The 72,089-nt window shown below is 46.0% G+C and overlaps 1 protein-coding gene, 1 long non-coding RNA gene and 1 pseudogene across 2 annotated transcripts; all 3 read right to left on the bottom strand.

Annotated features, from left to right (window-relative positions):
* Window positions 1-30,579: 30,579 nt before the first annotated feature.
* On the bottom strand, window positions 30,580-33,440 carry LOC136529245 (uncharacterized). The gene is made up of 4 exons (XR_010777240.1): window positions 32,989-33,440; window positions 32,687-32,914; window positions 31,772-31,831; window positions 30,580-30,948 (listed from the first exon to the last, which is right to left on the bottom strand). It is a non-coding gene; the product is annotated as an uncharacterized lncRNA (long non-coding RNA).
* A 761-nt stretch (window positions 33,441-34,201) lies between these two features.
* LOC136525930 (desmethyl-deoxy-podophyllotoxin synthase-like) lies at window positions 34,202-40,779 on the bottom strand (annotated as a pseudogene).
* Window positions 40,780-63,675: 22,896 nt separating this feature from the next.
* Window positions 63,676-64,059, bottom strand: LOC136525929 (uncharacterized). Its single transcript, XM_066518753.1, has one exon. It carries the CDS (start codon window positions 64,057-64,059, stop codon window positions 63,676-63,678), a length of 384 nt encoding a protein of 127 aa, XP_066374850.1.
* Window positions 64,060-72,089: the final 8,030 nt, after the last annotated feature.

Below are 72,089 nucleotides of genomic sequence, written 5' to 3'. Positions count from 1 at the left end.
CCATAATTAACTAGATCTGTTGTTTTGCCACCAGATCCGCTGTTTTGCCATTGAAGGGCATTATAAAGAAGCTGCTTGGTCCTTGTCCTTGTTCTCGTGGAGGTTTGCGGCGTAATGGTGGCTGCTCCATCTCCATCCATGCTTAAACGTCGACGGGAAGCAAGCCATCCATGTGGTGACTACTCCTTACTATGCCATGTGCTCCATCTATGTCACTCCCTCTTGATGCTCCATCGCCAAGTCGAGCTCTAACAACCAGCAAGCAACAATACCACCAGAAAGTCCACAAGTGTTGAATAGATGTTAGAAAGTCTTGTACTGCTACAAGTTTTAAGTTTTTGTGAAATGCAGAGTGTCTGTACTTTTGGTTGTGATTTTAGATACTATTTCAACGGTTTTTCTATCTAACGAATGGTTGTTTGAGATTAATATATGTGTGTGCAATCGACTCTATTATGGTCTGATTGTTTTGCAACAAAATTTTGGTGGTGAGATTCTATTGCAATGAAATCATTCATGAGGCAATATGATCCATGGCAAACAAACTACCTTGTGTGGCAATATATGATTTTTGGCAATGAATAACATTGCGTGGCAATATATGATCTTTGGCAACGAATAACATTGTGTGGCAAATGGTATTATTGCCACACTATGACCGTCGTGGCAACAACGCTTTTGGCAACAAAATCATGGCGTGGCAATATAGACTATTGCAACGACGTTGTTCATGGCAAATGTCTCTATTGCAACACTATCAACCGTTGCATGTACCACCTCTTGCTATGAAGACGGGCGTGGCAAGTGCTTATATTGTCACGATCGTGAACATTGAGATAACGTCCTATTGCCATGCTCGGCAAAGGACAGCTATGGTTGCAAGAAACCCCAACAATTACAACGACAAACTAGCAACGGTTGCAATACCTTTATGCAACGTGACTTTTTGCAACCATTGGCGATGAACGCGATTTGGTTGCAACTTCTACCTTTTGCAACCAAATTGGGCCTATTGCAATGTTTTTTCGTCATTGCACAAGGGTTAGAAGTTAGTAGTGAGTAACATCTCCACAGTATCCACACGTACGAGGATGGAACATCATGCTCTGATATGCTAGCACCATGCACGTGGCTAGGATTTTATGGGAGGGCGAGAAGAGGTGGGGCTAGGGCTTTAAGATGGTCGAACTACGTGTAAATCCTAGAAGTACCTCATATATTAACTCCGCTAATTAATGGAATTCCACCCTAAAGGCTCATTATGGCCCTCGTGGGTTAGCTATTGTGAAAGTTGGTATACTAAGTTAGCCAATTTGTTTGAAGCAATAGCCAATTTCTTACTATTGAGAGTTGTTCTGGCATGTGAGGTAGGACTAAATGTTGCAGCATCCTCATCTGAAAATTAAACTGTCTTTGCTGGTTGTATCCTCATCTGAAAATTGAATGCCTTTTCACTTCATAGTTGCTATATATGGAGAAAAATTGAATGCTTCCTTTGTAGTACAGTGGTCTATGATGGTATATTCATATGGATGAGGTGCCACAAGTACTTTTTTGTTGGTATTGTCCTTCTGCCTTTGTGATGATTTGTTTGTTATGGTTATGTCCCTTTGCCACTGCTCCTATAGATTGTTGTCTAAAGTTGTGTGGCTGGAAGATTTAGCTCATGGTTCTTTTCACTTGAATTAGATGCTTCTTTTGCCATCCTCTACCAAATAAAGCCTGGCTTGATCTACCTTATGTGGCCTTTGATGCACCTTGTCAACTTCCGAAGGGTCAAAACAGTTGTAGAACCATTCTTCAGGTAACGTAAAGATCTCCTCCTCTAGTAAACAAGCTTCTGTGTACTCCTCTTGATGACAGTTAGAGTCATGCAATCTCCATTGTCCTCATGTGAAAATTGATACAAGTAGTTTCCTCAATTTCTGTGTCAAAGATTCTTGATTGTTTTGTTACCTCATGGTGTTACCTCACGTTTGTGATAGACTGTATAGCTATTTCATTAACTTCTAATATGTTGGTATTGTTCTTCTGCCAGTGTTGGTATATTCATATTTGTCAGAAGTTGTGCAACTAGAAGATTTAACTCTTGTGACAATTAAATGCTAGGTTCTTTAATAAGTAACGGAGTTTTTCATTCCTCTCTTTGTTGTTTTTTTATGAGGACCAGTCTTTGCTAGTTGTATCTTCATATGAAAATTGAATGCTTCTTTGCCTGAGTTGTATCCTAACTTGAGAGTTGCTATATATGAAGATGGATAGATAATTACTTCATTGCCTGAGTTGTTACTATGTTAAACACTTGGGTTTTATTTGTTACTGCCACCAGTGAGTCCTACATAAAGTTGATGTTCTAAGGTTGTTTTTTCATGTATCTGAGGCCACTAGTTACTTTGTTCTTTTATGTCTTGCATCAGATTTCCTAAGTGTGTTAGTTAGCTATGTTTGTGCTTGCATTGTTCTAGTGTTGGATGTCAACTTAGCTTATGTCTTGAATATGGAAAGTTAGGAATGATATATGTTTTTGACCACATATTTTTCTAATGAAGGTAGCTGTTGAGAGTGAGGACGAGGATCCGAGGAATTTGAAGACTACAGTTCTAATGATACCGAAGAGGAGGATTTCGACGAAGAGGATGACAATGGCTTGCGCGACATCTGCTGGAAGCTCATGCCGGTGAGGAACGACATGAATGACCTCTTCAAGCAAAATTGCAAGGACATGAAGCACCGGGCATGTACGAGGTTCGACAAGCTATACAACTAGGTCACTAAGGATTTGGAGGCGGAGAAGAAATTCTGCAAAGACAAGGAGGGATCTCGCAAGAAATGAAGCGACAATGGTTGTGTGTTGGTTCCTTTTGCTTGTACAAATGGATCGGAAGTAGTAGCTGCATGATCTTGAAGCGGTGTGTCTCAAACTTGGTAGTGTGAAAGTAGTGGCTAGAACTTGAAACTTGTAGATGGCAGCTATACCATGCCTTTTTATGTGGAACTTGTAGATGGTAGCTTTCATGCCATCTATTAACTACTTAACTGATTATTTATTTATGTATATGTCTCTAGAAAGGTGTATGTTTCTATCTATGTGTATGTCTAGAATGTTGTATGATGTCTGAAAAGAATGAATCTAATAGGGGCCATGTCAGAATTCAACAATAGAGTCGGCTCCGCCTCTGTAAAACTTATTTGTAGAGGTGGCTATGGATCCCAGTCGCTTCTCTGGGAAGACATTTGTAGACATAAGTGTTATTCCTAGCCGCCTCTACAAATAACAATATTAGAGGTGGCTGGGCCCTGCCGAATCGGCGATTTATAGAGGTGAAAGAGCAAATGAAGCTGGGACAGCCACCTCTATAGAGGCATCCTAACCGCCTCTTAAGATTTGTAGTATTCCTGTGCTAATATTTTTTAGCACACCAATATTTTGGTATTTAGACATATCTCCTTGCTCTGAATTTTTATTTTGATGATCTTATACTCTATGGAAACCTTATGAAATATTTGCAAGATTCCGCAAAACATATCTACAATTTGAACTATCGGACAAACAAAAAAGGGTGCCGAATAACCCATGTTCACAAAATTTAGGCTTTTTATTGATTGTCTGGTTGTCATATTATTCCACCACTGGACAGTTCGGACTATAGTACTCTAAGATGATCCTATTTGTCTGGTACTAACTCGTATGTATAGTTGAGGACGAGCGCTAGCTCGGTTGGATGGCTTTCACAGTGTGCGAGCAGCCGGGTGCGGTTCGATCCTGGGATCTCCGCGTTTCCTCACCAAGGTTTTTCCCTATAATAAATTGCAGCTGTCTCACACAGATATACCATCATTGTCATACCTTTTAGCCTTAGATATATATTGTAGATCTAGCTTACGCACTAGGGGTATGCGTGCATACGTGTGGCTATAATAAATTGCAGGTGTCTCGCACAGATATACCACCACTGTCATACCTTTCAGCCATGTACTTCTAGCCATAGATATAAATTGTAGATTTAGCTTACGCACTAGGGGAGTGCGTGTGTTAGGGTGCGTGCATACATGTGGTGTGAGTTGGTGCGTGAGTTCAGATACTACAGCTTGTAATCGGAAGTTGAGGCAATAAAAAAACTCGTATGTATAGTTCATTCAAAATCTAACAGTGGTGCCATTTGTTTCTTTTTTTGTTGTTGTTGTTTTCTTTCTTTCCTTTGGTTGCTTTTTTTTCAGATTTTACATCACTTGCTCCCTTAAATTCGTAGGAACAAAATAAGCAATCATGTGAATCACATATAAGCACACATATTAGTTCAGCTGAACATGTTGTCACCTTAATTATCAAAACCACAAAGTACATGGCATATTTAACATGTTTGCTACGGAATTGTTAGGGCATAACTAAATTTGATGTGAGTGCACTTGTAGCTCATTTGACGTGCATAAAATTTTTGGTAAGCCTTGGCTGCAACCTGAACCACCTCTTCATGGTATAATCCATGTGCTAGAGACTAAGCTACAACAATTGGAGTATTTGATCCGTTCTCTATTGTTTCGCCTTGGTAGAAATTAAAAAATGTCCCTATATTCGTTTGTTCCTTTTCGGAGGATTATCATAAGAGACATAATTACATGTTCTTTTCTTGGAGGATTACTGTAAGAGACGACATATCTATAGTTCCTATCTGATTACCGTTGTATTTTACTTGGCTTATTTTATTTCTTACCATACCACAATCCATCTATAACGTTTCCTTTTGTGTGATCAGTATAGGACTTTATAGCGATCTATGGCCGGTGAAAACTCTAGTTTGGTTTTGGTGAATTGATGAAACCCTAAGTGCTAACCTAGTTTATCAAAGTGATTATGAGATAGGTAGCACTACTCCAAGTGATTAAGCATATGAAGATCATGACATGATGATGGTGATGACAAGGTGATGATTAAATGCTTGGACTTGGAAAAAAAGAGAAAGAAAAACCAAAAGCTCAAGGCAAAGGTGAAATTGATAGGAGCTTTTTGGTTTAGTGATCGAGACACTTAGAGAGTGTGATCACATTTAGGATTGATAGCCGTACTATTAAGAGGAGTGAAACTCGTATCGAAATACGGTTATCAAAGTGCCACTAGATGCTCTAACTCATTGCATATGTATTTATGATCTAGTGAAAAGCTGACACCCTTAAAATGCTTGTGAAAATATGCTAACACACATGCACAAAGGTGACACACATTGTATTTAGCACTTGGAAGCAAGGGTTCGAAACTTCACCGGCGGAATGTCCGACCATAGAGTGCGGACAGTCTGACGGTGCCACCGGCGCCCTATATAGAAAAGACAGGGTTTCACAGAGTGCACCGGACGCTGGTCACGCAGTGATCGGACGCTGGGGTCCTACGTCCGGTCAGTGGCGCAGTGAAGGCTGCCCTCGGTCTCTCGACCGGACGCAGGCGACCGGACTCTGGATGAACACTGTTTAGCGTCCGACCGTGCTGATGTGGCGGCGCACAGAGGAGACGGCGAGTGACTAGACGCGTCCGATCGTGAGTGGAACCTTACTGGAAGTGACCGAACGCTGGGGTCCTACGTCTGGTCGAGATCAAACTAACACGTCCGATCACAAGTGGAACCTTATTGGAAACGATCGGACGCTGGAGTCCTGCGTTCGATCACTTTAAGCAGTGCGTCCAGTCATGACTTAAATGTACTGATGACCGTTGAGATCGGGCTATCAGCGTTTGAAGCAGGGACCACGTGGAGTGCATCGCGCGACCGGACACTGGGGTCCTACGTCTGGTCGATATGACCGGCGTGTCCGATCGCCCCGACTTTTCAGAGAACAGAGAGACAACGACTCTATTCGTGGGGGCTCTCTATTTAAGCCCCATGACCGGCTCAAGCTCACTCTCTTGGCCATTTGCATTGACATAGCAACCTTGTGAGCTTAGCCAAAGCCCTCCCACTCATCTCCATTATTGATTCATCATCTTTGTAAGATTGGAAGAGAATCCAAGTGCATTGCTTGAGTGATTACATCTAGAGGCACTTGGTGTTCGTGTTTCGCTGCTGGATTTGCTTGTTGCTCTTGGTGGTTGCCACCACCTAGATGGCTTGGTGCAGTGGAGGAGGATTGGTACGAGTTAGTGATTGTTCATGACCATCTCTCCGGTGATTGTGAGGGGACTTGTACCTTCCCCGGCGGAGCGCCGAAAGGTAACCCTAGTGGATTGCTCGTGTCATTGAGTTACCTCACTTGTGGGTAGATTCTTGCGGTGTCTAATTGTGTGGACGAGGTTCGTGCAACACCTCTTAGCCGTCGAACCACCAAATGTTGGTTGACACAACGGGGACGTAGCGTGTTGGCAAGCACATGATCCTCTAGAGAAAATTGGTTGTCTCTTGCCCTTTGGTATTCTCTCGGTGATTAACTTAGTATTCATCTTGTGATTGGTTCACTCCTCTACGCGGCGGTATAATCACCTTACCTACTCATTTACATACCCGCTAACTAGTTGTAGTAAGCTCTTTAGTGTAGCTAGATTTGAGAGCTTGCTTTGTAGCTTAAGTTCATCTAGTGGAGCTCTCTAGTGTAACAAGTGTGAGAGCTCTTAGTGAGTAGTGACTTAGTAAATTGTGTGTCTAGTGATCATAGTAACTAGAATTATTGGATAGGTGGCTTGCAACCCTTGTAGAGTTAGAGCAAGTTTGCTTTTCGCTATTTGTCATACTAATCAAATTGCTCTAGTTAGTTTATAGATTTTTAAATAGGCTGTTCACCATCCCTCTAGCTATATTAGGACCTCTCAGCCGGCCGGTATAAATGTATGCCAATTGCCCCTACGTGTGGCTGATAGTGGTGTCAGTATAAAGTTATATCAACCAACCACTTATACCGATCACTGTTGGATGCTATTGCGTAGATATACACACTAATAGTTTGAGGCCTATTATAAACTAGGAATGCCAATTGATCGTCTATTAGCAATTTTTACCGACTGATTGTCCATCAGTATTTTGGTACTTCAATAGACTCATGTCTGACTCTACTTTTGGTTGTGCTACAGTGTCATCATGGTCACACCAGGAGAAAAATTCACCATATGGATAGGAACACTTTGTACCATATGCATGCGTTTTTTTAGAATGCAAAACTCAATATCCCTCGATACAATTGCAAAACTTTCTTACAACATGTGTTCGAGGGTAAAAAACAAACACAAACAACAGAGGGAGTATATTGCAAGCGGAAGCTCCCACAAAACAGCATCTCCCTGTGATCCCTCAAGAATCACTGAACTCCTGTATATGCCGGGCACCAGAACTTTTCCAAAATGTATATATACTAATAGGCCAGTTATCTGCTATGGCTTCGGCTTCCGCCGGCATGCATTGTACTCAAATTTTAATTCTCCTTACTATAAAAGGATGAGGGTCTCCTGTCAAAAAATATATGTCAACTTTGTATAAGGTTCAGTTCAACATGAAAATTATTGTAATAATTGGCTAAAAATGCTCAATGGAGTTCGTAATCCATCTCAAGCCTTGTTTGGATGTAGTCGGATTCGTATCAATTCACATGTGTTGAGGTAAATTGGAGTGAAACTTGAACTAAATTACACTCAATCATCTTCGGTACATGTGGATTGAAGTGAATCCGACAACATCCAAATAAGACCTCAAGGAGCAATAAAGTAAACCATAGAGCTGGTGCAAGCTAGAACCTAGGACTGCATTTCAAGTGGCACAACTACAGATGGACAAGTGTAAAAACATCCCTATTTGGGCGAACGTGCACACCAAATTCTAAGTAACACAAATTAAACTAACCAATTTCTCAGTCACACACCGACACGAAATTTCTCTGCCATGCAAATAGACTGTTATGGCCTTATGGAGACAAGATCACATATATAATTATTGATTAGAACAATTTTCATGTTATGCCTTGGAACAGCGCTAGGCGCCAATGATTTTTCTTCCTATTTTTACCTCCTAACTACAAAAATAGGTTAATTTGATACCGCTACCAATACTATTCAATTCAGGCCCACGCTGTAACACCCTAAAACTTGCCTCTTTTGAAAATAGGTCTAAAATATTTTATTTATGAATTTTGAGCTCATGACAATGTAGGAAATAATTTATTTTTGTTAAATTAAAATTCATCATAAGGTAGCAACATGTTTGCGCATACATGCCCTTGCATTTGGTTTATTTGGTTGAGTGGTTCTGATTGAAAATTTAAAATGGTTGAAATTGCTTTTGCAAATGAAATTAAAAATGGCTTTGAAATAAAAGAAAAAAAATTGAAAATAAAAGGATTTAAAAGTTGTATAATTTATTTTTAGAAAACTTACTAAAATGGCTCATTTTTTACGTGAGTTGAAAAGTGTATTTTAAACTCTAATTGAATTTGATTTTGTTTACATTTGAATTTGGCTTTGAAAACAAAATAGGAAAAAGATTTGGAAAAGCAATTACTTCCTCTCCCACTCCCCCTCTCTGGTTTTGGCCCACCTCCTCTCAGCGGCCGCTCAGCCTCACCCACCACCATGGCCCAATGTCACCCCGCAGGCCCAGCGTTCTCCCCTTTCCTCCCCGCTCGGGCCGAAGCCCAGGTCGGCATGCCTCTCTGTTTCTTCGCGCCCGTGGCCATTTCCGTGCTCACGGCCCAGCAGCTTCGCCCCACCCTAGGTCTACGCCATGCGCTCTCTTTTCCTTCCGCTGATAGCTGGGGGTCTTCTCCTTCCTCCGCGCCGTGTCCGCCTCGTGTACGACCCCGCTGCCGCCATCGTGTCCGGCTCTATTACGCCGCGCGTGCCGTGCCGCCCACGCCTCCGTGCCCCTTAAATACCGCCCTACGTCTGCTCCGCCTCCCCATCTAAGCCGAGCGCAAGGCACAGCCGTTTTAGAGACCCCAGCGCCACCGCGCACCCTAAGCCGCCACCGCCGAGAGTTGCCTTGCCGCGCCGCTGCTCCACCGCCACCTCGACTGCTCTGTCGAGCTTCGCCACGCCCGTGCTAACCCGCTGAGCCCGGTACTTCACCATATTTCGCTTCGGTTCGCTTGCACCGCGTTGCCGTAGTCTCGCCGGAGGTCATCACCCGCCCCGCCACGTAGCCCACCGCCACAGCATCGCCTTAGACCTCTAGACCCCCCGTGGTGAGTTCTCCGTCTTCCCCTCTCTCCCCTCGTGGTCTTACCGTGTCCATAGGTGGCCGTAATCGCCGAAACCGTGGACGCCGACGAGCTCTTCGCCACCGCCCATGGCTGGCCGCCACACCGGGCACTATAGCCACCGGCCGGCTCTCTCCTCCCCCCGTGATCTAATAAGCGCCATTCAATTATGATCCGACGGACCAGATCTTAAGATACCCCTTCGTCCGGTATTTTTATAAAAAGGCCCTTACAATTAATTAGATCTTAACCCGCGGTCCAAAACGCAATCACAGATTACGTTTTCTTCTTTGGAAAGCGTAGTTTTTTCAGATTAGATTCAAAATACGTTTTCATATATTTACAGTTTTGCCACTAATCTTGTTTTAGCTATAAAATCTCCATTTTAACTCTGTTTTGATCCATTCAAATTGCGTTAGGTTCGTATTTACGTTGTCTACATGTTTATACCACTTTTTACATATGTTTTCAACTTTTAAAATTTGTGGTTAGATTTAATCTACTATTTCATTAAAGGAAATTTTGTTTAATTCATATCTTCTACGTTTTAGCTCTGAATTGACCTGTTCAAGTTGTGTTAGCTTCATAGCGACGAGATCTACGTATTAGTAACAATGTTTATCATATTACTATTTCTGAAATTTTATGGTTTAAATCATATCTTGATTAATAATTATGCAACTGGATTTTATAAATAAAATATGATTTGTTTACTTTAGTTTTATAATCCAAATCTAAAATTGACTTAATTCAATCTATATTATTTATAAAATATCTTATATATATATATATATATATGAATTCATATGGTTAAAATAAATAAAGCCTATAGTTTTCTTTTCCACGTATCAAGTAGATCTATCGGTAGATGTATCTTTTACACCGTAGCTCCGATTAGCGTGCTTTTCATGTCTGTGTGTTCGTAGCGATGCGTAGAATCGTGTTTCAAACTCTTTTACTTATTTTTCTATGATTGGTGTACTGTTCTGATTTAGATCTACTGTTTGCTTCGTATATGATTGCTTGTATGTTTGTGTGGTGCTTTATGATCATGTCCAGTCGGTGAGCTTTACGTGTTGAATCAAGAAGCAGATCTTTGAAGATTTGGATTGGAAGAAGGATATAATTTTAAGGCAAGTATAGCATGGGATCATCCTTGTTGTCCTATTCATCTTTAATCATTTAATTCATACTGCATGTGTCTACCTTGACTGCCACTAAGGATTTCTTAGTGCTTTGTTACCTTGTGCCTTGACACCTATGGGGTATTGCATTGGGTAGTATGATGCTAGTGCTCAACTAAAGCCATGATCTTGTAAATTGACTAATGGATTATGCAATAAACATTAAAAGATACTTTTGAGCAATATGAAAATAGGGGGCTGGAGTGTTTAGCTACTTTCTAAATGCTCTAGATTCCTCTCCCTAAGGACTTATCTATAAGTGATCATCCGGGACTTACAGTACAGCTGTAACACCCCAGGTGTTTGCCACCAGTTAAGCAATGGGTTTGAGCTAAAACATGGTATATTAAGTGATGATGAAGAGGTCAAGGTCGAACCTATAGAAACGAGCCACAACCTAAACTTGGAGATTGCACCTTTGCTCGCCTATAGACCCCTTTTCAAGATATATGCTTGGGTGGTGTTATTGGAATATCTTCATATGTCTCACATCAATAACCATCTATATTGATCCATGGAAAAGTTTCGTGAAGTTTGGAATCAAAAAGTCACATGAAATAATAAGTTATATCCTTATTGGAATGACTTTGCTAAGTGCTTGAATTGCACTATTAAGTGAATGAGAACATGAGATGTCAACCAAACCTTGCAACCTTGCCAAAATGACTTTAGATGAACTCTACAACAAAAGTCATGAAAGGTTCATGTTGGGCAAATGCCAAGAAAATGCTCCAATGGATCAAAAAGGATAATTTAAGCTTCATCGTGATCCTACTTTGGTCAAAGTAGAACAACAGGTTCTATACCAGTTTTGAGGTTGGACCTTAAATGAAAGTTGTAGTCCATATCATGTAGAACAAACTTTGTTTTTGGACCAAGAGCTAGATCAACTTGGAAATAAGTCAAACAGAGGCTCGAAGTTGGAACCTGCTGCTGATTTCAGTACTTAGAAATATTCTAAGTCTGAAATTCATCGACATCGGCATTGACGTCTCGCGTTCTCCAAATTTCGTTAAGTAACTTGACTTGACCCCAAAATAAAAGTTGGAGCTTACACGATGGGGAAGAACATACAAGAAGATGGCACCAGTTGCATTTCATTTCGACCATCAATTTTGGATGTTTGATTGTCGCTGTCAAATCACTGACACTATCAAGTTTAGTACTAATTATCTACTAATCCAACAGCCTAATGGCCGAGCACCCTTAATCAAGTTTGTAGAGCATCAGAAGATGAAGAATTTTGCTTCAAGGCCCATAGCCCAGTTCGGAGCAGAGCTGGCCCAAAAACGGACTCCAAGGCGGGCACAGTGACGCTCACCACGTGTTCGACGAAAGGGCGCCGTGGCAGCCATGCAGCAGAGCGCGCGTTTCATTGCCGCCGCGCGTCCGACCTCCGTGCCACGCGTCGCCTCGCGCCCTGCTGCTCCAAGACCGAGCGCCCGGGTGTCTCCATGCCTCCCTCCCTCGCTCTCGTCCTCCCTGGCGCTCTTCCTTCGCGTGCACGCACACCAGAGCTCGCCCACCATGGCCGCCGCCGTCGAGCTCCCGTGCCACCACTGCTCCCTCGCCTACAGCCCTCCTGTGCCTGCACCGCGCGTCGCTACGCATCCGTCGCATCACGACGCCCCTCCTGCGCCCCTTTTTCGATCACCGCGGCCGCCGGAGCGCCGTCGCCGCCAGTTCCGGCGAGCTCGAGCCACTGGCTTCTGTGGCCAGCCGTCCTTGGGCCACCGCAAGCCGAGCTGTGGGCTCCTAGTTGTGCGTACGCTCTCGCTGGTGCTCCACGCCGCTGCCAGCCACCGCCCGCCAACGCCGGTCAGCTCCTCCGCCGTCGCCACCGGAACTGCGCCCCTGCATGCCGCACACGCGCGTGGCCAGGCCACCGTGGGCCACCTTGGGCCGAGCCGAGGCCTCCGGCGGGTGCGTAAGGACCCCCTAGTGCTCCCCCGCCCCTCAGCCGCCGACGACGTGCCTTCTCCGGCCGGATTCCGCGAGCTCCGACGGCCTCCCCTGCTCAAATCCCGTCAGGGACCTCCTGCTAGAATTCGACGAAGTTCAGGGTCCTAACTGCGAAGTCAGTGACTCATGTGAATAGTACCGTAAGGACTGGTTTGTAATTATTTTGCAAGAACTTTAGAAATTCATAGTAAATCGTAGAAAATTCGTAAAATAGTAAATGAGGACTTTTTGGAATCCTTGTGAAATTGTCTATGCAGTGGATCTATAATATGGCATGTTTTAGTTTAAATACTTTGCGGTAAAAATAGAATTGTGTAGTAAGGTTGTAATGCTAGTTGAATTTGTTATTTTTCATAACTGTAGATCTAGGGCTCCAAATGAAGTGAAATTTTTGTGGCATGCTACTCATATGATAGTTGATGTGTGGTAAAAATTTCATGAGTATTGGATGAAGTATGAGTGAGTTATTGGTTTATCTTGCTCTCACATGATTTCTCGCTTTAGCAACTTGTCTTTTTCATAGAGGTTGCTATACATATTCAAATGGAGTGAAATTTGTACAGTATACTATTGAGAGGATAGGTGAGCCACTGTAATTTTTGTAGAATTTATTGTATACTTTTGGTATATGTTCATTAAGTCACCTTGTTATCTAAAATAAATTAAGAAATGCATTAAAAGAATTTATTTGGTCATGGACACTAGGTTTTCTGGTGTTCTTTAGTCATGTGTGACATGTTGGTAAAGTTGGTTTTGCCTAATTATGTGTTTGCAACATAAGTTAATATTTATTTTCTTGCAAATGTGGTTTCCGGACAGATCTGGGAACCTAGCAAAGTTCTTTATGATAATGTGCTTTGTTGTGAAACTTGTTTATACAAAAGTTGTAGATAATTCATGTATCTAGCTGCTGTTAAAATTTGGTGGTATTTGGCTTTGTGGTTTAAGAGTTATATCTGTTTAAAGTTGGGTTTCAGAAATGGCTGTTTTCTGTCAATTGTAGACCAGTTTCTGTAAATGGATATATTTGACTTAGTTAACTTGAGAATCATGCTAAGATGATTAAAGATGAATTGTAGAAAATTTCATAAGCTTTCCAGAATGTCTTCTTGCAAGTCATTTGGATTTGTGTAACTCCAGTTATAGCTAAATCTTATAGCTGCTGTTTGCATGTCCAGAAATTGACAGATTCCAATTATAGTTGTTTGCTTGTATATTGCTAAGTGTGGCTTTGTTGATGATCAAGTTATGATACTTGTGACCTTATTAAACTTGTGTCATGCTTGATGTGCTTGCTCTCTATAGTTAGACTTACAGTACAGCTGTAACACCCCAGGTGTTTGCCACCAGTTAAGCAATGGGTTTGAGCTAAAACATGGTATATTAAGTGATGATGAAGAGGTCAAGGTCGAACCTATAGAAACGAGCCACAACCTAAACTTGGAGATTGCACCTTTGCTCGCCTATAGACCCCTTTTCAAGATATATGCTTGGGTGGTGTTATTGGAATATCTTCATATGTCTCACATCAATAACCATCTATATTGATCCATGGAAAAGTTTCGTGAAGTTTGGAATCAAAAAGTCACATGAAATAATAAGTTATATCCTTATTGGAATGACTTTGCTAAGTGCTTGAATTGCACTATTAAGTGAATGAGAACATGAGATGTCAACCAAACCTTGCAACCTTGCCAAAATGACTTTAGATGAACTCTACAACAAAAGTCATGAAAGGTTCATGTTGGGCAAATGCCAAGAAAATGCTCCAATGGATCAAAAAGGATAATTTAAGCTTCATCGTGATCCTACTTTGGTCAAAGTAGAACAACAGGTTCTATACCAGTTTTGAGGTTGGACCTTAAATGAAAGTTGTAGTCCATATCATGTAGAACAAACTTTGTTTTTGGACCAAGAGCTAGATCAACTTGGAAATAAGTCAAACAGAGGCTCGAAGTTGGAACCTGCTGCTGATTTCAGTACTTAGAAATATTCTAAGTCTGAAATTCATCGACATCGGCATTGACGTCTCGCGTTCTCCAAATTTCGTTAAGTAACTTGACTTGACCCCAAAATAAAAGTTGGAGCTTACACGATGGGGAAGAACATACAAGAAGATGGCACCAGTTGCATTTCATTTCGACCATCAATTTTGGATGTTTGATTGTCGCTGTCAAATCACTGACACTATCAAGTTTAGTACTAATTATCTACTAATCCAACAGCCTAATGGCCGAGCACCCTTAATCAAGTTTGTAGAGCATCAGAAGATGAAGAATTTTGCTTCAAGGCCCATAGCCCAGTTCGGAGCAGAGCTGGCCCAAAAACGGACTCCAAGGCGGGCACAGTGACGCTCACCACGTGTTCGACGAAAGGGCGCCGTGGCAGCCATGCAGCAGAGCGCGCGTTTCATTGCCGCCGCGCGTCCGACCTCCGTGCCACGCGTCGCCTCGCGCCCTGCTGCTCCAAGACCGAGCGCCCGGGTGTCTCCATGCCTCCCTCCCTCGCTCTCGTCCTCCCTGGCGCTCTTCCTTCGCGCTGCACGCACACCAGAGCTCGCCCACCATGGCCGCCGCCGTCGAGCTCCCGTGCCACCACTGCTCCCTCGCCTACAGCCCTCCTGTGCCTGCACCGCGCGTCGCTACGCATCCGTCGCATCACGACGCCCCTCCTGCGCCCCTTTTTTCGATCACCGCGGCCGCCGGAGCGCCGTCGCCGCCAGTTCCGGCGAGCTCGAGCCACTGGCTTCTGTGGCCAGCCGTCCTTGGGCCACCGCAAGCCGAGCTGTGGGCTCCTAGTTGTGCGTACGCTCTCGCTGGTGCTCCACGCCGCTGCCAGCCACCGCCCGCCAACGCCGGTCAGCTCCTCCGCCGTCGCCACCGGAAGCTGCGCCCCTGCATGCCGCACACGCGCGTGGCCAGGCCACCGTGGGCCACCTCGGGCCGAGCCGAGGCCTCCGGCGGGTGCGTAAGGACCCCCTAGTGCTCCCCCGCCCCTCAGCCGCCGACGACAGTGCCTTCTCCTGGCCGGATTCCGCGAAGCTCCGACGACCTCCCCTGCTTCAAATCCCGTCAGGGACCTCCTACTAGAATTCGACGAAGTTCAGGGTCCTAACCTGCGAAGTCAGTGACTCATGTGAATAGTACCGTAAGGACTGGTTTGTAATTATTTTGCAAGAACTTTGGAAATTCATAGTAAATCGTAGAAAATTCGTAAAATAGTAAATGAGGACTTTTTGGAATCCTTGTGAAATTGTCTATGCAGTGGATCTATAATATGGCATGTTTTAGTTTAAATACTTTGCGGTAAAAATAGAATTGTGTAGTAAGGTTGTAATGCTAGTTGAATTTGTTATTTTTCATAACTGTAGATCTAGGGCTCCAAATGAAGTGAAATTTTTGTGGCATGCTACTCATATGATAGTTGATGTGTGGTAAAAATTTCATGAGTATTGGATGAAGTATGAGTGAGTTATTGGTTTATCTTGCTCTCACATGAATTCTTGCTTTAGCAACTTGTCTTTTTCATAGAGGTTGCTATACATATTCAAATGGAGTGAAATTTGTACAGTAGACTATTGAGAGGATATGTGAGCCACTGTAATTTTTGTAGAATTTATTGTATACTTTTGGTATATGTTCATTAAGTCACCTTGTTATCTAAAATAAATTAAGAAATGCATTAAAAGAATTTATTTGGTCATGGACACTAGGTTTTCTGGTGTTCTTTAGTCATGTGTGACATGTTGGTAAAGTTGGTTTTGCCTAATTATGTATTTGCAACATAAGTTAATAATTATTTTCTTGCCGATGTGGTTTATGGACAGATCTGGGAACTTAGCAAAGTTCTTTATGATAATGTGCTTTGTTGTGAAACTTGTTTATACAAAAGTTGTAGATAATTCATGTATCTAGCTTCTATTAAAATTTGGTGTCATTTGGCCAAGTAGTTTAAGAGTTATAGCTGTTTAAAGTTGGGTTTCAGAAATGGCTGCTTTCTGTCAATTGTAGACCGATTTCTGTAAATGGGTATAATTGACTTAGTTAACTTGAGAATCATGCTGAGATGATTAAAGATGAAATGTAGATAATTTCCTAAGCTTTCCAGAATGTCTTGTTTCATATCATTTGGATTTATAAAACTCCAGATATGATTGATTTATGAAGCTGCTGTTTGCAAGTCCAGAAATTGGCATATTCCGGTTATAGTTGTTGCTTCACCTTGACTTGCTTTGCATGTTGCTAAGTGTGGTTCACGTCCTTGGTAATTAAGTTAAATACACCTGAGATCTTGTGAGACTTATGTGCCATGTATAATATTCTTTGTTATCTTAGCATGATAGATTGTGTGATGTTAAGTTAAGCATAGCTAATGGTGTCTAGTGTCTTAGTATAATCTTGTGTTGTCTTGAATGCTATTGTGATGCATCTCATGTGTTACCATTCATCACTATTCATACACATGCATATTGCATCTCATTAGGTACGCTAGATGAACCACGTGAAGGAACGTGATGTTGGAGCCAAACCCGAAGACAGTGTTTGATGGATCTGTCCCAAAGATGGAAGGACTAAGCGAGTGCTAGGATCTGAGATGTCACCAGGATGGTGCAAGCTAACTGAACTGACTTGTGTCGGATCCCAGGCAAGCCCCGGAGCATTATAAGTCTCCTACTTTATAAAAGCAATTCTTTCTATATATATGAGTTATATATTGTTGCATTAAGTTGTAGGAGTTGATTGAAACCGTTGATGCATTTATTACTATCCTTGCCTACCTTATTACCTTTTTACCCTGTTAGGTCAGGATCGAATAACTGCTTAGCCTTGCTTAGACCGGTAGCGATCGGTGATATCTGGTCACCTACATTATAGGTGGTTACTGGAAGGATTTAGCTATGGAAAGAATGATATCCTGGGATTAACCATGTGTGATGGATAATTGGAGACCGGACGGAAAAAGTTGGAGGCAACCAGACAGGGTTCTGGGGTGCTGTTAGTTTCCGTCTGTGTCGATTAAGGACCGACTGTTGTTGGGCCTCGAGTCATGTTGAACGCATGCCTTACATTTAGCTGGCCGGATAAAGTACCTTCCGACCGCGAAGCTGGGAGATTTTTCGGGCCGAGCAGATTGCCCGCAACGCACTGTGCCGGAGCAGGTGTGGTAGGACACGGGGGCGGGATGATAAGGCCAAAGTGCAGTCGGTCGGCCCCCGGGTACATGTGGTTCCTGGCAAACTCGAGATTCCTGGAAAGTTGACTCGGTGATCAATATCTCACTTTAGCGGGTGAGTGAGGTTTGTGTAAGGAATAAATCACCAGCTGGTTAGGAATCGATTCGAATCGCCATCGCTCCTGGATAGTGAGCACTTGACTCGAGTTACTTCATCGTAGTAATTATTATGGAACAATGATGGTTATCTGGATGGATATGGGATATGCTAAATCTAAATTGGTAACTGGATGTTATTGGTTAATCAAGTGATTGCTATAGTACAGGTGCTTACCTAGATGGATAGGTTATAATAAAGATGATGCAAAGTACTTAAAATGGTTTATTCATGATAACATATGCTTTTCGCAAACGAGTCAGCTAGCCCACTAAAGAAAGCCATTGCATGAATCCTTGGTGTCACTTTATTTCTGGTTTACGACGGGTAAGTCTGGCTGAGTACATTCGAGTACTCAGGGTTTATCCCACCTTGTTGCAGGTGATGTTCTCGACCTGTTGATGATGGTGGCTAACCACCGGTGGGCTCGGTGATTCTATATTACTTCTCATCTATATGCTTTTGTCGGATGATGTCACTATGCTAGCAATATATTTGGAACTTATATTAATGTAATCATTTGAAAGCTATGTTGTTTTCACTAAGCGATTTTGAAACCCAAACTTGTACTATTATTTGTTAACCCCTTTGTAATATTATTTCCGCTGCAACCCGATGTATGTGATGTGTATTTGCTTAATCACGCGATCTTGGTTGTGATGTTGATTTACCGAGGTCCTTCGTGACACTCGGCGGACTACCGGGTTTATATAAGTGAAAGTATGTGTGTGTCAACGTGTTAGCGGGGACAGCCGTACTTGATCTTGTATAAATTGGGCGGTTCTGTCACAGCTGGTATCAGAGCGAGATTAAGCATAATACTATCATGTACTTAGTTTTCAAAACGAAGTTTTGGTTTTAAAAAGCCTATTTTAACTAAAACTTTAGCTACAGGCAAATTTGTCAAAAATTATTTGCAAAACTATGCTAGCGACATCCTTCTTTATGCCCAGTTAAGGACTATTAGGTGGCTATCTAAGTACTAACTTTGGGGGATGTACTTTATTGAAATTTTTACTTTCGTCGTCCATACGGCGTGCTATTGTATGGATGCCGTTCACTTGAATGGTAATGTATGGATCAATTGCATCTACGCCCAGGTAAGTGTGAGTTGTGAGAGCATGACCGTTCAACTATCGGTCTAGGGGAGAGTTAGCTGTGGTTACTGGAATATTTACATGTTACACACATGTATATATGAAGGTACTTAATTGTGTGTATATCTACCGGGTAGCTATGGATACCGAAGTATATATATCTGGGGATGTATATATGGAAAGTATCGTAGTTTACTGCTTTCATTATGTGCTTATTTATCTCTTATGGGGATGGGCTGCAATGAATTTGCCTGCAGGTACGCTAACCACGAATGCGTAGATTGAATGTAGCTGACGACTAGCTATATATCGAGAGAGTACGTGTTATGCCACCGACATAGAACGTGATTGCCACCTTAGGCTGGCAATTTCGTGAGGACGAATAGGACGAGCATGCATCATGATTGTGCTTGTGCATAAATATGCTTCCCTTCCTTTGTTCTAAGTACTAAGTAACTTGTGATCGATGTATTGCACTATCTTCCTTGTGTGGAGTTAAACAAGAATGCCTTGTTCCATGTTGCTTGAATAGGATGTGCTTGAGAAAAGTGTGTGCTTAGCCTTGCTAGAAATAATTGTGGTTACATGCTTAACCTATAATGTCCTCTAGTTTAGCCAAGTGGTGGGTATGTATGCTTGTTATCTAATTAGTGCCATAGTTATCACCCTTTTGTCCTCGGTAAGCATACGAGTGTTGGAGAGCGCTATCTTAGAACCACGTCCAAGTTTTGGTAATCACTTGGTGGACACAAGACGTATATGGAAATTTGGCAAGAAGTCCCCTGCTCAGTTGTCTTTGGAAATTAAGCTATGCTCTCTTGCGTTGTGTTTTGATTTTCGGATCCCCTGCTTGTTGACTCCTAACCTTGTGACTACCTTTGTTTGCTATCCCTCCTTCGCATAGTGCTTGCTCCTATGCAACCCAATTTGTGCCAGGTGAGATTTCTTGTAGGTTATATGTTCAGTAATGGTGCCACAATTAGTGATCTACGGTGCCGCGACGAAACCGAGAGCCTCCTGTGGGCGCGCACACAAGGTTGTGCTACTCGGCACGCGCTGGTATCGAGGTTTCTAGTCATGATCCATTGCAGAACTGCACCGATATGTTATTCTCACTTGAGCTCTTCCTTGGTTATCTCTCCTTATCATGTCAAGAGATATATATGTCGAACTAGATGCAATAGGACTCCCTTGTGAAGTCATCCAACGGTTAACCCTTGAAGAGCAGGTCACTAACAGAAACATAAACAGACTGCAAGAGGTGGTAGACAAGTGACTCTACTTGACGATCCCTATAATGACGTCGGTCATCTAGTGAGCAACTTATGTCATTTTCATTGGATCAGAAAGGTGCACCACACTTAAGGTTGAACAAGTTATCAGTCGGATGATAAATGGACTAGGAGATTATGTGCTGTAATAGGTCACCTGGTATATATGAGATTCCTGTCCAAGTTCTCAATCTTTAGGTGCATAAGGATGACATAGACAAACCGACCTCCTTTGGTGTGACCCCTTTCTGCTGACTTCAATGGCGACCATCTGTAGGCTTCGACTAAAATTTTTATTGTCAAGAGTAAAGATTTGGAACCTTTTTAGTGTTGAGGGACAACTGATTTGTTACTAGTAGGAAAGTTAGTCTTCAGTTAGGTAACGACTATTTGGTAACTATGAAGGCCAGATCTCACAGAACAATGTTGATCAAGGAAAGAGCAAACCTGGCCCTACAATGCAAGTGCTACTTCTTCTCCAAATGTGCTATCAAGTCAATTCCATCATGGACAATCACGTATATAGTACAAGATGTTGTATCGGCTAGGTAGGAGCTAGCGAAAGCACGTCCCTAGTTTTAGTCAGCATCTTTGTGCCCCAAGGTGCCAATTACACATGTGTCCGGACTCTATTGGATGAAGTGCCAAAGAATATATAGGAATGGTTCCTTGTCAATGTAGAAATGCCCTACATGTGGAATAATGTTTTGTGCCCTGCGAAAACAGCCCACCAGTCCAATGCTTGCGCATCGTCAAGTTGGTATCTAGATCAACGGCGGAAAGTATTACCAGAGAAGCATGTGAGGAAAACTCTAGCCCCCATTCTCAGCTAGAGAAAAGCTGCTGCTACTATGAGAAAGGTTAGAGAGTGCAAAACACACACCTCAACGTGTGGGGCGAAGAAAAGAGAGGACACGAAATCTGTCCAGATTTTGTGGCACTAAACCGGTTATCTTCAAGCCGGCGATTAGTGACTCAAACGAAGTTGAATTGACCCCAAACTTGGTGATCTCATTCTTTGCTTAGGACCCTTCAATGTCTTAAGTTGGTTTGAGTATTGGTTGAGTAAAACGTCGGATTTGAGAGATATCTTGTCAGGCTCGGTTTGCTGCCATTTTAGAACAGAGCAATTTTGGTAGATGAATTGTTTGGATGGTCAAACGGTGTCCGTTTGAGTTGATTTTGGTGAGTAGTTAGAAGACCCATGGATCTACAAGCCCACCAAATTTTGTGCATATTGGAGCAGTAGTTTGTGAGATATGAATAGAAAACAAAAGGGTATAGAATCTGCAATTTTGTTGTGACTGCGATCATCATTTGCATTAGACAGTTGTGTTTGTCATTCCTGCCAAGAAATTATAACTTGTAGGTATATTGCTGATTAGACAACCCTCCATACCCTTGAGAAGACTAATTGCACCCCTATGTGCCTTGCCTTTGCCCTCTTAGATCAGCAATGCGTGAGCAGTCAAGGTGTTCTAGAAGTCAAAATTTTGCCCTTGCAATTCGAAAGCAATTGGAAAGATGTCAAACCGCAGATTTTTGGATTATGGTTTTTGGGATATTGATTGGCCTTAGAATGGAAGCCTCGACGACAAATGTAGTAAGAAAGCTGGTTTTACTACGATACAAGTCAACCTAACTTGCTGTGCAACTGCACCACGAAGGCAAATTGTGCTCAACCTGCTTGGTAGTGAACTAGTCCCTAGTTTTGTGATTACTTGCAACTTGTGTTGTCCTCCAAGCCTCGCTAACATCCTTCTATGTCAATGGTTCTCCAATGCTGACATGCCTTTGGTACCTTATATGTGTTTTTACCCAAGAGGTTGCATCAGATTCCACCCAGATCACTGTTGCAACTTGGATCCCAAGGCTCCCTAAGGAATGATCATCGATAACATTGAGCCGACAGAGTCAGCTATTATGTTTACCACTCACTCAGCAGACTCAGACCATACAATATTGTTATCAGAGAAAGAGAACTGCACACATGAACCATTGCAACGAGTATCCTTCAGAAGATTATCATCTAGTGCAAAGTCCATAAGGTCTGTGCTATATCCACTTGGGAAGTAGATGCTACAAGTATTTAGTCTACGTTTGTATCGCTCTTCGTACATCGAGGACGAAGTACATAGGACATTGCTATCTTGGATTCCTCCCAAAGTAACAATACTTCATGAAGGCCAACGAAGGAAATTCTTCAGACAAAACTTACTACAAAGGACAAGTATCAGAAAGTGTCTTGACCAAATTAGCCTCTCTTATGCTTGAAGCTATGTAGCCTAAAGCTCTGGCTGATATTGGAAACTGGTAGCATGTCTCTCTTCCACAAAAGTCTTTCGTCCTGAATCTCGGGACGCGATTCTTTTAAGGGGGGAGGGCTGTAACACCCCAGGTGTTTGCCACCAGTTAAGCAATGGGTTTGAGCTAAAACATGGTATATTAAGTGATGATGAAGAGGTCAAGGTCGAACCTATAGAAACGAGCCACAACCTAAACTTGGAGATTGCACCTTTGCTCGCCTATAGACCCCTTTTCAAGATATATGCTTGGGTGGTGTTATTGGAATATCTTCATATGTCTCACATCAATAACCATCTATATTGATCCATGGAAAAGTTTCGTGAAGTTTGGAATCAAAAAGTCACATGAAATAATAAGTTATATCCTTATTGGAATGACTTTGCTAAGTGCTTGAATTGCACTATTAAGTGAATGAGAACATGAGATGTCAACCAAACCTTGCAACCTTGCCAAAATGACTTTAGATGAACTCTACAACAAAAGTCATGAAAGGTTCATGTTGGGCAAATGCCAAGAAAATGCTCCAATGGATCAAAAAGGATAATTTAAGCTTCATCGTGATCCTACTTTGGTCAAAGTAGAACAACAGGTTCTATACCAGTTTTGAGGTTGGACCTTAAATGAAAGTTGTAGTCCATATCATGTAGAACAAACTTTGTTTTTGGACCAAGAGCTAGATCAACTTGGAAATAAGTCAAACAGAGGCTCGAAGTTGGAACCTGCTGCTGATTTCAGCACTTAGAAATATTCTAAGTATGAAATTCATCGACATCGGCATTGACGTCTCGCGTTCTCCAAATTTCGTTAAGTAACTTGACTTGACCCCAAAATAAAAGTTGGAGCTTACACGATGGGGAAGAACATACAAGAAGATGGCACCAGTTGCATTTCATTTCGACCATCAATTTTGGATGTTTGATTGTCGCTGTCAAATCACTGACACTATCAAGTTTAGTACTAATTATCTACTAATCCAACAGCCTAATGGCCGAGCACCCTTAATCAAGTTTGTAGAGCATCAGAAGATGAAGAATTTTGCTTCAAGGCCCATAGCCCAGTTCGGAGCAGAGCTGGCCCAAAAACGGACTCCAAGGCGGGCACAGTGACGCTCACCACGTGTTCGACGAAAGGGCGCCGTGGCAGCCATGCAGCAGAGCGCGCGTTTCATTGCCGCCGCGCGTCCGACCTCCGTGCCACGCGTCGCCTCGCGCCCTGCTGCTCCAAGACCGAGCGCCCGGGTGTCTCCATGCCTCCCTCCCTCGCTCTCGTCCTCCCTGGCGCTCTTCCTTCGCGCGCACGCACACCAGAGCTCGCCCACCATGGCCGCCGCCGTCGAGCTCCCGTGCCACCACTGCTCCCTCGCCTACAGCCCTCCTGTGCCTGCACCGCGCGTCGCTACGCATCCGTCGCATCACGACGCCCCTCCTGCGCCCCTTTTTCGATCACCGCGGCCGCCGGAGCGCCGTCGCCGCCAGTTCCGGCGAGCTCGAGCCACTGGCTTCTGTGGCCAGCCGTCCTTGGGCCACCGCAAGCCGAGCTGTGGGCTCCTAGTTGTGCGTACGCTCTCGCTGGTGCTCCACGCCGCTGCCAGCCACCGCCCGCCAACGCCGGTCAGCTCCTCCGCCGTCGCCACCGGAACTGCGCCCCTGCATGCCGCACACGCGCGTGGCCAGGCCACCGTGGGCCACCTCGGGCCGAGCCGAGGCCTCCGGCGGGTGCGTAAGGACCCCCTAGTGCTCCCCCGCCCCTCAGCCGCCGACGACGTGCCTTCTCCGGCCGGATTCCGCGAGCTCCGACGGCCTCCCCTGCTCAAATCCCGTCAGGGACCTCCTGCTAGAATTCGACGAAGTTCAGGGTCCTAACTGCGAAGTCAGTGACTCATGTGAATAGTACCGTAAGGACTGGTTTGTAATTATTTTGCAAGAACTTTAGAAATTCATAGTAAATCGTAGAAAATTCGTAAAATAGTAAATGAGGACTTTTTGGAATCCTTGTGAAATTGTCTATGCAGTGGATCTATAATATGGCATGTTTTAGTTTAAATACTTTGCGGTAAAAATAGAATTGTGTAGTAAGGTTGTAATGCTAGTTGAATTTGTTATTTTTCATAACTGTAGATCTAGGGCTCCAAATGAAGTGAAATTTTTGTGGCATGCTACTCATATGATAGTTGATGTGTGGTAAAAATTTCATGAGTATTGGATGAAGTATGAGTGAGTTATTGGTTTATCTTGCTCTCACATGATTTCTCGCTTTAGCAACTTGTCTTTTTCATAGAGGTTGCTATACATATTCAAATGGAGTGAAATTTGTACAGTATACTATTGAGAGGATAGGTGAGCCACTGTAATTTTTGTAGAATTTATTGTATACTTTTGGTATATGTTCATTAAGTCACCTTGTTATCTAAAATAAATTAAGAAATGCATTAAAAGAATTTATTTGGTCATGGACACTAGGTTTTCTGGTGTTCTTTAGTCATGTGTGACATGTTGGTAAAGTTGGTTTTGCCTAATTATGTGTTTGCAACATAAGTTAATATTTATTTTCTTGCAAATGTGGTTTCCGGACAGATCTGGGAACCTAGCAAAGTTCTTTATGATAATGTGCTTTGTTGTGAAACTTGTTTATACAAAAGTTGTAGATAATTCATGTATCTAGCTGCTGTTAAAATTTGGTGGTATTTGGCTTTGTGGTTTAAGAGTTATATCTGTTTAAAGTTGGGTTTCAGAAATGGCTGTTTTCTGTCAATTGTAGACCAGTTTCTGTAAATGGATATATTTGACTTAGTTAACTTGAGAATCATGCTAAGATGATTAAAGATGAATTGTAGAAAATTTCATAAGCTTTCCAGAATGTCTTCTTGCAAGTCATTTGGATTTGTGTAACTCCAGTTATAGCTAAATCTTATAGCTGCTGTTTGCATGTCCAGAAATTGACAGATTCCAATTATAGTTGTTTGCTTGTATATTGCTAAGTGTGGCTTTGTTGATGATCAAGTTATGATACTTGTGACCTTATTAAACTTGTGTCATGCTTGATGTGCTTGCTCTCTATAGTTAGTTGTGTGATGATAGTTAAATAGCTATTGGTGTCTATGTCTTACATAATCTTGTGTTGTCTTGAATGCTTATGTGATGCATCTTGTGTTACCATTCATCACATTCATACACATGCATATTGCATCTCATTTAGGTACGCTAGATGAACCACGTGAAGGACGTGATGTTGGAGCCAAACCCGAAGACAGTGTTTGATGGATCTGTCCCAAAGATGGAAGGACTAAGCGAGTGCTAGGATCTGAGATGTCACCAGGATGGTGCAAGCTAACTGAACTGACTTGTGTCGGATCCCAGGCAAGCCCCGGAGCATTATAAGTCTCCTACTTTATAAAAGCAATTCTTTCTATATACGAGTTATATATTGTTGCATTAAGTTGTAGGAGTTGATTGAAACCGTTGATGCATTTATTACTATCCTTGCCTACCTTATTACCTTTTTACCCTGTTAGGTCAGGATCGAATAACTGCTTAGCCTTGCTTAGACCGGTAGCGATCGGTGATATCTGGTCACCTACATTATAGGTGGTTACTGGAAGGATTTAGCTATGGAAAGAATGATATCCTGGGATTAACCATGTGTGATGGATAATTGGAGACCGGACGGAAAAAGTTGGAGGCAACCAGACAGGGTTCTGGGGTGCTGTTAGTTTCCGTCTGTGTCGATTAAGGACCGACTGTTGTTGGGCCTCGAGTCATGTTGAACGCATGCCTTACATTTAGCTGGCCGGATAAAGTACCTTCCGACCGCGAAGCTGGGAGATTTTTCGGGCCGAGCAGATTGCCCGCAACGCACTGTGCCGGAGCAGGTGTGGTAGGACACGGGGGCGGGATGATAAGGCCAAAGTGCAGTCGGTCGGCCCCCGGGTACATGTGGTTCCTGGCAAACTCGAGATTCCTGGAAAGTTGACTCGGTGATCAATATCTCACTTTAGCGGGAGAGTGAGGTTTGTGTAAGGAATAAATCACCAGCTGGTTAGGAATCGATTCGAATCGCCATCGCTCCTGGATAGTGAGCACTTGACTCGAGTTACTTCATCGTAGTAATTATTATGGAACAATGATGGTTATCTGGATGATATGGGATATGCTAAATCTAAATTGGTAACTGGATGTTATTGGTTAATCAAGTGATTGCTATAGTACAGGTGCTTACCTAGATGGATAGGTTATAATAAAGATGATGCAAAGTACTTAAAATGGTTTATTCATGATAACATATGCTTTTCGCAAACGAGTCAGCTAGCCCACTAAAGAAAGCCATTGCATGATCCTTGGTGTCACTTTATTTCTGGTTTACGACGGGTAAGTCTGGCTGAGTACATTCGAGTACTCAGGGTTTATCCCACCTTGTTGCAGGTGATGTTCTCGACCTGTTGATGATGGTGGCTAACCACCGGTGGGCTCGGTGATTCTATATTTACTTCTCATCTATATGCTTTTGTCGGATGATGTCACTATGCTAGCAATATATTTGGAACTTATATTAATGTAATCATTTGAAAGCTATGTTGTTTTCACTAAGCGATTTTGAAACCCAAACTTGTACTATTATTTGTTAACCCCTTTGTAATATTATTTCCGCTGCAACCCGATGTATGTGATGTGTATTTGCTTAATCACGCGATCTTGGTTGTGATGTTGATTTACCGAGGTCCTTCGTGACACTCGGCGGACTACCGGGTTTATATAAGTGAAAGTATGTGTGTGTCAACGTGTTAGCGGGGACAGCCGTACTTGATCTTGTATAAATTGGGCGGTTCTGTCACAACAGCTGTGAGGGCTATGTGGCTCTGGCTTTAGCTCAGTATGAGGACCTTTTCTAGCTTGTTAGAGGTTACCTATATGGCGCAGGAGGGGCTCCGGTTTGTATGATCTCGGCCTGCCAAGAGGGTGCACTTTGGTTTCTTTGTATTTTGTTAGTCACTCCTTGGAGGGGGGTTCATGCTTACTGATGGGGAAATCTTAGCGGCCCTAACTTGTTAGACGAACCTTTAAAAGGCCTCATAATGAACCCTACCGACCTTCCTTGGTAGTGGGTTAAGAGGCTCGTGACCTCGGGTGAAAGGGTAAATCGTGACTCACAGTGAAAGTGTACAACCTCTACAGAGTGTAAAACTGGTATATCAGTCGTGCTCACGGTCACGAGCGGCCTTGGAACATTTATGGAATAGATGATGAATACTGATGATACTAATGATAAAGATGCTCACTAATGATTACTGTTTATGCTATTCATTATTCATGTTTACCCAATCATGTGTTTATATGGGCTTGTGATAAACTTGTTGCTACTCCTATGCTAAAATTGTGACCATTAAAAACTAATCGCAGTTAAACCAGTGTCATCCTTTTGAGCCTCATGAACCTTATGTTATATTTGTTGAGTACGACATGTACTTATGCTTGTTTTATTTTTCACATATTTGGATAAAAATCCCGGATGGGTACCAGAATGCTAGAGTTTAGAGAAATTAGGCTTGTGGTCAACTAGTCAGTTATCCCTGTGGATTTCGATTCTTCGCCTGAAGATCGGAGTTGTCTTTCCGCTGTCTATACTCTGAGGTTATATTATGTATACTAATATGTTATGTATTTAAGCATTGTCTATTGATATTACCCTTATTTGTAGCTATATATGAGATTTGACTTCCTGGGCTCACATGTGGTGTGTATTTGGTTTTGTCCTTAAAACCAGGTGCTACACACGCCAACCTAATTTTGGTGTTTTTTTCTGACACAATCTCACATGTAAGACACTCTTTCTCCCTCCTTTCCTCACCATTGTCGCCTCCATCTCCCTCTCTCTCTCTCTCTCTCTCTCTCTCTCTCTCTCTCTCTCTCTCTCTCTCTCTCTCTCTCTCTCTTCCCCACTGCCGCTTCCCTCCCACTCCATGGTCCACGGCACCACGCCTGACCACACTAAAGCAAGAGTGCACTCAAAGCCGCCCTCCACCTCCCCTTTTACCTTCTCTGCCGCCCCTCCACTGCAGCACCTTCTGATGAGGTCATCGCTCTTTTGGATACAAGGCTTGGAGGCAAAGAGGACCAGTGTGGGCGTCCAAGTCACAGCGGAGGTCTAGTCCAACTCAAGTTGGAGTCCACCTCGGACTCTAGGAGTAGTCCTAGTTAAAAACGTCACCTAGGACACATATAGACTCTTTTTTGACATATTATTACCTATGCGTGGAAAATTAAGGTGATAACCTTTCCAATGCCAATGGTCTCATGTCAAAATTCCTTTAGAGCCAATGGAAATCATAGAAACAAGTGGACGTCCAGAATCTATCCGGGTGATGCGTCACCGTATTTTGGGTCGTTGCCTGATGTATCATATTAGATCCCAAAAGGCCCCCCTAGAGTTATGTGCCCCCTAAGACCTATTAATTCATGGCCACCACTTCGTTAGGGTTTGTGTTTTGTTGAGTTCTAGTTTTTCTTGTAAAACCAACATTCTTCATAGCACTTGTAACGTTGAGTTTGACTGCACTGAATCTGTGGCCCTGTTCTTGTTCTTATTCGATTATGTCGATTAGTCCTTTCAATTGAAAACTTGAACCTATTAGTTTGATAAACTTCAACTCTATTTGCAATATTAGATTGTGTCCTTTACATTCTTGCTTGTGTTCTCAATTCGCTTGTAGGAAAAGCCTTCTAGACGAGATCAATCGTGCTGTGCGTGGTTGATAACCAATGGAGAAGTGGTTACAAGTTGCACGGGTCGGAATCATACTTGATTATTAGAAACCTAGATCATGAATGTGGAGTTCTTCACATCGATTTTCCCCTACGCTGAGTCTCCATCATCTCCCCCCCCCCCTCCGCCGCGTCTTCTCGCTCATCTAGTGCATGGCGAGATTGGCCTTGCAATTTTCTCCATATCCAACGATGCTCCATGGTGTGGTGGTGCCCTTTCACTCTGTCTACATGATCACCCCCCTCCCTAGCCAAGGCATGCAAGCCACAGCCAGAAACTTAAATCGGTGTAGCTAGGGGCTATAGTTGAGATTCGGCCATGGAAAGCCTCTTGTATCCCTCCATCTCTTCAGAATAGACTATCTATGATATATCACAAAAGTATGAGGTGGCTTGGTGGTTCGCACTCAACAGAGGCGAGTGAGCAGTAGTAGTGGCACAAAAGCTAGTATATGCTAGACATAGCTATTGGAAGGTGGCAATGGGGAGGAGGGAGGTGTAAAGTTATCGGGAGAGATGGATCATATGACAGGCAGGCCCAAGCTATGCTTGAAAACCACCAAAAGAAGACCAAGATGTCTCTTCATGTGGAGCTTGTGGCGGTGTGAAGCTCACCGGTGCGACAGCCGCATGAGCAACTCGCCGGCGGGGTGGCGTTACACGAAGCTCCTCCCCTGGCCTGTTTACTGGAGCATCCGTCGTGGAGGCTCGCCGGTTCGGTGGAGCGGTCGTGGCGGGCGGACGCCGCGGTATAGGCGGGCGGCGCAGTGGAGGCAGAGTGGGGAAGGCAGGCGACATGGTGGAGGCGGAGTATGAAAGGCGGGCGGCGTGGTGGAGGCCAAGCTCAGTGGAGAGATGTTTTTTAGCGTCCAGACCGATAGACGCCCTGGCCTCAACATTTGCGCTAAGAAAAGTGGGACTAGCTAGTAGTACCTAGTGAGCCTTAATTAAGATGGCTGGTGGCTTAAGGAATTTTGGGTCTGCACATATAAACATTTTAGATTGTAATAACGTGTTACACAAGTGCACAAGAAACATATTATTGTCTAGCGTCCGATGCTACAACTTGCGAGCAAGCTACTAGGGCACAACTATTCTATTTTTGGTGGCAGAACTCACTATAACACAACATACCTTTGCCAACACTTTTTAAAGTGGGCAAATGGTACCTTTCCCGACAGATAACCTCCCACCAAAAGTTTTGCCGACAATTTACAAACAGCCGCGCTAGAAGCCGTCGGTAAAAGTTTCACCGACAGTTAATAGAATCACCGATAGTTATGGTGTAGCCAAATGGTGTACCTACGCCGACAGTTAAAACCTTCGCCGACAGTTAAACCTTTGTCAACAGTTAAGTCCTACGCCGACAGTTAGAACCTTTCCCGACAGTTTATATGTTGCCGAAACCATTTCCAAGGCAGAACTATATAGCAAATATAGATATCAATACAATTTGAATAGTTTGACAAATCCACTTTTCTTCATAGAGAAGGCATCACATTTAGCAAATCCACTTAATTCTATATTAAATCTTCCACACATACATCAGTTGGATACATAGAAGTCAAGTGATGATCATAGTACATAGAGCCATGCATATACAGGGAGATGAGCCACTAGAAGACATATACAAGTTTTGTGCTAACTGATTATGGCTAAAGATAAGAGATCAATAGATCATGACTTGGGCACATAAGTGACATTCAACACTTCCATGTGTTTGGCCTACGTGACAGTAGGTGTAGAACAAAAGAACAAAACAACAATTCATGTCTTGCACCAATTCTAGGACACTTCAGAATACTCTTTTCCTTGATGCACAAATGTGGCGTGTACATTTGAGCTTGTTCTGCAGCTGTCAGATGACTTGACACATCGCTGCATATGCAACATTATATTAGAAAGGTGTAACAACTGGAATTCGAAATTTAAATTAACAGATTTGCAGTATAGAAATATTGCCCATCAAAGGCAAGGGAGAATCCAGTATTTTCGAAAACAATTCACCAGCCCTACTGCACTCTAGGTGTTTTGAAAGTAATAATTTAGCACGAACTGGGTTGTCTCAACAACCAAGACTGCCATCTCCATCTCAACAAAAATTATGAATTCCATTAGACTTTGCATTTCTAAGGCTACTAATGAACTACACAGGGAAAAGGCTGATATTAAATCTCAGGATCTGTAGCTATTTACAGGCTTGTGTTGTCCATTCTATGGTACACAAACAAAGAATGGTAGGGGCAAACAGACTAATCTCTGCAGAGAAGCAAACAAAATGACACTAGAAGTCTTTGGCCAGAAACTTGTATTTTGTATTTTGCCCATAAAATACAAAATATATAGTCGATGGTGACTAGCAAGGAAACAATGTATAATCAATACAGAGATACAGTTGTCCAACTATGAAGGTGATGGCTATTCTAAATAAGCACCATACTGTATGCATACAAAAGTTTTTCTGAAATATAAACAGGTGATAAGAATTACCATTCCTCGGAACATGGCACCATCTCAGGAACTGAATGGAAGACTCAATTTAAAAGAGAGGTAGGATAGGCATATGTAACCAAAAAATGAAAAATCAAACAGTCAAGTGCAAACAAGAGATAGAAGCACCAGACACCTTATATTTCTACTGTTCTGCTCCTTATGAATTCAGTAAACATACCCTAAAGGCCACATGTCAGGCACAACTTACCAAAGATAATTTGAGTGGCCTGAATTTTCCTCAGCCTTGTGTTATGTCATCAGATGTTAACTACAAATAAATTAGAAACGTCAGGCACAATTCATAGCAAAATTTCATGAGAAAACAGACCCTTGAGCTAAAATTTTCAGCAACAGATGGCATTGCGATTTCAGAACTATAAAAATCTAATATGGTAGAGCAGGAACTCAAAATGTGGTATAAATGGTTATAATTTATGGTAGCATTAACAACCAGGTATGCATGCATCAGGTTGGTAGAGTCGAAATGATCTGGTGCCCATATGAGTTTCTGGTACTTCCATTTGTGAAATGCTAAAATTCAATGCTGCCTTTCAGTTTCAGTATTATCACAGAAATGAAACACGAACAGGTAAAGCTGAAAGTGTCCAAGCTTTTGCATACTTCGACATATGTCAATGCATAATGAACATCACTATCCGAAAGTTGGTAATGGCTGACAAAATTAATACTTCATGACAGAGTCCAATATGGACAGTTAAATTGGGATCTTACATAAATTCAATATGGGTATAAACTGCTTGGAGAAAAAGGTTGATTCTGCTAATTGAACATAGAGTTTTAGTCACAGGGGATAACAGTTCTTGTACTGTGCAGTCTAGCTTGTTCCTGAAAAACATTTGGATAAGATCTATTGAATAGATACATTTCTGGTTCAATGGTTAAATCCCATGAATATTTCAGTAGTAACCAACAGGCGGCACAAAAGTGACATTCAACATCGATGCACACAGAATGAGGAACATTGGTCATACTACTTCTCATGAGTGCGCTTGATCTTTCCTTTGCTACTTTCAATCATGTTTACTCACTACTTTGCACTAAATCAACACTTGTACTACCGGATCTACCAAAAACAAATATTAGTTATATATCATCACAATACCTGAGTGTATATTGAGAGAGGATTTTGCTTTCATACGGTCGCTCACTTCAGAGACATGGAAGTGGCTTAAAAACCGAATAAACCTCCCCATTAGATACAGCCCACATCGATCTTCCATGTGCAGACTCCAGTGACCTTCACTTTCTCGAGCAGCTCTAGGGCTCCAGGTGATTTCCCCTCAATAAACCAAACCTAGATCGGATAGGAGCAGGCTGTGATCTATGGGAACTGCAGGAGAGGGAAGAAATCAAATTAGATCTCAGATCTGGGATATGAATAAAAAAAGGAGGAAGCAAAACTACCTGTCACCCGGCTTGCCGGACATTCAGCGCCAGCGTGAGCTTCTTTTACCGGCTCCTTCGGGAAGATCTTGGGGACGGCGGCGGATAAGAGCTGGGGGCGGGAGGGGGCGAAGGTGGGAGGGAACCGCGGACTCGGGAACCGTCTCCTCTAGTGCGGGCAATGCGACGAACCAGAAGGAGCGGCGTAGGGAGCAGAGGAAGCGGCGCGAGGGAAGCATGGGTTGGCGTGGTTAGGGTTCCGGCGGGTGGCAGCATTGTGCAGGGTGGCGGCGGTAGGCGCTGGTGTTGGAGTCGGTGGTCGCGGGCGTTGGCGTGGGAGGTGGTGGCGGCGAGCCCTGGCGTGGGAGGCGGCAGCGGGCGCTCGCGCGGGGCGCGGGGCACGGGGCGTAGGTCGCGTGCGCTGGTGGTGGCGGCGCCTTTTTTCCAGTGCTGCTGGGCTGGATGTGCGAGAGGGGGGGGGGAGAGTACTAGGGTTGGGTTCGATTTCACTTTGCGCGGACTACAGATTTACTCGGCGTCATTTTTGCGCGGGCTACAGATCTCGTCCTCAACCATCGTATTCACGCAAACAGAATTTTGGCACCTTCTTTATCTAAGCTTAATGGGCCACGATTAAAGCAAGGTGCAAGGGACCGTGTTTCATGACAGTAAGGGTCGGAATTCTCAGATTTATCTGATTTTATACTTTATATATGATCGTTTACCCGGTGCAACGCACGTTGCTCACATGTATAGACACATATTTTTATCCTAATTAAGCTCCTGAACACTACTGATCTCATTGTCATCTTTACTGATATATGCATTAAGAAGTAAGGAATACATATTCATGGAGTTTGAAGCTAAAGATTTAGTCTGTCTAGCGTAATATTTATTGTGTAAAAATGTTTTTTATAAACACGTGTGTGGCGCACGTGCATACTTGCTAGTTTCATGAAAAGATCCAGAGCCGGAGTATAATTTAGGCAGGACCGTATACACTTTCGCCGACACTTAGATAGTCGCCTCGTTTAGGCTACGCCGACACTTATTTCGTCGAAAAACATTTGCCGACAGTTTGATTGTCCCAAGAGAAACGCCGACAGTTAATTTGTAGTCATACGCCATCATTGCCGACAGATTACGTGACTTTAAAAGGGTTATACAATTACCGACACATAGTGTGTAGTTGAAATCAATCTTTTGCCAACAGATAACTGTAGGCAAATATGTGTCATGGTGTAGTGACTGGGACTGGGATGAGGTAAACATCCCTCTTTGGGCGAACATCGACACCAAATTTCTCAGCCATGTCTACCTTATCGGGTGTGATCCCCGGTGGGAGCTGCCAGTCGAAGTGGTATAGGAGTGTCGCGAGTGCCAACTCGATGTTGGCATGCGCTAGCATTATGCCCGGGCACATCCTTCTTCCTCCACTGAACGGCAAGAACTGGAAGTCCGTGCCACGAAAATAAACTGTAGTTCCTTCGAAACGCTCTGGCTTGAAAACCTCGGCATCATCCCAGTACTTTGGGTCCCTGTTAATCGCCCAGACATTCATGATCATGAGCATGCCTTTGGGCACATCATACCCAAGGATCTTGCAAGATTCCTGACTCGCTTTTGGGAAGAGCACGCATGTTCCTGGGTGCAACCGCAGTGTTTCTTTGATGACATGCTTTAGGTACTTCAGGTTGGTCAGGTCGTCCTCTGTTACACGCGACTTGCATCCCAGGACATGGCGTATCTCTTGTTGCACATTCCGCATCAGTTTCGGATTCTTCGTCAGCTCTAACATGGCCCATTGGATCGATGTCGATGTTGTACTGGTTCCAGTCCCAAACATGTCCTGCAGAGACGTGTCGCGTAACGATTCATGAGGCCATACAAAAAAATAAGGGACTCAATAAAATTCAGGTATCTGAATTTAGTTTTCTTTCAGACCATATAAAAAATAATAAATCTCCCCTCGTGTCTCGGAAGGATGCAAGGCATGCGCAATTTGCAGTAGCCAGAGTGTAGACACTGCTAGACTAATCCTATTATTATTCACGATTTAGCTCGGATAGTTTTCATTACATTCACCAACTAAATATGCCTCAAGTCCTCGACAGTGTATTTATTTGAATACGTAGATATTACTCCCTCTATTCACTACCGAAAACACCTAAGTTGCCGAGTGTCCCCACCTTTGCCGTGGGCAAGATTTCGGGCACTCGGCAAACATGGTGTTTGCCCAATGTCCCAAAGACAACACTCGGCAACAACAAAACTCACGGCATAACAGTTTACGCCGAGTGCCTACACTCGACAAACAATAGACACACGGCAAATTCATGTCCGGGTAACACCGTCGACCTCCGTTATCATTTTGCCGAGTGTCACACGTTAACACACGGCAAACCCACCTATATGCCGAGTGTCAACATACGACACTCGGCAAACCCACATCTATACCGAGTGTCACCTTGCGACACTCGGCAAATGCTGTTATATGCCGAGTGTCAACATCTGACACTCGGCAAACAAATTTTTTTTGATTTTGCCCCCTAAACTTTTTGTACTGTTGTCTTACAATACCTGTTGCTCTGTGTTGAAGTTTTGTACATTTCTGAGTTATTTTACTATATTTCGTCAATTTATTTTAGTCAAATGAATTTTCGGTAATTTTTTGGATTTGGACTGAAAGTGCTTCGAATATCCGAAAAAGTGAATAAAAAATGATATTCTTGTCACTGAGTCTGTTTTGAGACCGTATCCAGGGCCAGACCAGAAATTTCGAACATTGTGTTCGCGAAACATGAGCAGAAACGCGTGGCGGAAACGTCTGAAAATTCTATAAAAAGCAAACGAAGTCTGAAAATCACGAAATTCGTCGAGTTGTCATGATATCATACGCGGAGGCTATGGTAAAAAATTGAGAGTGTTTCGGCAAAGTTGACACGTACGCTGCTTCCAAATCGGATCATCTCCGGAGAAGTTTATGAGATTTGAGAAAGATCCGGTAAGATGAGGAGACAATTTGAATGTCGATTTGGAGTTTCACTTCAAATTTTTTTGTATATACAATAGAGAACAAAGATCGCTTCTTGTGAATTTTTGGCAATTTTTCGGAGCCATTTCGTAATTTTAATTCTTTCATCGCAATTATTGAATTTTAGATGCGTGATATACAAACACATGAAATAATAGTCCAATTTTTGTACAAGCTTGAAATATACATTTGTGAGTGCACCTAACAAAGTGTAATGCAAGTTCATTTCATAAAATTAGTGAAACATGAAATAGAGGAAAGTAATTAAGTAGAGGAAAGAAAAGGGCAGCATGAAATATAGAAATAAGTTTGCCGAGTGCTGCATAGGTGGCACTCGGCAACAATGTAATAAACTTTTTTTTAAAATTTCTTGTTAAGGGAGAATAGGGATTTTTTAAAATAGGGAAAACAGGAGGGCACTTTTTAAAAAAATGTTTGCCGAGTACCCAATCGTCACAGCAGATTTCCATTGTAATATTAGGGTGAAATTTTGTAGGCCGAGCTAGAAGAAGAGAGGAGGCAGAGAATAGCGTTAGAGGCGAATATTGATGCTGATCGGCAGAGGCAGGAGCAGATGTTTCAATGGATGCAAAATCTTAGCGCGAAGATGGGTGAACCTCTGCCACAAGCGCTATTCCTTCCTCCTCGTCCTCCTGAAGACACTCTTGTGAGTACATCTATCCTCATGTCCACTCACTCACACACTGACACACACATCAGCACACACACTTACACACACCAACACACTCACTCACACACCAGCACACACACACACACTCACACACACACTCACTCACACACACACACCAGCACACACACACTCACACACACACCAGCACACACTCATACACACACCAGCACACACTCACTCACACACACACTCACTCACACACCAGCACACACTCACACACTCACTCACTCACACACCAGCACACACTCACTCACACACCAGCACACACACACACACACACTCACACACACACCAGCACACACACACACACTCACACACACACTCACTCACACACCAGCACACACACTCACACACACACTCACTCACACACACACACACACTCATACACACACACCAGCACACACTCATACACTCACACTCACACACTCACACACACAAACCAGCACACACACACTCACACACACACCAGCACACACACTCACTCACACACACACACTCACACACTCACACACACACACACCAGCACACACTCACTCACACACACTCACACACACACCAGCACACCAGCACACACACTCACACACTCACACACACAGTTGTATTTGTTGTATTGCCTTTTGAATTGTAATGCTACTACCTATATATGTCTCAACAATTTCTTTTGCAGCTATCAAGTAATCTTATCTATTCTTTGTGTAGGGTCAATCGGCGGCATCAAACGATGTACCTCATGACCCACCGCAGCAGTCGCCGTGGTCTAATTGGAAATTTGCTTCTTTTTATGTGTTGAACTTATTCCTTGTGTTGCACTTATGCTTTTAATGCACTTGTGGTGGATACTTTAAACTCGAACCTTATGTTGATATTGTGGTATGACATTTGTGTACCATTGTGGATTATTGTGATGTATGTGATATGTGGTGTGTGGAGATGATATATATATATATATGTGATATATGTGCTGTGTAATATATCTATGCTGTGAAACATATTTGTGCTGTGATATATATATATATATATATATATATATGTGTGTGTGTGTGTGTGTGTGTGTGTGTGTGTGTGCTGTGAAATGTAATGCAAAAACAAAAAAAAATTCAGATTTCTGAGGCTTTGCCGAGTGTTATGACCAAGACACTCGGCAAAGCAAACACAATTTGCCGAGTGTTATCACCAAGACACTCGACAAATATGAAATATTTGCCGAGTGTAGGTATTATCACACTCGGCGAAAAGCTATTTTTAAAAAAACCAAATACTGTTTCAAAAATGTTTGCCGAGTGTCTGCCTGCACGGCACTCGGCATATTATTATGATTTACCGAGAGCAGCACTCGGCGACAAGGAATTCTAAAAACAAAAAATATTTAAAAAGAAATTAGTTGCCGAGTGCCTTGCCGTTTGACACTCGGCGAAGTCGCTGTTAATGGCGGGTCTGGCGTTATGACCATTTCTTTTCGCCGAGAGCCAAACTGCACACAGCAAAAACTTTGCCGAGTGCCCGATAAATGGCACTCGGCAAAGTTGGCTTTGTCGACACTGTTTATGGCGAGTGCTATTCGTCGAGTGTTACACTCGGCGAACAATTTGCCGAGTGTTTTCTGTCTTTTGCCGAGTGTTTCGGGCACTCGGCAAACTCAAGGAGTCCGGTAGTGATTCTAATTTATATGTTGTTTTAGCTTTTCTAGATATACAACTATTATTATGTATTTAGACATATCGTACTACCTAGAAAAGCCAAAATAACCTATAATTTATGATAGACGGTGGTAATATATTTTTAAAGAAAACATGTTAGAAAATTTTGACTTAAGAGAAGACTAAATTATACTGTAACCCAAAGATTTCCAAACGGGCCGCACGGGCACTACACGGCACAAGCACGGCTGGGCATGGCACGGTAGCCTTGCCGTGCCGTGCCGTGTAGTGCCGCCGTGCTCAGCCTCTGGCCTAGGCACGGCACTAAGCACTCCAGACAGTGCCGTGCCGTGCCACTGGGCACGGCAGTCCAGCGTGTTAGTGCCGTGCCTTGGCACTAACCCACAAAACCACATCAACAATATCGTCCTCGTCGTTGAGCTCCTCAGCATCCCCAACAATATCGTCCTCGTCGTCTTCGGTCATCCCGCAGAGGCGCAACTCGTCGTTGATCGTCATGGAGAGACCGATGTCCTCCTGCTCATCCGACATCTCGTCGTCGCCGGCCTCCGGTCCCTCAACGCCAGTGGCTTCAAAAAAAGAAACAGATCTAGGGTTAAATCAAGAAGAAGAAAAAGAAGTAAAAAACAACAAAGCAAGATCAACAAGAAGAAGAAGTGAAGAAGAACAGCGAATCAAGAAGAAGAAGAAGAACAAGAAACAGATCTAACTCACCTCGCTTGACGGAGCACCAGAGGCAACGGCGACGACGACATCGCTCAGATCCGGCGTCCTGGTACCTCAACGCATCATAGCGGAGCCCCAATGACGCCAGAGTCCGGCGAGATCGACGAGCGCGACGAGCGCGACGAGCGTGACGAGAGAGAGACGAAGACGATTCGTTGGAGATCTCAACGACTAAGCTACATCGCTGGTCAGAGAGAAGAGAAGGGGTGTACAAGGCCGTGCCGTGTGCCCGTGCAAGCCACCGCCGCTGTCACCAGTGACCGGACGGCGAAAAGAAGAGAGTGAGCGGCTAGGGTTTCGAACGAGAGAGCAGAGCCGAAGAGCGAGGTGCGCGCGGCGCGGAGGGGGAAGAAATGAGCACAGTAGCTTCCCCCGGGCGGCTCCTGGCTTATATAGGCGCCCCACCGCAGCCCTTCATCCAACGGCCAGCGCTCGCCGGGGGCTTCATCCAACGGCTCTTAGCCGTGCCGACCCCGTGCCGGCCTTTGGAGCGGGCCGTGCCCGTGCCGTGCCAACCGGCTAGCATAGCGGCCCAGGCACGGGCACGAGGCCGTGCCGTGCTTGGCACGAGCACGGGAGAGGCCGGGCCGGGCCGTTTTCGGACCGGGCCAAATCAGCACCGTGCCCGTGCTGGCCCGATGGGCCAGGCCCGTTTGGAAAACTTTACTGTAACCTAAAACTGAGAGTAAAAAGCAGTAGCAGCATAGAAGTCAGATAGTGATGCCAACGATTGATTGATATAGGTAGTACCAGGATGACAGCTTTAATGGTCGCCATGGTGAGAGGGCAGTCGAGATCATCATGGCATTCCTGCAGCCTCAGAAGCACATCGAGCAAGTCGCGTGCATCGTTGGCGCCGTCGTCTTCGGCACCTGCTCCTGCCTTCCTCTCGCGGTGCTGGTCGATGGCCCGATCCACCAGCTCGAACACCTTGGCGTTCAGCGCCTTGAACTCGCTCACCTTGCCGTTAATGGCTCGCAGGAGCCTCGACGACGGGAACAGGTCCTCGGCGCTGAACTCGGCGAACCTCGTCATCGCCTTGGCCAGCGTGGCCATGAACTCGTCCCGCCACGTGAACCTCTCGCCCATGATGGTGCGCAGGACGGTGTCGGACACGAACCGGGACACCAGCTCGCTGACGTTGACCAACTGATGACGCTCGCCGGAGCGCGCGACCGTGGCGATGGCGCGGGCGAGGTGCGCGGCCTCATCCTCTCGGATGGAGCGGAAGGATCGAACGCGCCTTGCGCTCAGGAGCTCCGTCATGCAGATCCTGCGGAGCCTCCGCCACATGGCGCCGTGGGGCAACATGACGAGCCCCACCTTGTCTCAGATGGTGGCTCTGAAGGTCGCGGTCATGGTCCGGGTGGCGAAGTTGGTGTCGTTCTCCCTTATAACTTCGCGTGCGGCGTCGGCCGACGAGACGACGACAGCGTGCAGCTCCCCTAGCCGGACGTACATGACGGGGGCGTCCCAGCGGCGTGCGAGGACGGCCAAGGCACGGTGCACGAGCCGTGGGTTCGTCACGGTCATTAGGTGGTGAAGGGTGCCAATTACCGGGAGCCGCCATGGTCCCGGCGGCAACCTTGTCCCTGGCGCACAAGGTGGAGTCCGTAGACAATGCAATGCAGATCGAAGAGTACTAGAGCTAGGAGGACGAAGATTAGAATCATATACAAGCACCAAGGGAGCAGTGGCTCCATGGCTTTGCTCCACTATGATGTTAATGATAAAGACGTAGACAATAGGAACTGGCCTAATAATAGAATAAAAGGAGGTACCCAGTGCATAGAGCTCCCGCTTTGTGCGAGATCTGAGGAAGAGTGTCAGTGGCAAGCCTTACCCTCACCTGTATAATGTGAGGAGACCGCGATTCAAACCTGGGACCTTCCGGTCACAGGAGGTAAGACTCTACCCCTTGCACCAGGGCCTAATAATAGAATGAACGTTTAAATTCAGCTTTCAGGCTGTGTATATTTATAGATAGAGTTGCAAGGCTTGGAGGAAGTAGATGCCGTGTCTAAGTTCCTATTGGGATAGTGAAGCCACAAGCCTTGGAACACCTTATGAGTGGTGGTAGCTAAGAGCATCTCTAGTCTCTCACGCGCATAAGTCTCCATGCTTCCGTTGCAATCTAGCATTCCTGTCCCGGTTCCTGCGAGCACGGAAATAGGGAGAGCAGGGCTCCAAAACCGAGTTGTCTCTGCGTTCATCTCCTCAGGTAAAGGGCGACCATTAGATGTTTGGGGAGCGATTGCGTGACTGCTCAACCAATATTTGGGATAGTGAAGTCACAAGCCTCCACTTCTAGGAAACACCATATGAGTGGTGGTGGCTACGAGCTTCTCTTTATCATTAGCACCTAAATCATAGCCTCAAAAGCCCAAATTAGGAGCTCTCTAAACTAAGAGCATCTCTACTAGATATCTTACCCCAATCTTCTAAAAACATCCTAGCTTGGACAATATCATAAACCTGCTAGCTAGGCCTAAGCCATAAACCAGCAAGGCCTGTTCACATTTTTGTTCTAAAAATGCAATTTTATCTTGTTATTTGTACGAGATTCTAAATGCAATTCAATATTTGTTATGAATGAACTCCACGTCGCATTGATTTGAAAATAGACACATTTTGTGCCATTCGATTTAGCACAAGCACAAATATGAAGCAAAAAATTCTAGAATTCTTGTTATATGATGAAATTCTTGGCTTGGCATGTCTTCATATTATTAGGTAGTATTACAGAATAAAAAACAACAAAGGCACATATTTATGACATTTGTTTTTATTTACTTATTGCGAATATAGATGGCATGACACATATACACATTCATTGTACATGTGAAAGTATATCATGCGACTTGTGCATAACAAGTTCATCTACTTTTGCTCATATATATATATCATTGGAACTGAAAATGAAAGCATCAGTTGATCAAGTTCATATGCTCCGATCCTAGTCATGTTTATCTATATTGGTCAATGCAAGTTCATCTCTATCCTAGCCCTATATCAAATTTCTGGATTGATAACTAGTAACCAAATTCGGCACATAGTAGACATTCAAGTTCGTCATCCGTGACTAACGCGGCACTTGCCTCCTCATCCTAGTTAATGTGTTGGTTTTCCACTATCCTTGTCCCCGACACCAGCCGCTTCCTCCCCAATGCTAACCTTCTCTGCTTCCCTAGTTAGCTCGCTATGCCATGTCTCACTCTCCACATCCTCCTTCGTCCTCCCCTTTCATGCATCCTCCCCTCCTCCTCATCCTCCTAGACACCTTGCCATTGGTACCTCAACGCTGACTCATCCTGCACTTTCAAGCCAAGCTTGTCTATGCTCCGCCTCTCCCAATCTGTAGTGAGCAGTTATCCTTCTATACCAATTTATTGATGAAACCAAAAACTGAAATTCTTATTCAATGACAAAGGAGTTGTTGCCTTAGTGATGATATATTATGTTTGATGATGAAGCTAGCACACTATCGCTAAAATGAATCAAAGCCTCACTGTCGGTATATGACGACCAACAACCTATCACGGGTTATCCAGGACAGAGTTTGGTGGGCTTCGGCGTATGTAGAACTCGGCGGTAGACACGAAGACAAACGATTTATACTGGTTCGGGCCCTCGTGATCAAGTAAAAGCCTTACGTCCAGTTCGGCGTGATGCCTTTGTGTTGAATTGTATGTTGAGTTGATGTACCATCTAGTGTCTACTGATCTAGGGAGCCTTGCCCTCCTTTATATAGTCCAGGGCAGGATTCCTAGTCGGTTACAATGTAGGAGTCATAGTAGATTACAAGATAGCAACACTACTAGGATCACATATGGAGAGTCCTAGTCAGACTAGATCTTTGTCTTTCCTTTCGGGTTACCCGAGGACTATGTCCCACAAGCCCCCGAGCTCTTATGGTTGATCTTGAAAGTCTTCTTGAATCTCTTGGAGCATACCAAGTAGAATGAAGCTTCATCTGAGTACTTTCTTGAGAGAGATCATGGTGTGCTCTTGAAGTCAATATGCATCACCGCCAAGTGAAGCATATATGCTTAGCCCCCGATCCTCTTGCTAATTAGCATAAAAGCTGGAGGGTCTTGTCTGAAATTGCTCCAATTCTTTTCGAAGAAATTTGAATGCATCCGATGAGGATATATACCCCACAGGCCCCGAGCCTAAATCCGAGTACCCGGTACTCGGTTATAGGGTTTTGTAGACATACTCAAGGGTGCAGTTGAGTAACCTCCCAAGACAATAATCGAGGATCGCTTGTCACCGTGTGGTTGAGTGCTTGTAAATTTGATCTTCTATCCTTGAATTCGAGCCCCCGAGCATAATCAGAGTGAAGCCGACTAAGCTAAGGCAATGGCCGAGCCCCCGAGCTTTAGTGCCGTCTATGTTGGATATATTATGGGCTTGGCTCATATAATATTTAATAAATCAAATAAACTCTATGGCATGTAATAAATAATATGCTGATTATGGTTTAATATCATACAAGATTTTAATTGAATGGTAACTCAATTTATATGGTTGGATATTGTCCATCTATATTGAGAAGTTGAAAAAAGGACACTAGTGTGCTACACGCGCGTGCACCGCCGCCGGCCGGGCCGTGGGCATGGCGTGGCGTGGTAGGCAAGCAGGCAGGCAGCGAGCGAACGGACGGACGGGGCCGTATTTTGCCAATCAAGTCACATAATTACGGGAGTTTCTTCCATTTTTATTTGGTGGCGATTTGATGATGAGAGTTTTCTCCGTTGCTGCCGCTGAACAATGATGGCGAGAGCTCTATCGTCTCCTGTCTCTTGATCTCCTCCTGAGCCCTTTCGCTTACCCTGCAAGTGACTGAATAGTGCCTCCGTTCCATCAACCAGCTAGTTCGCTGGCAGCAACCACTCTTCCGCTGCCTCAGAGTTTGTCCGTCCCAGTACTTGCACGCTCGAGTCCTAGGAGAGTAGGCCTTCGAAATGCCTGCCGTCTAATAGCTATGAGTTTGCCTGCTCGGGTGGAAGGCGGCAATCATGTTTTTGGGGAGTGTCACTTATGGCACGACTACTCGCTACTAGGGATCTTCGTCTCCAGTGATTGACACTGCTACTCATCTGCACTGCGTCGAGCAGGAAGACTACACCGACAAGCACTATATCTTCGAGTGCATCCGACTCTACCGCTGGGTATGTTACTATTAATCCAACCTTTCCTATAAGGTTTTGGTTTCAATCGCATTTGTTAGTACGCTCTACATATTTGCCAAGTTAAGATCACACAAGCACATACATGATGTCACAAACCTTTTGATTATTGCTATTTTCTGGACTAAATTATTACTAAAATAGTCTAAAATTCTAACAATCCAAAAACGTGATAGGCAATTCTCGGTAGTCGGCTTTGCGGGTATGCTAAAACCAAATATTTTTGAGGGCACTCATTACAAGAGGTGGTGGCAGCGGTGCATTCTATGGTTGACTGCTATGCACTACTATTTTGTTGCTGAACCTAAGGTTGTTGGGCCGCATGTGCGTTCAAACATGTTGATACTACATTCAAGGCTGCAATTCTAAGCGTGCTAGGAGACACCATAGTGGATGTATATGTGCCGCTACAGACTAGTAAAGAGATGTGGGATGCACTTGAGGCCAAATATAGGGTTTCTGCTGTTGGTAGTGAGTTGTATGCCATGGAGCAGTTTCATGACTACAGGATGGTTGGTGACCGTTCTGTAATAGAACAAGCTCATGAGATACAAACACTGGCAAAAAAACTCGAAATTTTTGGTTGTGTATTATAGATAAGTTTGTGGTAGGCTGTATTATTGCAAAGCTGCCACAAGCTTAGATAGATTTTGCTACTTCTCTGAAATATAAGAGACAAGAGTTTGGCATTGCCGACCTCATTGGCTCTTTGGATGTTGAAGAGAAGGCGAGGGCAAAGGACGTCCATGGCAAGAAAACTGTTGAGGAAAATTAATGGGGACGGGGATCTCGATCTTCTGTCAGGTAGAGGTAACTATCGTTGTGGCGGAGAATGACACAACGATTCGGCTTCAGATCGAAAGATCAAACCCTGCAATCTTAGCACCACAGCTCCTCTAGTTATCAACCAAGTCACGGACCAGGTTGACCTCGCCAAGAAGGCTAATCCCTGCCTACGCAATGAAGAACACAAGCAAGAACAAGAAAGAACACAACCAAATTACAGATGAATGATTAATCTCACAAAGTTGGGGTCTCACAAACCGATGAACGGCGAAACTGTTCTTGACAGAATAATCTAAGCAAAACCCAAACCCTAATGGAGGGGTGGCAGCTGTTTATGAAGACTCTAGGGTCATGCAAGACCCCTGGACGCGCCCCTAATGGGCCCAAACACGATATATGGTCCAACGGACCAAAAGACGGTGTCGTAGCACTCTGGCAGATTCTGGATGCTAACTTGTGACCACGATTCCCATTGATTCAGGACAGCTTTTGACGTGAAACCACTTGGATTGGCTTCCTTATCAAATTAGCTTTCCATCCATATGTGAATCATCGAAAACGGAGTCCGGATGCGTCCTGGGTGACCAGTTTAAGGCATACTGGTCCTGGAGGCCGAGGCAGACTCGAAATCATATTGGACCGGGCCTCCAGTTCCTGTTGGACGTCCTTGCTGGTCATGTTCGCCTCCACCACGTCCTCTATGTCGTTCATGACCCTCTCCAATGTTCCTAAGCAAGATAACATCATTAGGTAGTAGTCTATTCTCAAAAGTATAAAAAGAATCGCTTAAGAACGAGCTCACCTCTAAATTGAGTTGACGCATTCGAGCCCGGGTCATTGGACCTTGCATGACGGTTGGAGGATCAGCATGTACATCCGAAGTAGTGATGTCCTCATCAAAAATTCTAGTGTCCATGTGGTGCAGAAAAATTCTCAAAACTCTTTCTAGAAGAAATTCTAGTAAGAACTCAAACAAAAGAACACTACACCTTTTAAGAAGAAGAAGAACAAAGAAAATGGAAATTGTTTCTTTTGTGGCAAGCTTGGGCATTATGCTAAGAATTGCCTGAATGGCAAGTGGGAGCCCAAAAAGAAATATGCAAACATGATTGAGGCTGAAGGAGGAACATCGGGGTATGTTAATTTATTACATATAGTTCTTTCAGTTTTTCATTCACCTAATTGGTGGGTAGATACAGGGGCTAATATTCATGTATGTGCTGATATTTCTTTGCTTTCTTCTTATCAGGTTGGGCAGACTTCCTCCTTGTTGGTGGGGAATGGGGCGTGTGCGGCTGTACGTGGTGTTGGTACGGTCAATCTGAAGCTTATTTCGGGAAAGACTGTGCAGCTAAATAATGTGCAGCATGTCCCCTCAATAAGGAAGAATTTGATTAGTGGTTCTCTATTATGTTGTGATGGTTATAAACTTTTGTTTGAGTCGAATAAGTGCATACTTTCTAAGTATGGAACTTTTGTTGGAAAAGGCTATGAGAGCGGAGGCTTGTTCCGCTTGTCTTTAAATGATGCATGTGTTAATTCTGTGAACCATGTGAGCTAGGTTAATGAGACAAATGTTTAGCATTCGCGCTTATGTCATATTAATTTTGGTTGTATGACTCGCTTAGCTAGTTTAAATTTAATCTTGAAATTTGATTTGGTCAAAGGTTCTAAATGCCATGTATGTATTGAATCAAAACAACCTCGCAAGCCTCACAAGGCTGCTGTGGCGAGAGACTTGGCACGACTAGAACTAATTCATTTCGATCTGTGCGAAATGAATGGACTGAGTTAACCAAAGGTGGCAAAAGGTATTTTATAACATTTATAGACGATTGACTAGATTTTGCCATGTGTATTTACTAAAATCAAAAGATGAAGTATAGTATTATTTTAAGATCTATAAAGCTGAGGTAGAAAACCAACTTGAGAAGAACATCAAACGGTTGCGAACTGATCGCGTTGGAGAATATTTATCAAATGATTTTTCTGAGTTTTGTGCGGAGCATGTGATTATTCATGAGAAGACACCGCCTTACTCACCACAATCCAATGGGATTATCGAGAGAAAGAACCGCACTCTAACTAAGTTGGTTAACGCCATATTTGAGACAGTGGGACTATCTAAGGAATGGTGTGGTGAGGCGATATTGATAGCATGTCATGTCTTGAATAGAGTGCCCACTAAAAACCAAAAAAATACACCATTCGAGGAATGGGAGAAGAAGAGATTAAATCTCCCTTACCTATGAACATGGGGTTATTTGGCAAAGGTAAATGTGCTAATTAACAAGAAGCGAAAGCTTGGACCAAAAATTGTTGATTGTGTCTTTCTTGGTTATGCTATTCATAGCCGTGGGTTATAGATTTTTAATAATAAATTCTAGAGTGCCTGATGTGAATGTTGGTACTATCATGAAATCTAGAGATGCTATATTTTTTGAGAATGAGTTTTCTATGAAGAATACACCTTGCACTTCTAGTCATGAATCTATTTTATTATCTGAGTCACATGAACCGGTAATACAAACTGATGTTGAAACCCATGAAGAAAATCTAGAGGAGGATAATCATATAGTCACTCGAAAGAGTAAGAGACGGAGGACTGCTCGGTGAAGACTATATTATATTCCTCGTGGATGATACTCCTAAGACCATAGAAGAGGCATATTCATCTCTTGATGCTGACTTATGGAAGGAAGCTGTTCAGAGTGAGATGGACTCTATTATGTCTAATGGAACTTGGGAGGTGGTTAATCGTCCTTATGGGTGCAAACCCATGGGATGTAAATGGGTGTTCAAGAAAAAGCTTAGTCCTGATGGTACTATTGAGAAGTACAAAACAAGGCTTGTAGTAAAGGGCTATACACAGAAAGAAGGTGAAGATTATTTTGATACTTATTCACCTATTACCTATTTGACGACTATACGAGTGCTACTTTTCTTGGCTGCTCGCATGGTCTTCTCGTTCATCAGATGGATGTTAAGACAACTTTCTTGAATGGAGAGCTTGAGGAAAAGATCTATATGGATGAGCCGGATGCATTTATAGCAAAGGGTCAAGAGGGAAAGGTGTGTAAGTTATTGAAATCTTTGTATGGTCTAAAACAAGCACCTAAGCGGTGGCATGAGAAGTTCGATAGAACTTTGACATCAGCAGGCTTTGTTGTGAACGAAGTTAATAAATGTGTATATTATTGGTATGTTGGAGGAGAAGGTGTGATCTTGTGCTTATATATGGATGATATACTACTTTTTGGAAATAATGTTAATGTGATCAAGGAAGTGAAAGATTTTTTATCTAGTAACATTGAATTGAAAGACTTGGGTGAGGCTGATGTTATTCTTAACATAAAACTACTGAGAGAAGAAAATGGTGGGGTAACACTTGTGCAATCCCACTACGTGGAAAGGTGCTTAATCGCTTTGGATATAATGATTGCACGCCTGCTCCAACTCCTATGACCCAAGTGTGCTATTAAGGAAAAATTGAAGAATAGCACGTGATCAATTGAGATATTCTCAAATAATTAGATCGCTTATGTATTTAGCTAGCACAATAAGACCTGACATCTCATTTGCTGTGAGCAAACTTAGCCGGTTTGTTTCAAATCCAGGAGGTGATCATTGGCATGCTCTTGAGAGGGTATTGCGCTATCTCAAAGGGACCATGAGCTGTGGCATTCACTATACCGGGTATCCGAGGGTACTAGAGGGTTATTGTGATGCAAATTGGATATCTGATGCTGATGAGATTTACGCCACAAATGGATATGTGTTCTCACTTGGAGGTGGCGCTTTCATGGAAGTCTTGCAAGCAGACTGTCTTAACGTGGTCTACAATGGAAGCAAAACTCACAACACTAGATACTGCCTTAGTGGAAGCTGAGTGGCTTCATGAACTCCTTATGGATTTAACGGTGATTGAAAAACCAATACCGGCTATTTCCATGAACCGTGATAATCAGACTGTGATAATCAAAGTGAACAGTTTTAGGGATAACATGAAGTCTATAAGGCTTGTGAAGAGGCGGCTAAAATCTGTCAGAAAACTGAAAAACTCCAGAGTATTTGTGTTGGACTATGTCCATATATCTAAGAATTACAAAGGGTCAGTCACGCAATGTGATAGATGGTGCATCGAGGGAGATGGGCTTGAGACCCCCTTGAGGTAATTAACCTATCCTATGTGATCGGAGATCCCATAAAGTAGGATGGTGAAATAAACTAGTGGGTGACCAATGGAGAAACCCCTTATTTTAAGGTCAAAATCGTTATGAGATGCACTGTTTCTTCTATGCTGTATGACAGGATGGTTAATTCCTTAATATATTTGGAGTGGCTTATTTAAGCAGGGATGTTGTCCTATAGAACATTCTAGAAGGAAAACACCTATGTGAGTTCGACTGCTAGTCACAGTCTGTGAGATTAGGGTAATCTCTAGATACTCATGAAAGGCATGGAAATGTGACTTATATGCTTCAAAACAAAGGGGATGCTTGTAGTAGCCAAGTACCATGAAAGAACTTTGCTGAAACTTAATTTGTACAAAACTGTCAATTTAAGGCATAGTCTATTGTTTAGTTGTGGATGTGTGGAGCCTGTGTTCTAGACGGATATTCAACTTAACAGTCTTTCGTCGAAACTCTGGTATATCAAAGATTTGTGGTTTTGAGATTATTTACTATATACCATAGAGTTTGGTGGGGATTGTTGATATATTATGGGCTTGACACATATAATATTTAATAAATCAAATAAATTCTATGACATATAATAAATAATGTGCTGATTATGGTTTAATATCATATGAGATTTTGATTGAATGGTAACTTAATTTATATGGTTGGATATTTTCCACCTTTATTGAGAAGTTGAGAAAAGGACACTGGTGTGCCACACGTGTGCGCGCGTGCCGCCGCCGCTGCCGGTCAGGTCGGGCCGTGGGCGTGGCGAGGCGAGGCGAGGCAGGCAGGTCCGTCCCAGTACTTGCGCGCACGAGTCATAGAAGAGTAGGCCTTCGAACGCCTGCCGTCTACGAGTTCGCCTGCTCGGATGGAAGGCGACAGTCACGTTTTTGGAGAGTGTCACTGCTGGCACGACTACTCGCTACTGGGGATCTTCGTCTCCGGTGATCGACTCTGCTACTCGTCTGCACTATGTCGAGCGGGACGACTACACCGACAGACACTATGTCTTCAAGTGCATCCGGCTCTACCGCGGGTTATATTACTGTTAATCCAACCTTTCCCATAAGGTTTTTTGTTTCAATCGCATATATTAGTATGCTCTATATATTTGCCATGATAGGATCACATAAGCACATACATGATGTCACATACCTTTTGATTATTGCTATTTTCTAGATTAAATTATTACTAAAATTACCTAAAATTCTAACAGTCTAAGCCGTGGAGGTGAATAATCATGATCGAAGCAGCAGAAATAGTCAGCGCGTCGCCGACGCGAACTGCAGCGTGCTGTCCGAATGCCGCTGCAGGGTCCTCCTCCAGACGACCCGGAAGAGACGTAGTGTTGAGCGAGAGCGTCACGACCCTGATCGGGCATTCTCAGCGACAGAATTAGGTAGCGGTACCGAAGGCATCCTTCTTGGCCGTGCAGCTTCTTTGGCCGCAGCGTTGTGCGTGCCTGTAATCAGCTTGCATGGTTGTACAGACACCTTGCTTGCTTGCTAGATAGCGTGCACACGTGTTGAATCTCTTGATGCTTCACGCATGTTTCTGTACGTGTATGTTTCCAGTAGCTAACTCGCTGGCTCATCATTCATGTACTTATCAAGATCTTCTACGTGCGGTCCAAAATCAGCACCCTGATCCGAATAATATGGAGCAGCTTGATAACACACGTGGCATGTAGTGTCGTCAAAACATAGTAAGCCGGCACGTGAATTTTCCTTCAAAGAATTTCAGGTTCACAAGAGTAGTCAGAGTGAAGCCGACTAAGTTGTGGCAATAGCCGAGCCCCGAGCTTAACGCCAACTAAGCCGCGGAGGTGAAGAAACCTCGTCTTGTGGAGCAGTAGCTGAGTAAGGCAGCGCGAAGAGCGTGCCTCATTCAACGATGTAGTGGCTGAGTAAAGCAGCCTGCGAAGGGCGCGTACCTAACCCGGTGACGTGGTCCAGATCTGGTCTCGTACAAAGTAAACATACAAGAGTATTATCGGTGTTTCGAGTAAACACCAACTGATAAATTTGTATTTGTTGCGCGTTAGGCCCAGATGGTGTGATAAAAGACACAAGATTTATAATGGTTCAGGCAGAATGTCCCTACGTCCAGTTTGCTGCAGCTGCTCGTGTTATTAGCACTGAAAGGTTCGTAGTAGGGGTTACAAACGGTCGAGAGAGGGACAGGTCCCAAGTCTCTGATAGAAAGGTCGAACGGATGCTAAGAGCTTGGATGCTGCTTAGCTGTGTGGTGTGATGTATGTGGAATCAATCCGTCTCCTTAGTGTGGTGCCCTGCCCTCCCTTTTATAGATCAAGGGGGAGCAGGGATTACAGATGGGAGAAAGAGGAAAAACTAGAGGCAGAGAAGGTCCTTCGAAGGTGCTAGGTCTTTCTTTTCCTTTGAGCCTGCCCTGCTGACATGACAGACGGTGCCAGGGATAGCACATTCGCTGATCCTGATAGGGCTATGCTCTGGCTTCGTTCAGCAAGTGGTCACGTCCCATCCTACTCCGATGGACGGTGCGGCGCGCTAGGGTGCCGAGCCACGACTCTACGGGGAGCAGATGACATAGAGGCCCCACATTCGGTACCGTAGATGACATGAGTTTTCTCCTAGACTGTAGTGGTTGTCGTATGTTTTTGTCAGGATTCGTGTTCGAGGGCAATTGCTAGCGCCCATAACACTATAGGACAAATGTCGACGCCCACAACATTGTTCGGGCTTTGACATGCCTAGAAGGGCTCAAAGCGCCTGTCTGATCATATCCTGATGGTACTTCCCTGCAGGTGTGCAGTGTATGGTCCTCGATATTGCGGTTGACTTGAGTGCCCCGCCTTATCTACATGCACAGTTATGAAGGAGTAGCGCATAGACGTCGGGCGAGGCGGAGTCTGCCCTGGACGTCGGGCGAGGCAGAGCCTACCCCCAGACATCGGGCGAGGCAGAGCCTGCCCTCGGATGTCGGGCGAGGCAGAGTCTCTCTGGTCGTCTAGCGAGGCGGAGCCTGCCCTCGGACGTCGGGCAGGGTGGAGCCCAGCCCTCAGACGTCGGGCGAGGCGGAGCCTGCCCTCGGATGTCGGGCGAGGTGGAGCCAGCACTGAGGGGTCGGGCGAGGCCGAGCCAACCCCCAGGGGTCGGGCGAGGCGAAGCCAACCTTCGGACGTTTGGGCAAGAAGCGCAGTTGCGTTCTTGTCTGTTCGGAAGCGTCAACGTTTGATGGTTATTAGCTCCTCCTCTTTGGGTACCCCGGTATTCGTTCCTCGACAGTAGCCCCCGAGCCCCCGGGTGATTCGGATAGAATCGCCCGGGGGGTATTTCGATTCGCCAGAGGGTGCGCGCGAGCGCACCCGTCGGGTGTAGCCCCCAAGCCCCCGGGTGATTCGGATAGAATCGCCTGGGAGGTATTTCGATTCGCCAGAGGGTTTGCGCGAGCGCACCCATCGGGTGTAGCCCCCGAGCCCCCGGGTGATTCGGATAGAACCGCCCGGGGGTATTTTGGACCCTTCGGGGGTATGGCTATGAGATTTGGTGGCTTTGCTAGCCGGATAGCTTAACGGGAACCCTGGTATCCCATTCGTGGGGATTCGTCCAGGGTTAGCCCGGTTGAGACTCGATCGCGGATCAAGACTCCCTTGAGGCTCGTGTGCCTGGGTTTTGGCCGCTCATGGGCCTATCCTTTGTCGTAAGGTCGCCTTGGGACGGTCGTCAAAACCGTTGATGGGCTAGTCCCTCGAACTCCTAGGCCTGGGTAGGCCGGAGGAACGCTTTTTTGACTTGTATCCTTTCACTGGTAAAGAGTCCTGGTCTACCCAGGAAGGTGAAACGTCCGGCGTGACTTTGGTGGGAAAGGATAGGGATTGGGGGCGCATATCCCGTGTGGTGAAGCGGTGATGAATCGTGGTAGGCGTGGAGATCCAGGCGGACGGTTGCCTTCCTCGCATCCATCGCCCCTATAAAACCAAAGGGTTCGCCCCTAGGGTTTCGCACATTGCTTCCTTGCCTTTGCATCTACAACCTCCACTGCCAATTCACCTAAGCTTCTTGCATCCGTAGCTCCACCGCCGTTAAGTTTGCATCCATCCACCCCAATCGTTCAATGGAGCCGTGGTGTAGATCCGATGTCACCCTTCAGCACCTGGAGGGCCTCATTCGCCGCAACCTTCTTTGTGCGTGGACTGCCACCAAGGAGTGGTGGCTGCCCAGCAATGAGGATGCTCCATCGCCACCTAAAGGCTACATTGTGTCCTTTGCTCACTTCCACGAGCGGGGATTCGCCACCCCCACCATCAAGTTCCTTCGAGGGCTGCTGAATTACTACAACATGGAGCTGCAGCACCGTACTCCTAATGGGATCCAACACATTGCGGCGTTTGTCGCCCTGTGTGAGGGGTTCCTGGGGATTAGTCCCCACTTTGACCTATGGCGGCACTTCTTCACCGTCACCCTCCTCAAGAAGCGGGAGAAGAGACAGGAGCTGAGCGTGCCGATGTAATGCGCCGGCATACAGCTCCACAACAACCGGGTAAACGAATACCCGCTGATGCGTCTATCGACCTCCAATAAGGGGTGGCATTCGCATTGGTTCTATGTCCGAGACGACGCAACCGCCCCCTTGCCAGCGTTCACTGGGCGCCTCATCGAAGAGGTCCTAGAATCATGGAGGAAGTGGGGGTCCTAGATAAAGACAAGAAGAAGATCTAGGACCACCTTGCCGCCATCCGCATCCTAAAGGAGAGGGGCGTGAAGGGGTCGGGGATCATCGGTGCCTACCACATGCGGAGAGTGAAGCGCGCTTCCCCTGCACATGATGGCGCCCGGGGTGTCGCTCGAGGGGACGACGCTTGCCGAGGGAGCTCTCTCTCCCTCCGAAGTGGCGCGGCGCATCAAGAAGGTGATGGAGCCTTCGTGGGACAATGCCGGTGCCGCTCTTGATTTTGTGTATCCAGTGCCGGGGCATCCCCCAATGCGGCCGGAACCGGGGTACATTGACTTCGTAAGTCCTCTTTCCCCGTGCCTCCTTTTTAATTGAACTCCTGACCCCTTGATGCTGACATTGGGATAGCAGGACTAGCCGAGGAGATTCATCTTTATGGATCGCTCGGCCCCACTACCGAAGGACCCGCTCGTGGCGGTGGTGAATCGTACCGCGGCCGAGTGGCAGAAGAAGACGAAGGAGGTCAAGAGGAAGAAGAAGCAATAGAAGTTGCGGGCACAGGAGCAAGGAGAGGAGACAGACAGTGATGACGACGACGATGATGATGAGGTAGATGCTGACGTTGAGTGGGACAACCTAGAGAGCGAGGATACGCTGACAGGTACCCACTTGTCTATGCAGGGACCCTTCCTGTTCCATGCGGGGGCAGTGAGTCTGTGAGGCCGACGAAGACGGGCCAGACTGTCGGTCCATCCCTAGGACCAGTGGAAGGGGGTGGCTCCACCGCTGTGCCCGAGGTTCCATTGGAGGGGAGTGGCCCTGCTACCGTGCTTTGAGAGGCAGTAGGGCCGGGCGCATCAGCCACCGCGCTCGATGTGCCAGTGGAGGGGGCCAGCTCTGCTGCCGCGCCCTAAGAGCGAGGCGCTAACAGAGAGGGGTGGCCCTTCCGCCGCACCCCCAGAGGTAAGGGAGGCGAGCCCCTTTGCCCGGGAGCAGGGGGCAGGCTCAAAATGGTCTTGCCCAAATGAGGCGGAGCAGGGACTTGGGGGTTCATCCCCCAAACGGCCCCTCCCAACAGGACCGATGTAAGCCACTAGTTCCTCTGCTTTTTCTCTATTTTCATCATGACTCATGCTTTTTGTGTTCTTGCAGCGTCTTGAGGCGGCGCGGTTTTTTGGCGGTGGCGCCCAAGAAGAGCATTGCCATTCTGGCGAGATGGGGGCCGTTGCCTAACATCGCTCCTATTTTGGGCAGGAGCGGAGCCGATGTTGTGGCCTCATCGATCGGTTAGGCGCTGCCTGTGGTGGCGCCCGTGCCCACGGCGGGTCAAGCGGACGCCGAGGCTAAAGGAGTGCCCTCGGACGCCGGGCCCCGACATCACAAGCGGAGGTGGGCACGACCGTGACAAGCCAGGCGTAGCCGGGCACAGCCGTGGTGGTGGCCGAGGAAGCGGCATGATCCGTGCCACCGGCGACCCATGCGACGGTGCCCGAGGCGGGCCGAACAGAGGGGGACACGACCAAAGGGTTCTCGGGCATCGTGGCAGTGGTGGAGAGGACCAGCGGGGGTCACCCTTGGCCCTGATGTCGGGGGCAGCTGGTCGCCCATGCGGGGTGAGTCGCTACTCCAGTGGATGGATCCTCAGGACCCAACATAGATTCTCTTCTCGCTCGACGATGCTATCGAGAGCCGAGAGCAGGAGAGTCTCAACGAAGGGATCTCGGCTATGATGGATGTCCTGAACTAGGCCACGAGCGTCCTGCGTGACATCATCGTTCCCAATGGCCAGGTATCTTCTTAATCTCCCCTCTCGCTTTCGTCTTTCTTCATGTTTTTTGTGTTTTTGACATTGATCTTCTTTTTAGTCCCTTATCGCTCGTAGCTAGGAGAAATCCTGGTTCCTCCGCGAGCAGAAGGTGGAATTGGACTGCCTCACCGAGAAGGCCCGGCTGCGCGGAGATGTTAGTGCCCAGCTTGCTGCCACCCAACAGCAGGTGGCCGAGCTGACTCCCTTGGCCGAGGAGGCGGCCGGTCTCTGGCAGCGGGAGGCCGAGGTGCGTCGGGACACAGAGGATGCCGAGAAGTCATTTGATGAACTATCGGAGAGGGCGCGACAGGATGAGGAGGAAGCTGCTAGATTGTAGAAGGAGCGAGATGAGCTGCTCCAGCGGGATGCCGAGGCCCGCCAGCGAGCCTTTGATCTCTTGGCCGAGGTGGAAAAGGAGTGGGAGCTCAAGTTGGGAGCGGAGGAGAGGTATATGGCCCTGCAGTAGAGGGCGAGCTTGGACGCCAAGGTGATAGCCTGGCTACGCAAGGAGTGGGACGAGCTACGCCAGACTGCGGAGAGACTCCGCTTGAAGCGCGGCGTGGCCCTCGAGGAGCGCGACCAGGCCATCCAAGAGTGCGACGAGGCGCGTCAGTAGGTCAGCTCCCTCGGGGCCAATCTTGGAACCGTGGTAGCCCGAAGGCTAGAGGCCGAGAGCGTTTCCGCCGGGCTACGATGAGCATGATCTCCTATGTGCTGCCGTTGGGGTGGTCTTCGATGACCTGGGGGTGGCGCGGCTGGAGGGAACCAGCTCGCTTGCGGCCTCTGCGGTAGACATCATGACATGGGTGCGCCAGCTTGAGGAGGATCACCCAAGCCTTTGCTGTTGCCCGCTCCCATTATGCGAGAGCATTGACTTGGAGACAATTAGCCTCGGCTTTACGCTTGGCTACGAAGCCTCTGAGCCGGATGAGATTGAGATGGCTGTGACTCCTATCACGTGGAACCTGGCGAACAGAATCAAAGACATAGTGCTCCCCCGGAGGGGATAGTTAGTCGAATGGGTCTGATAGACATTATCTATAATATGTGGACAAGTGTCGGCACTTTTGTGTCTTGAAAACAGATTTGTAATTTCATTTCAACAAATTCATAATTTTGTTTTGTTTGAACTTGCTTTCCTCCCTTTTTGTATTCGAAAAAGGTGCTCTTGTAATCCGACCCTTCCGTTTGTTAAGACTGTAGGGACCGAGGTGTGTAAGAGGGAAACTTCAATTATGCTGGTGAGCAAAATTACTGTAGCTATCGGGGCGTGGGTTTTTTTGTAGTCTAACCAGGCATGCTCGACTATTCATTACCACAAACCTTGCCGCTAACTTTTAACAGGAGGAAGAGGTCCGACGCAGCAACTGTTTTGAAAAAGGAGGTATTTATACCTTTATCAGCCCCCGAGTGAGATTCGACCCCTTGCGGTTGCTGGGGTCGAATGTCACTAGAGACCGAAGAGAGGATAGCGAAACTACTCTTATATTCGCACGTACCCCTTCCTTAGGATTTTGGCTATCGTTCTGCAACCATGCATTTGGTCTCCTTGCAAGTCCGGCCTTCCCCGAGCCCCCACGTGTGGTAGGGATTCGGTCAAGGGTCGGCTCGTTTTTGTGACCATTGTCCCGTCCATGGTTTTCGCAACCTGAGGGGTTGAGGCGGTGTCACTTGCCTCAGTGGCTCAAGTGACGCGCTTGATAAGCTCGCTAACGTGGACTTTTGAACGGAATCCAGTCCCATCGCTCGTGACAGGGTCGGCAAAGCCCTCAGGTGGCATTCTATTGCACCTTAACCCGCCTTCCAACAGATTCCCCCTCAATAGAGATTCTATGGGCTCGACTAGAGGTTGGATTGAACGAGAAGGTTGAGATAACCCTATCCACCTCTATGCGGTTGGGCGAAGGCCACTAAGGCTCATCTGCGTTTTCTCCCCTGGCTATTGTTCGACACGAGGCGGCCATGGGCCCTTCGCGAGCCGGCCTTTGAACCTCGATCTCTTGATCTAGGATTAGCTGGCTTGAGCCCCTGAGACCCTTGGGGTCTAATAGGGGTCGGCCATGTTTCATGTGTCACCCTATCCTCGGTTTCTGCAACTAGAGGGGCTGAGCTAATGACACTTGCCTTGACGACTCGAGTGTTGTGCTCAATGAGCTCGCTAACGGGCATGTTCGAGTGGAATCCGGGTCCGTCATCCACTGATGGGGTCGGCAGAGCCCTCATGTGGCATTCCACTGCTTCTTAACCCGCCTCCCGGCAGATGCCTGAGCTGTTCGATAGGCTTCGGTGGCCCGTTGGCCTCTCCTCAACGAAGATTCTTTGGGTTTGGCTCGAGGTTAGAATCAAACGAGAAAGGTCGGGATGTCCTTGTCCGCTTCTAAGCGGGGTCGAGCAAGGCCGCTGGGGCTCATCTCGGTTTTTCTCCCCTAGCTCTGTTTGATGCGAGGCGGCCTCAAGCCCTTCGTAGGCTAGCCTTCGAACCATGGTCAGTTGCCGCTCATATCGAATGAGGCGACTACCGTTTCGTGACACGACGCGAAGCGTTGAGATGCAGCAATTGCATATGCAACACTTGTATATATGGGATGAATGCTCGATATAATGGAAATGAAAAGTGAGGGTCGGTGATGTTACCTTGGTGGCATGAGTGATGGTGAGTTCTTACCAGACATGTCCGTGCGGGGTTTGGGTCCAACGTTTGCGATGGGGCCAGCGTAACTTGCACGAGTATCACAATTTTTCGTTTCTGTGTCTCGGCAGCGATCTGAGCCGTTCGATCGACTTGGGTGACCTGGCAGCTTCTCCTTGAAGGAGATTCCATAGGCCGACCCCTCCAAACCCTTCTCGAGAAGGTGGATGCTAAAGCTTGGGGTGCGGGACAAAGAATTCGATCACGCTGGTGAACAAAAAAACATAGCCGCTGGGGCGTAGGGTCTAGCGGTTCGACCAGTTTTACTCAAAGTTTACACCCACACACCATGCCTCTGGTTTTTAAATGTACGGAGGGGTCAGGCGAAGAGGACGTCTAAATGAGTAGACACTCTGGGCAGCCCCCAAGCGATGTCCGCGCCCCTGCCATTGCTGGGGTTGGAGGCTCGGTAGTGAAATTGATACGTAAAGTAAGTAAATAAGGGTGCTTATCTTTTGGCGGCCGTTTGGTTCCCAAACCCCATCGCTCGGTGTTCGATTGGGTCATCCAATCTACTTCAGGAGTCCTGTTGGTCTCCCCTTGATGGAGGTTCGGTTGTTGGGCCCTTCCAGGGCCTGCCTGGGAAGCCGGAGAGCCGCCTACATGTGGTTGCACCTTGTTTCTCACGCCCGGCATGTGGTAGTGGTGGGCCATGCCTGGGCCATGGCCTATTTGACTAGGCACCATCTTGTTGAGCAAGGCGCGTCCCGTCGGTCAAGATGCATCCCCTCGAATTCCCATCCGCATTGAATAGGGGAAGGGAGAGGGGTTTTTTGCCCCAACCCTTCGCCTTTCTCCAACTGTTGCGTCTCCTCCTTAAATAGGGGAAGGGAGAGGGTTCTCATCCCATTCCTCCACCTATTCTTGAGCTGCTGCCTCCCCTCCTTCTTCCTTCTCGCTGAGTGCGTTCGTGCGTCGCGGCGGTTCCTAAGTGAGAGAGAGCAATGTGAGGGAGAGGAGGACTCACAGATCCATTTGTGAATCCGAAGCGTGATGTCTGGCTAGTGGTCATCCAACGTAGATGAGATGGTGCTGGCTGCCTTCACCGAGAAGGGGCTGCTTCTGCCGAAGGAGGAGGTGCACTGGAGGGTGCTGTGCGTCGCCGGCTCCATCACCGTCTGCGAGACCTTCGTCGGGATGGAGCTGTTCGTAGACTTCCTCTAGCGAATCTTCTCTGAGCGAGCCTTGTTGGTGGGGAAGCCATCTAGGACTGTGACGATGGGGGGTTTTGCCCTTGTAGCCGCTCAGGTCAGCCAGTTCATCAAGTTTGATGAGACGTCGGAGACATCCACTAGCCATGGTGGCCATACTTCGGCGGGAAACGTTCTTGTCCAGGGGCCACCTTGTCTCAAGGCGCCATTGTCAGGGTTGTGGCTGATCACGATGGCATAGTCCCTGGATGCCCCTACGAAGACACCACGGTCACCGACGTGGTGCTCGATGTTGCAGACGATGACATCCTTAGGGATCCCGCTGAGCGGTAGGACGTTGCCGATGGAGAGCGTGGTGTAGTGGCCATAGTAGTATTTAGAGTAGAACTGGTCAGCGAATGTAATCGTTTAACTTGTGGGGGAGCCCCCGTGTGAACAGTTTTCTATATTCATGGATACATCAGTTGCTTTTCGTGATGAAATCACTTTGTAAGCGATGAATTTATGCAAAAATGAACAAAGTTCTCAAATTTTGCTACAGCAAACAGCTTTTCAGCTCTTCTCTCGCTTTTTGCAAAAGAGGTTTAGTGCCTTCCGACCCTTCCCATAGTTAAGATCACAAAAGATCAGATTGCGGGCGAGCCAATTTTGATCATGCTGGTGAGCAAAGAGACCGTAGCTGTCGGGACATGGGTTTCCCGTAGTCCTACAAGTTATACTCAGGAATTGTTCCCGAATTCCTAGCTCTTAGGACTTACCGTGAGAAAAGAGGGAAAGCATAGAGAATATTTGTAAGATAAATGTACCCATATCAGCCCTCGAGTGAGGTCCGACCCCTTGCATTTGCAGGGTTTGGATGTCACGAAAGATCAAGAATTTTGATGACAAAACTTGATAGGAGAAAGTATGCGTTTATTTAGGGGTAAAAGCGACGTAGCTGCTCAATGTTCCAGGCATTGGTGAAGACCTCATCGATGGTTTTAAGCTTGTAGGCACCTGGCTGGAGTACTTTTGCAATGATGTATGGCCCCTCCTAGGGTGGGGAGAGCTTGTGGCGGTCCTTGTTGCTCTACACGAGGCAGAGAACTAGGTCCCCGACGTTGAAGGCTCGGTCCCGCACCTGTCGGCTATGGTACCATCGCAACGCCTGCTAGTACTTGGCCGAGCAGAGGAGGGCAATGTTGTGGGCTTCATCCAGCTGGTCCATGATGTCATCGTGGGATGCCTTGGCTCCCTGTTTGTCGTATGCTCTGATCCTTGGCACTCCATAGTCGAGGTCGATTGGGAGGACGGCCTCAGAACCGTAGACCATGAAGAAAGGCGTGTAGCCGGTGGCTTGACTAGGGCTTGTCCTTAGGCTCTAGAGCATCGCAGGGAGCTCGATGATCCACCGTGTGCTAAACTTGTTCAACTGGTTGAAGATCCTGGGCTTGAGGCCCTATAGAACCATGTCGTTTGCACGCTCGACCTACCCGTTTGTTCAGGGGTGCGCGACGATGGCCCAATCGACCCAGATGTGGTTTTCATCATAGAATCGAAGGAATTTTCTTCTAGTGAACTGCATATTGTTGTCTGTGATGATGGAGTTCAGGACTCTAAAGCGATGGATGATATCAAGGAAGAACAGTATGGCTTGTTTAGACTTGATCGTGGAGATCGACCGAGCTTCTATCCATTTTGTGAACTTTTCTATGGTGACAAGCAAGTGGATGTAGTCTCCAAGTGCCTTTTTGAGAGGTCCAACCAGATCGAGCCCCCAGACCATGAAGGGCCACGTGATGGGGATCATCTGGAGTGCTTGGGCCGGGAGGTGCATTTGCCGAGCATAGTACTGACACCATTCGCTAGTGCGTATGATCTGCTTGGCGTCGGCTACTGCAGTGGGCCAGTAGAAGCCCTATTGGATTACGTTTCCAACCAAGGTTCTAGGTGCGGCATGGTGACCACAGACCCCACCATGGATATCGCTCAGCAAACGCTTCCCCTGTTTGATGGGGATGCAGCGCTGTAGGATCCTGGTGTGGCTTCGCTTGTAGAGTTCGCTCTCCACAAGAACAAAGGACTTGGCGCGATGTGCAAGCCATCGAGCTTTCATCTTGTCCATCAGCAATGTGTCACCGAGGAGGTAGTCGAGGTAGAGAATTCTCCAGTCGATTAGAGGGTTGGACTCTATTACTGGATCTTGTTCAATCTCCATGACCTCGGGCTCGGACGGGACCGTCGGTTGGTTAGCTCCCGAGGCTAGATCGGGCGAATCGTCGTGGGCATGCTCCAACCCTTCATAGCGCACCGAGGGCTTGTGTTGGTTGCTAGCAAAGACACCTGTTGGCACTGGCTCTCGGCCGGATGTCGCCTTTGCAAGCGCGTTGGCTGCCTCGTTGAGGCGCCTTAGGATGTGATTGAGTTCGAGGCCATTGAATTTGTCCTCAAGCCATCGGACTTCTTGGCAGTATGCTGCTATTTTGGCATCATGATAGCTTGACTCCTTCATGACTTGGTCGACAACCAGCTAGGAGTCACCCCAGACATCGAGGCATCGGATGCCCAACTTGATGGCAATGCGTAGGCCGTTGAGGAGTGCTTCATACTCAGCCACATTATTGGATGAGGGGAAATGGAGACGAACCATGTACCTCATGCATACCTCGAGGGGTGATACGAAGACCAACCCCACGCCGATGCCCCTCTTCATCAGTGATCCATCGAAGTACATCATCCAGTACTCTTGATCAACCACCATCGGTGGCATTTGGACCTCGGTCCATTCTACGATGAAGTCCGCCAACACCTGGGACTTGATCGCTGTTTGGGAGGCATACGTAATGCCCTGATCCATCAACTCGAGTGCCCATTTCATGGTTCTCCCCATGGCATCCTGGCTTTACACAACCTCGCCGATGGGGAACGATGTCACGACCGTCATCGGGTGTGACTCGAAGTAGTGGCGTAGCTTCCTTTTGGTGATGAGGACGGCATATAGGAGCTTCTGGATTTGGGGTAGTGGGTCTTAGAGTTGGATAGTACCTCGCTGATGAAGTACACATGGCGCTACACCTTGAGGGCGTGCCCCTCTTCTTCCCGCTCCACTATCAGGGCGGCGCTAACCACTCTATGTATAGCAGAAGAGATTCTCCATCGGTTGGAGGAACCAAGATCGGGGCCCTCGTTAGAAGTAGTTTGACCATGTCAAGTGCCTCTTGGGCCTCGGATGTCCATTCAAAGTGGTCGGCTTTCTTCAAGAGTCGATAAAGTGGGAGGCCTCATTTGTCGAGGCGCGAGATGAATCAGCTGAGTGCGGCGAGGCACCCTGTGACTCGCTGGACCCCCTTTATGTTCTGATTTAGGTCCATCCTTGTGATGGCTGAGATTTTCTCTAGGTTGGCTTTGATGCCACGCTCGGAGATGATGAAGCCGAGCAGTATACCCCTTGGGACCCCAAAAACATACTTCTCAGGATTGAGTTTGATGCCATTGGCTCAGAGTTTTGCAAAGGTCTGCTCAAGATTGGCAACGAGGTGGCCAGCCCATTTGGACTTGACCACAATGTTGTCAACGTAGGACTCAATGGTCCGCCCGATGAGGCCCCCGAAACGCTTTAGCATAAAATGCTAATTTGTAGCTCTAGCATTCTTCAGACCGAACGACATTGAGACATAGCAGAACGATCCAAAGGGGATGATGTAAGATATTGCGAGCTGATCAGACTCTTTCATCGTGATTTGATGGTACCCGGAGTATGCATCATGGAAGCAGAGGGTTTCACACCCCGAGATAGAGTCGACTATTTGGTCTATGCGCGCCAAAGGAAACGGATCCTTTGGGCATGCCTTGTTGAGACCCGTATAGTTAACACACATCCTCCATTTCCCACTCTTCTTTCATACAAGAACGGGATTGACTAACCACTTTGGGTACTTCCTTGATGAACCCGGTTGCCAAAAGTTTTGCTATTTTTTCACCGATGGTCCTGCGTTTCTCCTCATCGAAGTGACGTAGGCGTTGCTTCACCATCTTGGAGCCTAGGTGGCTCTTCAAGGTATGCTCGGCGACTTCCCTCAGAATGCATGGCATATCTGAGGGTTTCCACACAAAGAAGTCTTTGTTGCCGTGGAGGAAGTCGATGAGCGCGCTTTCCTATTCAGAGGAAAGCATGGTACCAATGTGCACCATTTTGCCCTCGGAGCTATCGAGATCTATGAGGACTTCCTTAGAGCCCTCCGCTGGCTTGAAGGATCCGACCGACTTTTTGGTGTCAGGTGCTTCTTCAGTGACCTCCCTCTTGATGGCAGCAAGCTCTCCAGAGGCGATAATTGCTGCGGCATGACCGCAGCACTCGACCTCGCACTCATAGGCACACTGGAAGGAGGTGCCAACGGTGATGACCCCACCGAGGCCCGGTATTTTTAGCTTGAAGTATGTATAGTTGGGGACGACCATGAACTTCGTGTAGCATGGACGTCCCAGGATGGCGTGGAAAGTTCCAGGGAACCCAACCACCTCAAAGGTGAGGGTGTCCATCCTATAATTGAACTAATCCCCAAGTGTAATGGGCAAATCAATCTGCCCAAGTAGCATGGCCTACTTTCTAAGCACGATGCCATGGAACGGTGCTCGGGTTGGGCGGAGGCATGTCCGGTCGATGCCCATTTTGTCGAGCGTCTTGGCGTACATGATGTTGAGCCCGCTGCCTCCATCCATCAGTACCTTGGTGAGCCACTTCGGACTGACGATTGGGTCGACCACGAGCGGATATCTCCTCGGATGTAGGATGCTCTCTGGGTGGTCGGTCCGATCGAAGGTTATGGTGGCCTCTGACCACTGGAGGAAGGCAGACATGGCTAGTTCGGTCATATAGACCTCACGGCGCATGACCTTCTAACGGCGTTTGGAGTCATAGGCCATTGATCCTCTGAAGATCATGAGGCAACCGTCTGGTGTTGGAAAGTTGTCATCCTTCTCCTCGGTGTCGTCCGTGGTGGGGGCAGGGTCCTTTCCATGCTCCCCTTTATTGGAACCTCCGGACAAGAACCACTGCATGAGGCTACAGTCCTTGTATAGATGCTTCACTGGAAAGGCATGATTCGGGCATGGCCCCTCGAGTAGTTTTCTGAAGTGGTTCAGAGTGCCCTCTATGGGCTTCCGACCACCCTTGTAGTCAGCAGCGGCTACGAGCGAGTCCTCGCGCCATTGCTTCTTGTTCTTCTTTTTGGCAAAACGATTGGAGGTGCCTTTGCTGGCGCTATCGTCCTGCCTTGCCTTGCCATCGAGACATTCGAAGATCGCTTCGACTGCCTCTTCTCCAGAGGCGTGGCTAGTAGTGATGTCCAGGAGTTCCTTGGTGGTTCGCGGGCCCTTGTGTCCTAGCTTATGAACCAGAGACTCACAGGTAGTCCCGGACAGGAAAGCTCCTATGATGTTGGCATTGGCGACATTAGGTAGCTCGTTGCACTACCCGAAGAAGCGCTAGATGTACCCATGGAGGGTCTCTCCGTCCTTCTGACGATAGTTTTTGAGGTCCCAGGGGTTCCTAGGGCGCTTATATGTGCCCTAGAATTTCCCCACAAAGATCTCCCTCAGATCCGCCCAACTTTGGATTGCGTTGGATGGCAGGTGTTCCAACCACACTCGTGCCGAATCATCTAAGAACAGTGGAAGGTTGTGGATAATGAAGTCGTCATTATCCGCACCACCGGCTTGGCAGGCAAGCCGATAGTCTTTGAGCCATAGTCTAGGGTTTGTTTCCCTAGAGTACTTCAGGATATTAGTACGTGGTCGGTACCTTGGCGGGAAAGCAGCGTTGAGGATGTGATGGCCAAAGGCCTGAGGGCCCGGGAGGCTAGGGCTCGGGCTTTGGTCCTCGCCGATGTCATAGCATCCGCCACGACGAGGATGATAGCTGCGGTAGGCTCCTTCTCTCGGGTCATCGTAGGTACATCTGTGGACGTCGAGGGTGTTGCATGCGTCGTGGTTGTGGCTGAGATGCTAATGTACCGAGACTACGGCGTGCTGCCTACCGCCCTGTGGTGCCTGGTGGACTGACGCGTCCATCTTGGACCGCTCAGAGAGCATGCGTTGGCTGGCATCTAGCTCGCATCATCGAGACAATGAGCTTTCTGCCTGCTGCGTCGCCGCACGCTTGAGCAGCATGCGAATCTCGTGGTGAGCTCGATGATCCTCGGGCGTTGCGGCCTCTAGAAGGCCATGGAATAAGGCCGTGGTGGCGGTGATGTTCTGGCTTGATCGGGCGAAGCAAGGGAGGGCTTCATCGTCCGCGATGATCCTCCGATTCACGTCGCGGGCCATGGCGCGTGCGCGCCCACCATCTCTGCGACGCTTGATCTATCGATCAAGCTCCGTGCATTCCTGCTTGAGCTGGAGTCACGCATCCTCGATCTCCCATTGTCGGGCTTTCAGCTGCTCCACCCTTATGCGAGGTGGGGCCGCTGTCTCCCCTTTGACCTCGTCGCCGAGGTTGTCCGCCAGGGTAGCCTCCTCCCTAGGAACGCTTTCGACATGTCCCTCAAGGGTACCTGCCATGAAGCATTCCTAGGAGGGGTGATGTCTCCCCCTGCTAGAGTCAGAGTTAGAGGGCAACCCCGGCTCCTCTGTGAGGAGGCCGTGGAGAGATTCCATGACTTGTTCGATCACCCCCACAAACTCATTGTTCGTGGAGAATGGGATCATGCGCTATGCCACAAAGTGGCTGGCGGTTGTCGCAGTGTTGCGGAGACCGAATGGAAGCACCATCGGGGCACTCCACGTAGGGTATTCCGGAGAGAGGGTGAGGCGGCATGGGTCCTCCCTAGATGGTAGGGGTCCAAGGGAGACGCCAAGCTGGCACTCAAGCCTCCCGTAGTTGAGGCCGATGGAGGGGAGAGGTTGGATGGCGTCGTGACCCAACGCCAACTCTCCTCCCACCGTGATGATGAAGTCCAGGTCACCGAAACGCACATGTGCACCCGGGACCCAGCTGATTCCGTGGCTAGCCATTTGTGGCCTGATGTTTAACATCGGAACGCGCAAAGGTCCCCTACCTGGCGCGCCAACTGTCAGTGTTTTGAGTAAACACCAACTTGTAAATTTATATTTGTTGCGCGTTAGGCCCAGATGGTGTGCTAAAAGACACAAGGTTTATACTGGTTCGGGCAGAATGTCCCTATGTCCAGTTTGCTGCTGCTGCTCGTGTTATTAGCACTGAAAGGTTCTTAGTAGGGGGTACAAATGGTCGAGAGAGGGACAGGTCCCAAGTCTCTGATGGAAAGGTCGAACGGGTGCTAAGAGCTTGGATGCTGCTTAGCTGTGTGGTGTGATGTATGTGGAATCGATCCGTCTCCTTAGTGAGGTGCCATGCCCTCCCTTTTATAGATCAAGGAGGAGCAGGGATTATAGATGGGAGAAAGAGGAAAAACTAGAGGCAGAGAAGGTCCTTCGTAGGTGTGGGGTCTTCCTTTTCCTTTGTTCCTGCCCTGCTGACATGGTAGACGATGCCAGAGATAGCACGTTCACTGATCCTGATTGGGACGTGTCTGGCTTTGTTCTGCAAGTGGTCACGTCCCATCCTACTCCGATGGATGGTGCGGCGCGCCAGGGTGCCGAGCCGCGACCCTACGGGGAGCAGATGACGTAGAGGCCCCACATTCATTACTATAGATTATTTGAGTTTCCCTCTAGACCGTAGTGGTTGTTGTATGTTTTCGTCACGATTCGTGTTCGAGGGCAAATGCCGGCGCCCATAACACTGTAGGACAAATGTCGGCGCCCACAACACTGTTCGGGCTCTGACATGCCTGGAAGGGCTCAAAGCGCCTGTCTGGTCATATCTTGATGGTAGTTCCTTGTAGGTGTGTAGGGTATGGTCCTCGATATTGCGGTTGAATCGAGTGCCCCGCCTTATATGCACGCATAGTTTTGAAGGAGTAGCACATAGATGTCGGGCGAGTTGGAGCCCAGCCCTTGAGTCGGACGAGGCGGAGCTTGCCCCCAGATGTCGGGCGAGGTGGAGCCTGCCCTCGGGGGTCGGACGAGGCGGAGACAACCCCTAGGGGTCAGACGAGGCGGAGCCAACCTTTGGCCATTCGGGCAAGAAGCGCAGTTGCGTTCTTGTCTGTTCGGAAGCATCAACGTTTGATGGTTATTAGCTCCTTCTCTTTGGATACCCCGGTATTCGGTCCCCGACAAGTATGTAGTAATTGATATACATGATATCAAGTAGGGAGCGAGTCCCAGCATTATGAAATGCATATAATTTTTTTTCATGTCTTCTCTTGCTAGGCCATGTAATTTCCTCGGGTAAGTAGCCTGTTACATTTAAGCACCTATCCTGAGAGCTAGGTTTCACTGATTAAGACATGGGCTACTCGAGTAAATTAACAACCATTAAGAGAAGACTAGAGCAGTTGGACTGCGCAAAAAAAGAGAATTTTTTTTGCATCTTGCTCTTGCTAGGCCATGTAGTTTCCATGGGTAGGTAGCCTGTTACATTTAAGCACATGTCCTGAGAGCTAGGTTTCACGGATTAAGGCGTATGCTACCCATGTAAATTAACAATGGTTAAGAGTAGACTAGAAAAAAGAGAGCACGCACGGAGTGCACAGGTGTGATCTCGACTACAAGTTCGGAGCTATATGAGTAGTTGGAAATACAATTATAATAGAGCCACGGAGGCACATGGATAAAATTTAGAGATGATTAGAGAATATTTAGAAAAAATAATAAAACGTGACTTAGCTTAATTGACAGTCGTACGGAACCATCAGCGTGCCGCGGAGTGATAAGGCCACGAGCGTCATCTTGACCTTTGCGGCGAGCAGTCGTACACCAGGGGCGAGTAGTCGGACACCCCGACCCGATTAGTCGGGGGGATGACGATAAAGTAAACCAGTCCACCGATTGGCACATTGAGCACTCGTCCCCGACTGGGTCCTGAACACCCAGAACTCATTCCAGAGTACCTCTAAGTCGACCCGAGTAGTTTGGGAAAGCATCCGATTAGCTAGCTTGTACAGGCTTCTTCGTTGCTTGCTTGTTGGCTGCTGTCTTGCATCTCTGTATGCGTTCATACTTGTAGGCACGCAGATCCAGTGGCGGATGCACGATGCAGGATAAGGGGGGCTAAAACAATGGAGATGTTGATTTGCATGAAGATTTAATGGTGAAATCAAGCTTTTGCTACAGTGATTAGTGGTGAAATCAAGCCATTAGGGGGGCTAGAGCCCCCCCAGCCCCCCCTTTGGATCCGCCCCTGCGCAGATCCGTATAAGCACATGCAAGCTGCGTATCTTGATTACTTTAATTAGCTTCGAATGGCTCTCACTGCTTGATATCTAACATTCACCGCCGGATTTATCACTATCGATTTTAAAAAACCGGCGGGGCACATCACTACCGGTTTTTTTACATATCTGACAGTGACAGGACTAATCGACATTGATATTGGATCATCAACTATCAGTTTGTAGTTAACATTGACACTGATACTATCACTGTTGGTTCTAGCCAAGAACTGGCACTCATATTGAGTCATCACCGTCGGTTTTTTGAACCAATAGTGATATGGTACAACAAAACATTTATAACCTTCTCATATGATGTCCGATGAAGACAAACTTTATAAGAAAATTGTAGTACTCGACGACATCTACAACTTTATAGTTCAAACTTTTTGACTTGAGATCGTTTGGATGTCCAAATATACACCACAAAAGTTTATAGAGTTAATACCAAAGGAGTCCATATACTCTATAGTCATAAGTGAGTGTGCAGTAGTAGTTAAGGATATCGGATGGAGAAGTGACCAAAATAAAAGTTGTAGATATTAAAAAGTTATGCAACTTTGTAGTTTACAAGTTTTTTATTTGAAGTCGTTATGATGTCACTCTATTTGATTTGCAAGATTTCATAGAAGTTAATACCAACTAAAAGCATATGTTCGATGGTCATAAGTGAGTGTGTAGTGGTATTTGAGAATCTCGGATGGAGAAGCAACTAAAATAAAAGTTATGCAACTTTGTAGTTGACAACTTTTTCATTTGAAACCATTTATCTAACAAAAATTATGTTTGATTTCTCAAATTTAAAATTTGAATTTTCAAACAATCTCGGATGGAGAAACACCCAAAACAAAAGTTGTAGATCACGAAAAGTTGTGCAACTTTGCAGTTGACAACTTTTTAATTTGAAACCATTTATCCAACAAAAATCACAGTTGAATTTTCTCACATTTGAAATTCAAATTCTTCAAATGACCTCGGATGGAGAAATGACCAAAACCAAAGTTGTAGATCTTGAAAAATTGTAAAACTTTGTAGTTGACTACTTTTTTCATTTGAAATCGTTTAGGGTCCCAAATACTCATTTCAAAATTAGATGAACATAAAATGGCTAGGACGAATATCTCATTTAGACACAAGCATATCACAGGTGGAGTGGTTAGGGGCTGAAAACACGAAGCGGGAGGTCAAGGGTTTGAGCGCTAGTGGCCACAAAGCGTGTGAAAAATTGTATGACTTGTGACTTGGGACGCGCGACCCAGTTGTTGTCTAGTGGGGTCTCTCCTGGTATAAAAAATTTCCTCTTTTTTCAGCCCATTTTTATGTTTTTCTGGAAACCATATCAGTGGCGTTTCTTATGAACCGGCAGTGATGTCAACCCCATCACTGCTGGTTTGCCAGTATCGGTTCAAATTCCGGCAGTGAAGAGGGATTTTGAATCGACAGTTATGTGAAGAACCGGGGTAGTGTCTATCGATCCCACGTCATCTTCACTTGTTTGCTATTGTTCGACTCCTAATCCGACTAGAACTCATCCACCAGAGCTCGTCTCAGACATGGCCTCGTTTGCTTGATTGTTTGCTTGTGGTCAGGTTCATCGGGAGATAGCCAGCAAACCTGACTCAAAGTTCGACCTGCCAGTATGTCGATGTCTGTATGGTCCAGAGTTATTATGTTTATGTTTAGTGATAATAAAGTGCTAAGCAATACTAGTGTGCCTGTTTGTGGGGACAACATTTTATTATGGTCAATGATGAAATTTGAATATGAAATCCTTGTAGATATTTTGAAATGGTGAAATTAAATTTGTGATTATGCTCGATTATGATTAAATGTTCATTGTTGAATTGGGTGTTGCTATCACATTTAATTGTGACATGATCCTTCTCATCTGCAATTCTATTTGGAACATGCTAGTGTCAAACATTAGCGTGCTAACTAATGGAATTTTCTTTGTTTTGTTTCATATGTTACTAGGGTTTAAGACTTTAGTTTGTTTACCTGGAAGATAATATGATTAGAATTGCAATATTGGATGGGTAAAATGTGAGAAGATAATAGAACTAGAGAGCGTGATTGGTGATAAAATGGTACACCTCATTAAAACTCTATTTGGAGCTTGCTGGAGTCACTACACCAGATTTGCACATCACTGCCGGCCTCATCACTGCCAGATTTGTGAGAACTGGCAGTGATGTACCTTCACTGTCGGTTATGAGCTTGAAAATGAAAAAAAATGATTGGCGCTGGGCTAAAACTGGCAGTGAAGGACCACATCACTGCCGGTTTTTGTCTTGAACCGACAGTGTTTTGACGGGCACTCATCACTGCCGATTTAAGCCAAGAGCCGACAGTGATTGGGTACTATCACTGTCGGTTCTAGCCAAGAACCGACGGTGATAAGCCTACAACACAAAAAGGCTGCAACCGTCCTCTCCTTCATCCTCTCTTCCATACCGAGAACAGAGGCGCGCGTTTGGACCCTTCTCTCCATTGTTGCGGCTGCTCTTCACCATGAAGCTAGTGCTTGGATTTTGAAGAATGGCTTGATCTTTTTTCTTTAAGGTTAGTAACAAACATCCACTCCTTTGATTTTGTTGCTTAATTAGCTTCGTTTTGATGGCTACATTGCTTGATTCTCATTCTAGTTCTTTCTCCATTCTAGAGAGCACTTTTCTAATTGGACATGTGTGCAAGGCTCAAATTGTGGTGAATCCATCATCCAAAAGGTTGGTGTCTATGAACACATTTAAATTCCTAGCTAATTATTCCATGGTGGTCAAGATCATCATTATTAGTATGTGATGCTATAATTAGTTCTTAGAAGTAGAGTAGAATAGTTGTTCTTCAATATTGTGCAATAATTATTTTTTACTATGATTTTTAATTTATAGGGCCGGGGCTACCAATTTCGATTTTTAAATAATTAGTGTACAATAATGTTTTCCAAAAATGGTACTTTCGAGCTACAATTGTTGTTCATGAAGCTCGATTTCTTATTAATTCTTTGTAATTGCTGTCTCAGTATTTTTTGTGCAGAGATGGATCGAGAATGGATGCATCTGTCCTGAATGGACAAGCGGTACATGCATGGTGTCAGTCAGTTTATCACCGATGCCAAAGCCCATGCTGGGAATGGGAACCCTGTCTTCTACCCATGCAAAGATTGCAAGAATCATAGGAACTTTTGTCAAATTGAGTCTATACGATCGCACTTGATTACCAAGGGGTTCATGCCAAACTATACGATATGGACTATGCATGGCAAGGTTGGTGTGA

The sequence above is a fragment of the Miscanthus floridulus genome, chromosome 19 (genome assembly GCF_019320115.1).
Source record: "Miscanthus floridulus cultivar M001 chromosome 19, ASM1932011v1, whole genome shotgun sequence".
In the NCBI taxonomy this organism is placed as follows: domain Eukaryota; kingdom Viridiplantae; phylum Streptophyta; class Magnoliopsida; order Poales; family Poaceae; genus Miscanthus; species Miscanthus floridulus.
This window is presented reverse-complemented; position numbering and strand designations above follow the sequence as displayed.

Bases quoted from the DNA above. Each gene is read 5' to 3' on its own strand.
- LOC136525929 (XM_066518753.1), bottom strand. From the start codon at position 64,059: ATGGACACCCTCACCTTTGAGGTGGTTGGGTTCCCTGGAACTTTCCAC.